At 42.3% G+C, this 71,822-nt stretch overlaps 2 protein-coding genes and 1 pseudogene across 8 annotated transcripts in view; all 3 read left to right on the forward strand.

The window, feature by feature from the left end:
* The first annotated feature begins 5,884 nt into the window (after positions 1–5,884).
* On the forward strand, positions 5,885–45,460 carry LOC111161506 (zinc finger protein 507). Of its 5 annotated transcripts, none has more exons than XM_022525208.1 (8): positions 5,885–5,945; positions 7,404–7,497; positions 8,886–9,056; positions 13,205–15,339; positions 16,756–16,873; positions 20,472–20,586; positions 41,385–41,519; positions 41,632–45,460. In XM_022525208.1, exons 4-8 carry the CDS (start codon positions 13,207–13,209, stop codon positions 41,996–41,998), a joined length of 2,868 nt encoding a protein of 955 aa, XP_022380916.1. In that variant the 5' UTR covers positions 5,885–5,945; positions 7,404–7,497; positions 8,886–9,056; positions 13,205–13,206; the 3' UTR covers positions 41,999–45,460. The 5 variants fall into 5 exon arrangements, with proteins under 5 accessions (XP_022380916.1, XP_022380917.1, XP_022380919.1 ...); XM_022525209.1 differs by having other exon boundaries at positions 8,886–9,007; XM_022525211.1 differs by having other exon boundaries at positions 8,886–9,003.
* Positions 45,461–47,588: 2,128 nt separating this feature from the next.
* Positions 47,589–51,723, forward strand: LOC111161383 (annotated as a pseudogene).
* A 9,750-nt stretch (positions 51,724–61,473) lies between these two features.
* LOC111161442 (dpy-19 like C-mannosyltransferase 3) overlaps positions 61,474–71,822 on the forward strand; it is a 69,389-nt gene continuing 59,040 nt past the window's right edge. For all 3 annotated transcript variants that reach the window (XM_022525089.1, XM_022525091.1, XM_022525092.1), the window contains exons 1-3: positions 61,474–61,548; positions 63,272–63,413; positions 66,446–66,579. In XM_022525089.1, the coding sequence (XP_022380797.1) occupies positions 63,311–63,413; positions 66,446–66,579 (237 nt within the window). In that variant the 5' untranslated portion in view covers positions 61,474–61,548; positions 63,272–63,310. The remainder of the gene's footprint in view (positions 61,549–63,271; positions 63,414–66,445; positions 66,580–71,822) is intronic.

A 71,822-nucleotide genomic window follows, 5' to 3' on the forward strand; every position in this document is an offset into this window, starting at 1 on the left:
GGTGTCACTATCCCCATTTTACAGATGAAGTAACAGAAGCACAGAGAGGTTAAGTAACTTGCCCTAGCTCACACAGCTAGTGAACAGTTAATAGATTTTGAGTTCAGGGTGAAACCCAGGGTATAGCCCGGATTCTGAGGGCTTCTCCAAGACCAGCTCTCAGATCCCTAACTGGATGCCATGTTTCTTCTCTCTCCCAAGCCCTCGGTTCCCAATCCAATGCGGGATCTTCCCAAAAGACAGCTTTCAGGCTGCTCTCAAATAAAGTCTATGCCTAGGAGTGTCTCTGCTGAATGAAATCACTTTTTCATTCAATCAATGAATGCGTATTGAGTGTACCTATGTTCCAAGCCCTATTCTAAGCCAGGGGGGAATATCAATGAACAAGACTAACAAGCTCCCTGGGCTCTTGGAACTCATTCTCCACCAGGGTAGACAGATGGTAAGGCAGGGATTACATATGTAATTAATGACCACAGAGCTCAGTCCACAAAGATGTGTGAAATAAGACAAACAGAACCCCTAACACAGGGCCCTGGCCCAGGAAGGCCCTCGGCAGATGCTCGATGCCTGTCTGTGCCTGGGCCAGCCCCAGCCCCAGGGTGCCATTCGAGCCAGAGCTCAGCCTGCTTCCCACCACAAGCCCTCCATGCCAGGCAGAGCTGCCTCCACGACCCAGACAGACGCCCTGTGTCCATTCCCACTTCGCACCTCCATTCGTGTTGGTCCGTTTCCTTCCACATACCAAGCAGATCTGTTCAGAAACTTAGCTCGGGCCACTTTTCCCTCGCATCAGCTGGTCATACGGCTCTCCTTCCATGTGGCGAGGGATCCTTCCAGATGCAAGAGAGAGTGGATGACATGCAAGTCTTGCTACCTGCTCAGGGAGCCCCACTCGCGCCTGATCTTGGACGTGCCATTTCCAACTCACAACAGATCATCACTGGGCCTTGCCAACCTTATGACTTGCTGGAGCCTGGTGGCCAGAAAGGGCATAAAAGTCCGCAGCATGGGTGATCCCTGGGAGCCACACGCATTTTCCCTCTCCTTTCTCGCTCATGTTTCTTTGTCAATAAAAGAAGCCTCCCAGAGGGTCTAAAACTAAACAATGCCTTTTAGGCTTGGTTTTTTTCCCTCGGAGCTGGGAGACCCCAGGAGGGAGACGACTTGCTGTCTATGGGTGTCCATTTATGGACGTCTTCGGGAAGCAAGAAGTGGAGCTCCCAGCCAGCTAATGATGCTGCCACTGGCCTCCTATCCTAGTCTATCACCTCAAGAAGAGCTGTCAAAATAACAAACGACACATTTTTAGGTCGCCGGATTACCCCTTAGCCAGGCCCTCTTGGTTTGATTAGCAGTTACTTTTCCTCTTAGCGTCCTTCTTCATCTTCTTCTCCTTCTTTTCATTTCCTTCCCCTGCCCCTCTCATCAATAAAGGTCACTGCGTTAAGGAAACCGCCTCTCCAAGAAGAATTTAACAGTATCCTATTATAATCACCTCGTCTGCTCAGAAGCAGGTGGTATTACCTGTCAACAGGGTTTTGGACATTGCAAATAGCCGTTGCCCACCTCAGCTGAGGCGCCCAGGCAGATAAAGTGACCAAAGGAGACAGCCCTCCGGAGGCCTCAGAATCTCATTTTCATTCCCCTTGTGGGAAAGAGACTGACTTTATTGACAAAGACGACTGAAAATTGCTTGAGCGTTCCAATAACCAGTCTGCGTTGAAGCAGAGAGACAGTCTGGCGGAGGCGAGCTCCCTGCTCCGTGGCAGCTCGGCTGAGCCACGCTGCGCTGCGCACCAGCCTGCGCATATGCAGACCAGACTGGAAGGAGCCTCCCGACGTCCTCAGAAGCAGCCCCTCTCCACCTCCACTCCCAGCCTGCTGCTGCCTTTCCTGGATCCCAACCATAAATCAACATGAATTCAGGGAATCTCTGCCAGAAACCAAATTCGTGTAGGCCGATTCAGGGACCCAGAGGTCGGACCTGGGTTAGCTTGACAAGGCTCATGTCCCCCTTCCCACTGGAGGGCTCTGGGGCTTGAATGCACCTTCCAGGGAAGCCACTAGATGTCCCCACTGTGGATTCCTGTCCTTATTCCCAGGGCCCGCCTAGAAGCCAATACCGGGGGCTAAGGGAAGTCTATACAGAATCCCATCACTACCTGGACGGCAGGGCTGCCTTAGACGCTAGGACGGTCTGAGCTCCTCAGCGGGCTTCTTCTAAACTAGTCAGTGGCTCAGACCCCAAACAGCTGAGCTGGAATTAAGTATGAGCGTTATTAGCTAGAGTAGCCCCTAACTCTCACAACAGCTGCTCTTCCTCCAATCTGTCCTAGCCATCACCGGTCACTGGGTATCCTTCTGGTTTATTCAGGTCCTCGGTATGAAATAAATTAATATGTGTGTCTCGTAGCACCAGAGATTTTAGATGTCAATGTGCTGCGGAAATAATGTAGGTCTGTGGCTTTTAGCAGAGAATGAATGACAGATAGATAATTTATGATGATTCTCAAGATCTGAACTGTAATTATGAAGTATTTCTAGGTGTATATTCAGGATGCAAAGTGTAAGGAACCTAGAGCTAATGTTAATTTATTACTGACAGCTGTATATATAATAATATATCATGTCTTTTAATCTTACATTCCTTCTGACTTACATCAAGCAATCCTTTCATTCATTAATAAAATCAAGCCTTGCCATTATTCTTAATGATGAAGTCCCATTTTGAATCTGGAGGACTCCTATAATTAAACTCTGTACTTCCATATACCAGACATCTGAAGCTCAAAAAAAAAAAAAGATAAATTGAACTTCTTGTTTTACAGACAGGATGAAAAAACATCAGAAAGACGGAGCCCACCTGCTCACAGTCCCACTGGAGCTAAACAGAAAGTCGGGGGAAATGTTTGTGTTTATCTTCTCAGTTCACACCACTACTCTCTCTTTTTTTTTTTTCTCCTTTTAGTTATAACACCCCCCCACTGCCTCCTGCCACCCCTCCACCATCTTTCCTTTTTTGAGGCAGTATATTCAAAGGATATGTTTTTAAAGGTCAAGATAAAAATTACAACTAAAAGAAATACAGGCTAACATGTCTCCTCCAATTTTCTGTGCTATGCCAAAGACTTACACGATTAATCCTGTCAAAAGAAATCTAATCTAATTTTATTAAACCAAAGACAAGGTGTCCTTTATAAGTATCATGGCTGGGAACAAGTTGGTGTTCTCTAGTTTTGACTGGTTCAATGCCTCATTCAGTTTACAACCAGTCATCACCTTGGCAACTTACTCGCTGCACTGCCCTTAGCATTCTCAAAATTTAAACAGTGTTCTTGTTGAAGTCGTCAAGCGCACGCCACATATTATCAAACACCCTGGTCATTTTAGAAGAGATAGACCCATGATACTTGTAGAAGCAAAATCTTTAAGCTCCTCCACTAATTAATGATCACAAAGTGGAATGATGAGATACGTGGAGATAGGGATCCAGTTATCCTGGCCATCTCTCATCTGGAGACAGAATCAGATTCCAGAGTAGGTGCCAGAGAACTGAGTAAGCAAGTTTCCTATCTGTAACACTAAATCTAAATCTATGATCGGTTAATTAAATCATGACAAATAACATTCTGTGGCAAGTGGAAGGTGCTCAGCAGTTTGGTGAGATGACCACAAGTTCAGTGGTTCAAAGACATTTACTACATCTGAGTGTCTTTGCACTTCTGACTTAAAAATGTTTACTGTAATTCTCTGGAGAGCTCTCGTACAGGAAAAAAAAAATACTGAGGTTTTGCTCCAGTGGCTTTTTGAAGTTGCTAATGTTTTCCTATCAGTTCTGTGTCTTACACCTTCTCTGTCTTCAGGAATGAAGGTTCTAATTCATTAACATTGCTATCTGACTGGTTTCTTTCTATTGGTTCTGCCTCTTCCCATTACATCAGTGTGAGGAGGAAGATGTCAGTCAGCAGGAGCCATGCCATGCTGCAGTAACAAACAGCCCCATGGGTTGGTGACTTCCTCACCCTACATATCCACCATGGGACAGCTGGAGGCTCGACTCACTGTTGCTATGCTAAGATGGAGGCTGACAAGGTGGCCACCATTTTGAACATTGCCAGTCATCAAGTCAGCGGGGAAAAAGGTACCCTGGAAGCAACTGCACTGGCAACTAAATGCTCCCAGGATAGAGGTGACACTCCCACCACACACAATTCATGAGCCAGCACCTGTCACGGGCCATACCTCTGAGCCAGGAAAAGGGCCACAAAGTTCTATCTAACCTTGTCCTATAAGAGGGACATTGAAAAATAACTGGTGTATTCCAGAAAAGATTACCACAGAAACATCAGACAGATACACTTATCTTCTCTTGTTGAGAAGTCCCTTATTTTCCCTAGATCACAATTTCCCCACTTTGCTTTTGCCCTCTTCCCTGATCAAATAATTCTCTGACTTCTGTCCACTTTTGGATTCGCGGATGTTACAGTTATTACTAAAGAAAATTTTCTCTTCAGATAGTTATAAACTAGGATTATTCATATAGATCAAGAAAAAGAAAGAAATTTGCACATTAATTGTTCTCCCTTTATCCTTTTCATATATTTCTTGTTTTCCTTATTTTTTTCCTTCTCCCCTTCCACGGTCATCTCCTGCTTAATCTCTTTTATCGAAAAAAAACTGCCCAACACTTTATTTTTCCTTCTTCTTAGCTATTTGGTCCAACTGGCAAAGGAGTCTTGTAGATTAGCAGAACTCTAACGTTCCTGGTTTCCCAACCCTGCCACTTCAGGCAAATTTGTATCCTGAGATACAGTGAGGAGAATTACTGACCTGTCTGAACAAGCCCAAGTTTTGCTAGGTATTTCTCCTACTTGATAATTGAGACCCCAGCCAACTGCAAAGACTTCTAATACATCTGGAAGTCCCCAAGGGCTATCTCAATGAACAAGTCCAATCCATTACTGTGACGGGAATCTTAGGTTTGCTCCCTTCCTACTGCTCCTGGCCCACCTACTGAGTCCAGACCAAAACACCCTGCTGTGTAGTTCCTAATGTACCAAAATAGTCCCGCATTCTCTGTGAAGTTGGATGAAATGCTTCAGTTCCTTTGTATTTTACTTTTTTCGCAGGTGAACCAAAACAAGGCTGCTTATAACCCCGGTGTGTATGTCACGAATAAAAACAGAGCCAAATGACAAACACCATGATGCCCGCAGAAGGACTGAGGTCGTGTTACTCCCTCGAGCTACCAAGTCAGGCCATAACCCCTAGGATGAATTCTTTCCCTGGAAATCTTCTCTCAAGCAAATAGATTACCCAGGGCTAGCCCTGCCCCTCACCAGTCACACCTGAAGTCCAGCCACAAACCCAGCTAGGACCTCTCCATTTTAACCAAGAACGCCACAAAAAGCATAGCCCCACAAGCGCAGGAACAAATTCATATGCACAGGGCTGAAAAGAGTGCCTGTGATCATGGTGAAAAGCCAACTAGGGAGGAGATGGAGTGATGAAGCTAGCAGCAGACTGGGGCGACGTGGCAAGACACACCGACTTCTGGGCCCAGGCAACCACTGAGAGGACAACGTAGACGCCTTTGGAGGCTGACGCCCCAGACCCAAACCCACCCAGGACCGGGACTACCCCGAGCCGCCAAAGTACCTTCTCCGCGCCGGCCCAGCCGGAACGCCCCAGGATGCCCGTGGGCGGGGCCTGCGCATCGCCCCGCCCCGCGGCCCGCCACTCGGGTCACCTGACCTGCCCGATGCTCACGTGATCCGTCCCCAGCGTCGCCATTTTGGAGCTCTGGATGAGGAGGGGAAAAGCGGGGGAAAAGAGGGAAAAGAGCTGGGAGAGAGGTGGGCGAGGACGAGGGCGAGGGCACGGCCGGGCTCCTGGCCGGCCAAAGGAGGCTCGCGGAAGCAGCAGCCGCCGCCCGACTGCAGGTACCGCGCCCCGGGGCCGCCCCTCCGCCCGCAGGTAGCGCCGCCGCCGGCCATGTGCGTCCTCCCCTCAGGCCTCTACCGGCGCCCGCTTCCTCTTCAGCGGGGCGACACTGCCCGGTGCTCGCCTCATGCCCTAAGTTCCGCGTCCTCTTCCAGTGCTCTGCGCCGCCCACAGCAAGGCCAGCGGAGACCCCGGGCTTGCCCTGCCGTGGGGGGTGGGGGGGGGGAACTGCCGCTCTCCGCATACTGTCACCAGCCTGGTCTGCAGGCGGGCCTGCAAGGCGTTCCTTGCTTCCTTCCCCCCAGCAGATGTGAAACCGCTTAGGCCAGCCGCGATAAAGCTCACGACGGTGTCTTCACCGCATCTCCTGATTACTTTTCTCAGGCTCCATCGCCCCAGCCCTGTAGCCAATTCTTGGTATAGAAAAAGCTACTCCAGAAAATCCTAGCCTTCTGCCCCTATTACGAACCTTTTCGGTGAACTGGTGTCCCCAGAGATCACTGAGATCAGTGAAAAAAAGCTCCCACCTTTTAAGACCTGCGGGCATCCGGAGTTGAATGGTTTGTGTGGAAGGCCTGGATGATTAATTAGGCGGAGGCCATCATCCCAACCCGTAGGCAATCTTTTTAGTTACTGCGGTGGGGTGTAATTTACTATCAGTCTGCATCTCTTTTTTATCAGGCAATTACTGGATTTATCACCTCCTTGAGCTTGTACTTTCTTCAGTACTCTGCTTTGACTCAGTGTATGGGTTGTGTTATTGATTAAAAGAGAAAGCCTGGGCCTTCATTCCTTTACCTCACTAACTCGTTTAAAATTAACTTCAGGGGAGGACCAAAGGCGTGCTTTCTGCCCTGGCAACGAACTATTTACTTAACCATAATCGATAAGATAGCTGCATTCTAGGAGAAACGGACAGGCATTATTCGATTTTTGAGATTAAGTCTAGTTGGTATAAGAAACAGTAGCAAGGACCAGGGCAGGAAACTGCATTAGAAGATATATATAGGTCAGTCTGTCCTCTCTTTTCATGCCCAAGGTGCTTGCAGAACTGTTTCAAGTTTGCAGAATCATCCTTTAGGTTGTATTTTTGGTTAAGATTAAAATAGCAGTATACAATTTATAGATCCTTATTCATTAGAAAGGTATCAGTAAAACCAATAGTATTTTGAGTCAACTAGTTAAATTCTGAGCTAAAACAAAATACACAATTATTGGGAGAAGTTTCCAGAGCAGTTTGTTTTTGTTTTTTTTTTCCAAACTTGTGCAAAATCATAGTCTACTTGTTAGGGAAATTATGCAAATTTGCATCACATGATTGGGTTGTATGAACATTCCTCTGAATTTCTTTTTCACATAGAATATTGGGAAATTTTTCACTGCCAAAAGAAATCATTACTTTGTTTCACCAAGAAAGAGAAATGTTTGATACTATATACTTTCATTCTTGGCCACAGCTGAATTCTGAAGATTGATCCAAGGGACTGTGTTAATTTCAGGAATTGATTTGAAAGACATTGGCTCTGCCACTTGACAGCCATGTAACCTTGGGTAAGTGACTTAAACCACACTGAGTGTTTTCTTATTTGTAAAGTTGTGTAACACCCACCTGGCCTGATCCAGACTGTTACTAAGATCAAACAGGCTAACATGTTTGACATAGCCTTGCTCTAAGGGGCTGTTACTCTTTTCAGTATTGATTGTTATACATATATGTTCTCACTGAGATGTAAGAGGGAAATTGGTGTATTAAGAAAGGAGATTTAGAATCAGATAGGTCTGGATTCCAATTCTTAAGCCAGTTATTACTTTACATCTGTGAGCCTCAGATTCCTTAAGTGCAAAAAAGAGGCTGCTATTATCAGAAATAACACGAATACACAAGTCTGCATAGGCACTGCCCCCTGGATGGTGAGCACTTCAAGGACAAGGATTTCTTACTTATTTTTGTAGTCTCCAGCACTGTGCTTGGCACATTATAGGTGCTCAATAAATGTTAAATCTTAATATTGGTTAATGTTAGTTAGACCTTATGTCTTCGCCGTGGCTGCCAAATTAGAATATTCTCTCAGGCTAGATGCCAACTAAGAAATTTTAGATTATGAAATTCGTGTACTTGTGATACTGATACTGTTTTTTTCTTAGTGGCAATTAATCACATTAAGCTAAGGAGATTTTAATTCAAATAAATTATAGCTGACAGTAAGATAAATCTATAAATAATGTGTAAGCAATCTCAAGGTAATTTTTTATAGACAGTTCATAATTTAGGGACATGAAAGTTCATCCAGTACCAGTCTCTTGTTTTACATCTGAGGAATCTGAATAAAACCCACAGAAACAGTGACTTGCCTAAGGTCACACAACTGATTGAGGGTACTCTAGAAGAGGAACTTCTGCCTTTTGACTGGAGCAAAATGTTTTGTATTTTAGGATTATGATAATCTAGAAGAATGGGAAATTGGTCATTACTTCACACAATCTTTGTCTAGTTGGGAAAGAAGAAAATTGTTAGTCTGAAAGAAAAAGTTCTTTATAAAATAGCAAACTGCCTTTGCACGCACACAGAAAATTACAGCCTTTCTCCAGTTCCCCTCAGGCCCACAAGAATTGTTCAACTTGATTTTACTTATAATAACCATATGTTATAACTGAAAGGAACTAATTAGATGTACAAAGAAACCAAGTAGTAAATTATAAGGAAAGAAAGACAACAGAAATAATTTGGTTCTTTTCTTGGGAAAGACATTAATTACAAGCTTAGGCTATGGAATACAGGACTCCCCCATTTTTCAGTTTGCTTTCTGCCACTTCGCTTTTATGAAGGACCTACAAAAATACCTATTTTCTCTAACTGAAAGAATTCTGAAGATTTCACGTCTACAAAAAAAAAAAAAAAAGATGAAAACCAAAAGTAGTTTTTAATCTTTGTTTTGCAGTGAGCCATTAATAGAGGCAGCACGTACCCCAGCAGCAAGAGTGGCCCCACCAAGCTCCTTCCCTGCCCGGGAACTGCACTCAGCATCTCAGCATCAAGGCGCCAGAGCTTTGAACTGTGTCTGTGAGCATCTGTGCTTTATCTTGATCTGTTTTGTGCATTCGTTAGCAAGGTGTGTCCTGAGGTATCAGAAAAGCCTAAGAGGTTATTTTTTGGTTTGGGGAACACGCAAAACTTCTTCCATATAATTTCAGGGTCATTCCTTCTTCACTTGACATCATTTTGGCTTTTCAAAGATCTCGTAGGAAGTTTCTACTTTCAGGTAGCTGGAGAAAGCTGTCCTGTCGTCTAGGAAAGATTTGAGACTGAGTGGAAGGATTGTAGAACTTTTCTGGCTTGGGATGCAATTTATATTTATTTATTTGTAACAATTTGGTATATTTTGTCTAATGTTATGTCTAAAGATTCCAAACAAGGAGCTCCGACTTTGCTGATGCCTCTAGTCTTTCCTCTTTCTGTAAACCTTCCTATTCAGCCATATTGGTCTTTTCACTAACCAGATAGCAGGTTTATTCTTGTTTATGAAAATATAATGATGTTATGGCTGTTTTCCTTGTCAGTCTTACCCTTGTGTTAACAGAATTCCAAAAGAGCAACTGAAGCACTCTAATTAGGATAATTCAAGGAGGATATATTTACAAAGATACTCTTAATAAAGATGTAGGACTTCATAAAGATGTAGGCAAACTATAGGGATAATGCAGTTACCTGATGCTAGTAGTATCAGGAGAAGGAAGAGTTACCAGAAGCAGAAAAGTCTTGCAGAGCCCCTGCCTGGAGAGAATGGCCTTCCATTGAACATGGCCAATCCAAGGTGACCTAGAGGGAGGGAACCAAGGACATGAATATCCTGATCTCACTCTGCTACCTCCCTCTGATCTCCTGTTGTGGCTCCCCACGGGCAACCAGAAACCAGAGGGCATGGGAGTCTAATGATGTAATACCTCCTGAGGCAGAGAACAGAGTGGAGAAAAGGAGACACGGAGCCCAGAGGGGCAGATGGTTGACATCTGGCACAGCCGTCTTTTGGAATACAGTGTACCTCCCACCTCTTCGTAAAGCTTTTCCTTACCTTCCTAGACCAAAACTGCCTCTTCAGTTTTTATTAGGGATTGGTCATTAGCTGTTGCCTTCTGACTATTTTATCATGTGTACTGTTTCATTATTTAAAAGCTGTTAATTCTCTTTTAACTTCTAAATATGTTTGTCCTATCCAGTCAACTCAGTTTTAAACCATGAGTACTGTGATTTTTTTTTTCCATAATCATGTTTTGTTTAATGCCTTGCATGTAACAGTTTTTACTACAACTTTTTATTATGAAAAGTTTTAAACATGTATGCAGTAGAAAGAACAGTATGAGGAATTCCTAGGTACTCATCACTCAACTTCAGTTACAAAATTTGCCATTCCTACTTTATCCCCCCACCACCCACCCCTTTGACCATAGTCATTTTTTTAAGTTTCATTTACATTGATCTGTTGAAGGTAATGGATAGTAGGCACGTGTTCATAATCCATGTTGTCATCATCATTGAGCCACTGGGATTGTATTTGTACTCCTTATTTTCATCTCTTTTTTTTTTCCCCCAAATTTTACTTCACTTGACGTGGAATCCCATATATATGTGCACATTGGTGGCCCAAAGTGAAATTTTTGTGAAAATTTAAAGGATTGGCCTTAAGGTCAGCTTAACTCCCTTCTTGTGTATACTTTATTATGAACTGTTTATCTAACCTTTTCTAACAGAGACTTTTGGTTAATGAGACGAGACTTGTACATCGATTCTGCCGTGCAGACTCAAACTGGTTTTTCAGGTGTTTCGTGATGTATTTTATGTTGTCATATCTGTTTTATGGCTGCCATTTCTGTACTTATCCCCAAATGTATGCAGTCTCTAAAATGGGGTACTTACATAAATGTTCAGGGAAAATTGGAGCATCTGCTGCAAATTTCCATTAGCTCTTAATGCCTGAGCAGACACCGCTTTTAAAATCAGAATGTTTTGTCAGTTTCTTTTGTATTAGTCTTTTTCTTCAGATAAAATGAACTCCTCCTCCTCTTCATTTTACTTTCTTTTTAAGGTTACACACTGAAATATCCACAGGGAGCAATTTGCACTGCTTTCTTTCCTATTCTGTCATTAAGTAGAAGAGGGATAACATGAATCACCTTTGTAACCCTGTGGGTATGCAAAGTCTGTTGAGCCAGTAGTCACTTGTCAACTTGCAGACTATCAGTCAGCCTACATGGATGTCACATTCATTGAGAAGGACACCTTAGGTCTACAGTGGACCACCAGATCTTGTGCAAGAAACTAAATGTCCAAGGATTCCTGTTACTAACAATTACTTAACTAATTTGCATTTAATAATTGAACCGAAAGAAAAAAAGCCTTGAGTGACCTTAAAAGGAAATTAGTAGTCACAGAAAGAGCCACAGTGCCCTTTGGCCTAAAAATGTGAAATTCTCAGACAGTAAGGTGACTTACGAAGTCATAAAGGATTTTCCCAGAGAAACAAATTTTTCCCATACTGATCCCTTCATTAGTGACTTAAGATTGAGTATAGGGATTTAAAAATACTACTCTTCCTACTTGAGAAAGATGGAAAGGGACTCCATAGTCTTTTGAGAGGTAATGCCCTCAGGTTGTTTAAGGGAGAGAGTAGCTAAAGGGCCAGCGGTCTGAGCTGGGGTAGCAGTCACTGTTGTAATGGCTACGGAATGCGTTCCTTGCCATAAGTGCAGTTGGACATGGAGAAGAAAAGAAAGTTGATCACATTGGACAGACTATCAGGGAAGGAGGAAAGAAGTAGTACTAAAGAAACCGAGAGTAAAATGTTTGCATTTTTGCCTGATGTGGACCTAGATATAGAAAGTTTGTGTGCCAGAAAGAGCAGAAAAATCAGAGAGGAAAAGCCATCACTGTTGCCAAGAGTAGATATGGGAGGACTGGCACCGCAGCTGGTCAGAGCACTGGTAGGGTCTAGCAGGAGTTAGGTCTGATCTTGGCAGGGCTGAAGGGCCCTTCCGTGTTGATTCAGCCACCTGGGGGGAGAGAAGCCATTATTCACCTCCTAAAATAAGAATTCAGAGCCTGTAACTGGAGTTTAAGAATAGTATGGTCTTTGGTCTATAGCTGGTGCCACTAAAAATTTTGCTGGCATTTATTGAATGTTGTGAGTAAGACTCCAGAATGCACCTAAAATGTGGAAAAACAAAACTTGTTGCTGGAAAAAAGCCTAAACTGAAAAATGTGATCCAAGTCAACAAATTAATCTCACTTTGAGCCAAAGGAAATGTTTGAAATGAAAGTACTGCCAGGAAATAGAGGATTCAAGATCTAGGCGGAAAGATACTGTGAGTATTTTTTGTTTTGTAACTTCCTTGGCTGTAGTGCATTGCTAGAACTTACAGAGAACCCCTTTTAAGGACTTTGTATATGTAGACCTGAAACACCAGTTGTTTTCCTTCTCTGATGCCCCTTTCCCTTTCAAGGAAAAAAAAAAAAGAATGAAGAACATACATGCGTATGAGTAGTAGTTGACCACTAATACGGCCTCTAGGAAAAAACCACAGCATGGTTTGTGGTTTATCTTCAGGAAGATAAATGGAAGGAAGTAAAAGAAGGAACTAGATCATTGCTTTTATGTAGTTTCGTTTGCATAGTACTTCTCAAAATTTACTCTGCCCTTTACAAGAGGTTCACGGCTGTATTTTCATAATTCCAAAGATCTGGGGAGGAAAAACTGTATGGTTTTAATAATAAAATTATAATTATATTTGGTATAAGAAGTTGCCTCCCAAGAATTGTGTCGATCACGTATTGGCCTTACAGAATAGTATTTTGTAGTAACTTGAGGTGGTTCCACACGCCCTGGGAATGCCTGTGTTCTTTCAGTCAAAGAATAGGAGTCCTGTTTTTTGGCATTGGGCAAAAGAGAGGGGTACTGATTGGACCCAGCTAGATGTCTAGGGGAAAGAAAGTGAAGAAAAAGGAGTTTCAAATTGTTAAAGTCATTTCCAAAGAAAGAAATTGATGGAAAGATCATCATCAGTCTTGATAGGGAACGGCACTCCAAAGAGAAGTTGTAAACAGTTTCAGTCTCTGTTGGGCATACCCAGGTATACTGATACGGAGCTCCCAGGTTAGAGAATACAGAGATTAGCTTAAACTCTAAGATTAGTTTCAATTTCCTGTAATTACATACCTGGGATACCTATAATCTGGTTATTTCTTTCTGTTGTATGTTCTTTCTAGATATGGAAGAAAGCAGCAGTGTTGCCATGTTGGTGCCAGATATTGGAGAACAAGAGGCTCTATTGACTGCTGAAACTGTCATCAGTTCATCATTGGAAATTGATGAACAAAGAAAAGTTAAAACAGATCCATTAATCCATGTTATCCAGAAGTTAAGCAAGATCGTAGAACACGAAAAGTCACAAAAATGTCTCTTAATTGGGAAGAAACGCGCACGTTCCAGTACTGCAGCACACTCCCTTGAAGCCCAAGAACTTTGCGAGATTCCAGCTAAAGTAACCCCGTCACCTGCTGGCGAGATTAGGAAGACGGAGATGTCACAGATACACCTCACCCCTGGCTCTCTTGCCCAGAACGATGGGAAGGCTATGTCTTACCAGTGTAGCCTTTGCAAGTTTCTGTCGTCATCGTTTTCTGTGTTAAAAGATCATATCAAGCAGCATGGTCACCAGAATGAAGTGATTCTGATGTGCTCGGAGTGCCACATCACGTCTAAAAGCCAAGAGGAACTTGAAGCTCACGTGGTAAATGACCATGAAAATGATGCCAACAGTCGCACTCAACCCAAAGCCCCGCAGTGTATAAGCCCCTCCAACTCTTTGTCTCAGAGACCCGTGGAAAGAAAGAATGAAACCACTTCTGATACCGCCATGAGTGTGGACAGTCCGCAAGCTCACCCTGCCCAAAATGCACCCGTGACAGAGATGGGTAAGAGGAAGTGGTACGCATATGAACAGTACGGCATGTACCGCTGCTTGTTCTGCAGTTACACCTGTGGCCAGCAGAGAATGTTGAAAACACATGCTTGGAAGCATGCCGGGGAGGTCGATTGCTCCTATCCAATCTTCGAAAATGAAAACGAGCCCCTAGGCTTGCTGGACTCTTCAGTGGCTGCTGAGCCTGGTGGGCTGGACGCAGTAGTCATTGCTATTGGAGACAATGAACTGAGTATCCACAACGGGCCTTCAGTACAAGTACAGATTTGCAGCTCAGAAACATTATCCTCTTCATCTCCTTTGAAACAGAGTGCGGAAGGGGGAGTTCATCTAGGCCAGTCAGTTACTCTTGACCCTAACGAGGAAGAAATGCTGGAGGTGATTTCGGATGTGGAGGAGAATCTAATTGCCGACAGTCTGCTTTCATCTGCACAGAAGATCATTAGTAGCAGCCCAAACAAAAAAGGCCACGTTAATGTGATAGTGGAGCGTCTCCCGAGTGCGGAAGAAACTCTTCCGCAGAAGCATTTCCTCATGAATGCTGAAATGGAAGAGGGCAAAAACCTGAGCCCAACAGAATCCCAGATTGGGTGTGAAGGAAGAGATGAAGTTTATCGAGCTGATAAATGTACTGTTGATATTGGGGGGCTGATCATAGGCTGGAGCAGTCCAGAGAAGAAAGACAGTGAGTTAATAAACAAAGGACTGGCTGCTGATGAGAACGCCCCACCAGGCCGAAGGAGAACAAATTCTGAGTCTCTCAGACTACACTCGTTAGCCGCAGAAGCCCTTGTCACGATGCCCATACGAGCTGCAGAACTGACGAGAGCCAACCTCGGGCACTACGGGAACATAAACCTTCTAGATCCAGACACCGGACAAAGGCAAGTAGATAGCACATTGGCGGCATATTCTAAAATGATGTCACCACTCAAAAACTCCGCAGATGGATTAACTACTTTTAACCAAAGCAACTCGACGTTGGTAGCACTCCCGGAGGGTAGGCAGGAACTGTCCGACGGGCAAGTTAAGACAGGCATCAGCATGTCCTTACTGACTGTCATTGAGAAGCTGAGGGAAAGGACAGACCAAAATGCTTCAGATGACGACATTTTGAAAGAGTTGCAGGACAACGCCCAGTGCCAGCCGAACAGCGAGGCGAGCCTGTCGGGAAGCAGCGTGGTGGAGTACATCCCCGATGCTGATCGGCCCTACCGGTGCCGCCTGTGTCACTACGCAAGCGGGAACAAGGGCTACATCAAGCAGCACTTGCGAGTCCATCGGCAGAGACAGCCGTATCAGTGTCCTATCTGTGAGCACATAGCTGACAACAGCAAAGATCTGGAGAACCACATGATCAACCACTGTAAAACAAGAATATACCAGTGCAAGCAGTGCGAAGAGTCTTTTCATTATAAGGTAAGTATTGGTTCAGGAAGTCATTCAGAGAACCTTCGAATTTTTAGAGTCAGGAGGGAGCTTGGTAGAGAGAACCCGACCACCTCATTTTATAGATGAGGAAACTGAGACCCAGGGAAGTTGGATAATTTGCCCAGAGGATCCCGACTGAATTAGTATTAAAATTGGGACTGAAATCTAGGTCATCGGAATTTCTGGTGTAGGATTGTTTTCCCTGCCGACCGCCTCCTTAACAGTTTCTGTGTTTACTGCTTTAGTTTTGGCGTGGATATCTTTTTTTAAATGTGTTGATTTTAAATTGCAGGGTAATTACAAGGGAATGTACGGCGGAGGGACGTACACATATTTGATTTACACAAATGTAATCCTACATCATCAGCGCAAAAAAATAGCTATTTTTCATCTTCCGTGGCCCCAAAATGTAGGTCGTTCACTTGAGCTACACAACCAGCCAGTAGTGATCTGTGTCACTGCAGGAGGGAAAATAAGCTGTTTTGGACTTAATGAAAGATAGTAAAGTGGAAACAGAGCCACATGTGTTGTTTTATGGGCAGTTTAAGGGACTTTCAAGGACTATTTTGACTGATTTTCGTCTTACATGCTACCTTAAAACCAACAACCAGCATGAGATACTGTTTCTGTAAAGGAAACCGGATTGACTCATTAGTTTCAAACTTTCCTTCTCTCGTGTGTCAGTTGACTGTTACGATAGGGGGAAAGTGTGCTTAAAGGGTAGCTGGGATGTAGGCTTTTTCTCTCAGTTTCCCCAGAGTTGGGGGTCTAGCTCAGGAATAAAAAAGTCTTTGGGTCTGAGATTTCACTGCCTACTTGGGTTGCTCTCATGAAAATCCGAAGTGGTCTCAGGCTACCAGACAAGCAGTGCATCCAAATGGGCAGCAAAAGCAGGTTCCCGAAGTTCCTTTGGCTCCTGCATTCTTGATTGGTGGAGGTGGAGGATGAAGATCCCGTGGAGGAATGGTTCCATTTAGGTCTCTCTGGCACATTTAGTTGATATTGAAAGACAAAAATTACCAGGAATCCAGCAAAACAATTGCTGTTTGGATTTATTTTTATGAAGCATTGGGTTATTTTGAGTGCTCTGCTCTTTCCTCCGCCGGCAGGCCAGTGTGTAAGTAAGTATGCACGTGCCATGCGTAAGCAGGGGGTAGCAGGGGATTCCTCTCAGAAAAGGTACAGAGAGCTGCCTTTTTGATGAGACTGTGATTTCCCTAGCGTATTTCTTCCCATGAACTGTCAAATAAGTCAGGTAATCTTTTAGCACATTTGATTTTAAAATACTGATAATGTGTTTTAGGTACGAGGCCATGAAAGCCACTAACTGCTTCTCCAGTCTCTGAGTAACAATGCAGGTGTATTTATTGAAGGTTACATGTGAATATTTCTCAATTTTTTTAGAGTCAGCTGAGGAACCATGAGAGAGAGCAACACAGTCTTCCAGATACCTTGTCAGTAGCAACTTCTAATGAGTCGAGGATTGCCGGTGATACAGCTGATGGAAAATGTATTCAGGAAGGTATCCGTGCATCCTTTTTTTTTTTTTTTTTTTTTTTTTTTTTTTTTTTTTGGGTCCAGGCTGCATGAGAAGCATAGAAAGTTTTCTTAAAAAGCTTAGTTGTCATGTGGGTTAATTTCAGGACTAAAGCTGCCTATATTCTCTCTTTTCATACTGCGGAGTGAATCTTAACCTGTGTTCTGAGGTATTGAATGAACACTGTATTAGTAAGTTCTCGGCTTCAACACTGTAGGTAAATAATAGGTTGAAATTTATGCTGTCCTGTCAGAGCCAAGTCCAGCATAAACCCTTGGGTGACATACCAGCAAGCTGGGGAAGCTTTTGCAGACGGCAGGCTCTCACCTCAAACTTTAAGTAAGGCTTCCTGCTGAGATCTTATTCTTATCCAAGTATGGCTGCCAGATTTCATCTGCATTATTCAAAAAAAAACACACACACAAGATCTTTTTATGCACTAGTTAGGTACTAGTTGGCCGAGTTTCTGCTAATAGGAATATTAGAATCAAAAGATTTAATTAGAGTTACATGAAAAGGCGGATGCCACATCCGGAGAATTAGGGATAAAGCGTAATAAACCGTGCTTCCGTGCATCAGCTCTCTTAAATTGATATACTTTAAGTGTCTCAAGTGCGGTACATAGTTTTTATGGGAAATAAAACATATTGGGGTGACTTTCCTTTTTAGATTTCCCAAGAATTAAAGTTAGAAACAACTGCAGAGTAAAATGTTTTACCGTAATGTTTCATTAAATTATACCCCAGAAAGCATAACTGATTCAAGAATGTTTCTGAAAGAACTGATTTTGACACCACTGTAGCACCAAAATTCCCTTGTCAAACAGATGTCAACCCTGTAAAACTATCCAAAACAAAAGGAGTTTATGACATAGCATCTGTTTTCTGCAATAGATGGCTGAGCTAAAACAGTTTTGTTTCCTTTTTACAAAATAGCCCTAAATGCCTCCTTTTATTTTAATTCATTATGTTTCCATATCCCCCTTTAAAGGAGACATTAAAACATTTGATGTCGTTGGACCATAAATCCCTAATGAAGGAATAAAGTAAATACTACTCAGTGGCACCACCTGCGGTTAATACTAATGGTGGAATGGCTCTTCTAGCACCATCTTCCAAAGCAGTAGTTTATAAAACTGTCCAAATGGGTTAACAAATTAGAACTCACAATTTTAATAAAAAAGATTAAAATGTCAGCTCAAAATTAAAGTAACCAGTTTGAGCTTTACAGCAATAGCATCTGTCCACCATATCCCCATTTTACAGCATCTTTTCTTAGTGCATTCTGCTGTTTCTTGGGGTTAAATGTATGGATTTAAGCTGCTTGCCATGTCTGTTTTACTCTCACTTCATTCCATTTTTCTTCTCTGTGATAATAGTAAAACGCTTCAGATGACTGATAACCTCCTGCATACTTAAATGTTGACACTTTATTAATTCAGTATTAGATCCTCGGAAATCTGGTTGTCAGGCCAAGAAACAAAGTGTTTTGCTCACAAAGAAGTTCAAAGAAATTCATGTCTTGCTAGAACTTCTTTAGCCATTTAATAAAATTAATGAACAAGTTGGGGGATGTATGCTTCTGTGGTCCCCAGCCTCCGCCTCTCCCCACTCTGATGGCACAGATAACATAGGACATGTTTTTGACTCTGAGACCCAGTATAATGGAGTTTCAGACATTCTTTCTGCCAAAAGGCGTGGAGGGCCCATCCTGAGCTTGCTGCCAGCAGTCCAGTGAAGGCATCCAGTGCCTGTACGGACTGCAGTCGGGGAGGAAGACAGAACTGTACCGACAGGGGTGTCAGCTAACGTCACAGGTGCTCTCCTAGAGCCATGGGCAAAGCACTTTCATAGGGTGCTCCTTCGTGAAATTTAATTAAATTGTTCCTTATTGCAAACATAAAATTCGTGAAGCTCTGGAAATTCGGCATAAACAGAACACATGGGTCTCTGCCCTCAGGGGAGTCTATAGCTAGGGACAGGTCAAGAGATCCGACACAAACATGCAGGTGACACACAGACTGCAGTGAAGGAAGAATAGAGGGTTCTCTGCTTTCTGAGTAAACCATGCTGGAAGGTCCTAGAATTTCCATTTTGTAGATGAGAAAACTGAGTCCTCACCAGATAAAATGCTTTTGCCCATGATCACCCTGGTACTAGGTGGAAGAGCAAGGACAAAGCCCAGAGTTTTGAACTTTTAAATCTAATACTCTTTCTACTGGAAACAGTTGCTTGAAGTAGCACGGGCTCTCATTCTGTGCTATATTAAGTTTTTCCATCTGTCATTTTTATTAGTTGTCATTGATCTGTAATATTTCTCACACAAAACCATTATCCAATATTTCACACTTCATTTTTTCAGGGTTTTTTTAAAAAACTGAATTTGGAACAGTGCCACTTATAATCAAGTCCAAGTTTTTAACCTACCAATTAAGAATAATACTTAAATTATAATTATGATTAGTGTGTATATTAATTTTGTAGACTTACACCAGGAAATTAAGACATTTTGTTCTGCCTGGCAAAAGTAGTTATAGGCAAAAGAAAATTTCAATTTTAGAAAGCTTAAATTTAACTTAAGGATTTTCTTTGTTGAAATTTCAGCGTGGGTTTCTTTTGTGCCACCAATTTTACGATTCTGTACTGTGTGCTAGTGTTCTACCTAAGCTTCCTTCCTGTTCTGGCTTATTCTCCAGCTCTCCATGCTTGCTTTGTTTCTGAATATAAAGCAGTCAGGCTGTGAATGGCCTGCAGATTTTGTGCTTACCGAAGAGTAACGAGAGTGTTGAATATCTTCGGGAACAGTTTTACATGATCAAGGCATCCAGCTTGTTTTGTCTCAGGCTTACCCTGATTAAAACTACCCAGCCCTGTTGCTGCAGAGTGAGGGTGGTAACATGGCCTCTTTTCCACTGGATCCATGTCTTCTGGATTTCAGAGAGTGGCACAGTCACGTTAGTGATAACACTTACCCTTGTCACCTGCCGGTTTGCTGGGTATGATTATATGATATTATTTAGCACTGAAGAATTCGTGCTGGTTTTTCCTTCCGTTGTTGCACTGATAGCTGGCTTTCAGTTGTAAAAAAAGGAAACCCGCAGGGTAAAAAAGCTTTAGTCTTTTTATCTAGAGTTTGTTATATATGCTTTGCAGCATACTGTGTAATGTTGTATTAGAGTATGAAATCACAGCTTGTTGGCAAATCAGTGTTTCCTTAAGACAGTGTATCCAGTATCAGACCACCTTTCAGATCAACAGTGTATCTCTGGTTAATTCAGCTGCTGCACAGTCAGCAGGGCAGCTGGCATCAAGTTTATTACATTCTAGCATTTTGTACAAGGTTATGCATAAACTAACCCAATGTATCTGTGTTTACAGGTCAGATGATGTTCAGCTTATATCTGCTGATAGTCTTGTTGCAGGAGAACCTGGAAAGCCGTGTTCACACTTGTTAATTTTAATAAATGAGAAAGCCTTGACTGAAATATTAATACTGTGTGTTATAAATATTCAGTTACAGTGGAAACTGTGTCATTTGTATCTAATCAGTGCATGTCGCTAAAGCTCTCCAATCCCTTGTCTAGGGACTAAGTCTTCAGTCCAGAAACAGTATAGATGTGATGTGTGTGATTATACAAGTACAACATACGTTGGAGTCAGAAACCACAGACGAATCCATAACTCTGACAAGCCATACAGGTAAGTGTGATTATCCTAGAGTTTTAATGCTTGTATTAGACTATTTTACAGTAAAGAAAAAAATAGAATTAAAGATTCATAACACCTGTCTAAACACAAGGTAGGTACAAAGAAACTCACTACTGGTGAGTGTTGTCTAGTTTGTTAAGAAATACGAACTTTAAGCTTTTGTCTTAGGACAACCGGCATTTCATCTAGTTGAAATAAAGGAAGATATCTACATCTGTCAGTTTGATGTTCTCAGTTTCATGTGGGTGTAAATTACCATAGTAATCTTCAGTGCTTTGAGTACATTTCAGTAATTTGGAGGTTTAACTGCTCCATATTCCAACAAAAGATGCTTAAAACTTAAAAGCAATAAAATGCCCTATGAAAGAGGTTTTTTTTTTAAATTAAGCTATCATTTAATTTTGTTACTTGATTTTCCACAAAAGCCAATACTAATACTTATTTCCAGGAAATAAAGATGTTCTCAGGTGATCAAGATAGAAAGATAGAAATCATTATTTCTTAAGTACACTTCAGCTCTTGAGAATAAGCTGCATGTTGTTCGTGTGCTAAAAGTACAGACATTATTGCAGAAGGTCCCCCTGTCCCAAGGCAATCTGTTCCACTTGCAGCCACAATGGAGTATCAGGATCCCACTCAAAGCTGAGACCGTCACCGTGGCTAATTGCACTAGGCCATGGCATGAACTTTTTCAGTGGCTTATCAAAACCTATTTCACATTTTAACTTCTCTCCCCAGTTTTTCATATAGGTATGACACAGTGTGTGGGAAACTTGCCCACTGTATTAGTAGCTAAATGAAAACCTGACAGACTGTGCCTGAAAATGCCATTATTTGATGCTATAGTATAACATTTGCAAACTTATTTATAATCATTCTTATTTGTTTATAATCAGTCCTCAGTATATTCATTTGCCGAGTCTCATAGCTCTATGGAAGGTGTTTGGCCTTACCTCAGTGTGTTTTTATTTCAAACATTTTTATTTATTTATTTATTTATTTTTTTTAAAGATTTTATTTATTTATTTGACAGACAGAGATTACAAGCAGGCAGAGAGGCAGGCAGAGAGAGAGGAGGAAGCAGGCTCCCTGCTGAGCAGAGAGCCCGATGCGGGGCTCGATCCCAGGACCCTGAGATCACGACCTGAGCCGTAGGCAGCGGCTTAACCCACTGAGCCACCCAGGCGCCCCTCAAACATTTTTAAAACTAGGATCCCTAAGAAAGATTTTTCCCCAGAATACAATGAAGGCCATTAACCATTATCAACAACTTCATGGCCAGAAATTATAGATGAGCAGTAATAGGTACTTAGCATGTATCATTTATGATTGACACTAGGAAGCATTTAGAAGAAGATGATGGAAACGGGACACTGGTTCATCTGATAAGAGGAGAAAGTTTTGCCTTTATATTTTGGGTATCTTTATTTTTTTTTTTTTTTAAGATTTTATTTACTTATTTGACAGACAAGTAGGCAGAGAGGCAGGCAGAGACAGAGAGAGGAGGAAGCAGGCTCCCCGCCGAGCAGAGAGCCCGATGTGGGGCTCGATCCCAGGACCCTGGGATCATGACCCGAGCTGAAGGCAGGGGCTTTAACCCACTGAGCCACCCGGGCGCCCCTGGGTATCTTTATTTTTAAATGTAATGATATACTGTGCCAGATTCATGTGATCCAGGCAAGAATAAAATAACGTTCTTTGGATCTAGAATTAGATTCATTGAGAAGTATTTATTGAGCAATACTATGTTCCAGGAGCTGTGCTAGGCTGTTAGAGTATAGTCACGATAAAAAGGTTATTATACCTCTTTCATGAAATTTGTAGATCAACAATAAATAAGTGAACTCTCAAATACACAGTTATGATAAGTTTATGAAAGATTCTGGCTCTGTAGAGGAGTCTTCACATCTACCTGAGTAGATTAGTCTTATAGCTTAAAAATGAATTTTGATAGTTTTTGGTGTCCTAGAGTTTGTTTTCTTATGTTCTTAAGATATTCACAGATTCCTGGGGTTGGTTATGATTGTCCTAGGGTCTTCCTACCAGTGGGCAATGTACTATGAGAATCCTCCTCCTCTTACAAGAAAGTGGCGTCCGTGTGTTACTTTCCAGGATTATTCACACTACACTTGGTCACTGGGTTTAGCCTGAGTGCTTATGTCTTAGGAGAAGTGTCATATCTCCCGCTCCCTGTAATTATGAACATTTTCTCATAAGTCTTATTTTTAAACAGTCAAATCTTGTAACTCTTTTTTTGACCTTCTGTAGATACTTTAAATCCACATGGGATTGTGAATTAACACACTGTATTCCAGTAAGCTTCTAGGACTTCCTCTTCCTTGTCAATACTGCTTGACTCAAGCTAGTTAGCATCGCGTTCTTGAAGTCTCATTGAACCCGAGTAATCACCGCAGTCTTTCTGGCCAGTTGCATGTGTGCTTCGTTCAGTTTTGCCGCCTTATACACTTACTGGTCAGAGTTTGGGCTGCTTTTCTCAGAATCCATGCCGGATACATTTCTGATTACCTACTTTGTGTTAAGAAACATGCTTACCAGGAGCAGTGATGAATTTTTTTATGGAGTTAGAGTGCCTTGTTGCGCAACTTCTAGTCTTTGCACAAGGGCAGAACAGGTGCGTTGGTGTTTTAATGTGCCTGTTATGTAATAGGTTTTCTGCAGTATGTGTAACTGTTCTTTGCACAAACCTTTCCTTTTTATGCTTCCATTCCAGTCCTTCATGGAACCCATTTGTGTGATCTGGGCAGTCCCGCTTCATGTACTAGTTAAGAAGAGCCTGGTTCCAGGGGCAGATAGTCCTGCGATTGAATCTGAGCTCTCTGACTTAACGGCACATATTACGTTGGGGAAGCTATTTCACCCTATGATGCTTGGTCCTGTCTTTTCTAAAATGAGGATAATTAAGGCACCTGCTTTACAGGGCAGGCATGAAGACTAAATTCAGTACCATATGCAACATCCTGTCACAAACTAAGCACCCAGTAAGTAATATTCATTGGGCCCAGTTTCTATCCTCGTCCTCTGTCACTGATTCATTGTGTAACATCACCTCCCCTAGCCCCCTCCCCAGAAATGCTATTAACCTCTCATTTTAGAAACGAAGAGTAATCCTGTTTCTGGATAGACAGGCATTGCTTATTTCTTTTACAAGAGAGATGCTACTCCCAAGTAGAAATGTCACAGCTGAGATCCCTGTGCTGTGTTGCCTTAGAGGCAACCCAGTGTCTTGTGTAGCACTCGTGCTTTTGAGTCTCAGGCCTAGGCCACACACCTGTGCCCAGCTGGGTGACATTGTGGATGTTATTAAAGGCTAAACCTGCTTTCCCATATGAAACGGGAGAATACTGCCTTGCTCATAAAGCTTTGTGAGTACTGAGTGAGGTCAGTTCTTTAAACGCCCACCATATTTCCTGGGGCATCAAAAGAGCTGGTTTTCTTCTGCTGCTCCTTTGCTTCCAGGGTCATCTCAGAAACTCTGTCCCTGTCACAGAAGGAAGAGAGCTATTTGCCATTCCTGTGTGAGGACACAGAAAGATGAAAAAGGCATCATCCCACCCCAAATGTTGCATTACCAAATGGAACAAACTTTGTTTTTCAGTGCTTCATTAAGGAATTTCCATGTAGGGGCACCTGGGTGGCTCAGTGGGTTAAAGCCTCTGCCTTTGGCTCAGGTCATAATCCCAGGGTCCTGGGATCAAACCCCACATCGGGCTCTCTGCTCAGCAAGGAGCCTGCTTCCTCCTCTCTCTCTGCCTGCTTCTCTGCCTACTTGTGATCTCCATCAAATTAATAAATAAAATCTTTTTAAAAAAATTTTTTTAAATGGAATTTCCATGTAAACCATATACCTGATGTTTATAACATTGACCCCACAGTTAAAGGGCTCCATTCAGGATTTTCAAATGGTAGATACCCTCTTAAGTTTAATATTACAGTTCTAGAATTCCTCCTGGTTTACATCCCCCAATATTACTTTTGTGACTGGCTGGAGATGGAAGATGGGATGATAACACATTTTCCTCAAGTTACCAAGTTCCCTTCTCACTGTCTAACATTGAACCAATTTTCCCTTAGATAGACACTTGAAGGGCACCTGCGTGACTCAGTCTGTTAAGCATCTGATGCTTAATTTCAGCTTGGTCACGATCTCAGGGTTGTAAGATAGAACTCCACATTGGGCTGTGCACTCACTGGGCATGGAGCACAGTGGCTGTCACAATCTTGGTCACGATCTCAGGGTTGTGAGACAGAGCTCCACGTTGGGCTATGCACTGGGCATGGAATTCCTTCTCCAACTGCCCTTCCTCCCCCGTAAAATTAAAAATTAAAATAAAAAAATAAACACACTTGTATTAGTTCTTATGTTTTGAAACTACACCATGGCATGGCAAGAGGTAGGAGAGGCAACATGACAAAGAAGGAACAGGCTTTGGAATAAAGTACTTGGTACACTGCCTGGCGTGTATTAGGTGCTCAGTAAATGTTGACTGATAGTTTTTCTCATCTATGAAATGGCTCTGGTTCTGTAAGTTGTGTTTTGAAAATAAACATATAGTGGAATTACTATGCTTTTTCCTCCTTAAGAAGAAGAGCTGCCCAGATAGGAATGTTGAATTTTTTAAGAGTCCAGTTTTAATACCTAGGCCAAAAATACCCAGTATTTCCCTAAATGTTTCAAATATACTTTCAAAGTTAGTTTGTTCAAATCAGCAGCTAAACAAGGTCCAAACATTGCATTTGGTTGATGGTCTTTCTCTCTTTAAAATTTTTAATACTTTTTAATTTAAGGTAGTATACATCCTGAAAATTTCATAAACTTGAAGTGTACAGCTTGATGGATGGGTCACAAATTAAACTTCTCCTTATAATGATTCAGACCAAGAAATAAGCCATTGCCAGCTCCTCTGCAGCACCCTCTTCTTGGGGCTTTCCAGGCACTGACTACCTTTCTCCTCCCTTCTCCCTTAGCCTCTACCCCCTAACCATCTTGACTTGAGTGGAGCCCAGCACATGGCTTGAACTCAACAACTCTGTAAAATCAAGACCTGAGCTGATAGCAAAAGTCAGACGCTGTAACTGACAGACCAACCTAGGCATCCATTTGACCTTTACCATCAGAAATTAGTTTTGCCCTTCTTTGAACTTAAGAGAAATGAAATCATGTAGTACATCTATTTTTTTTTTAAGTTTATTTAAATAAGCTCTACACCCAGCATGGGGCTGGAACTCACGACCTCAAGATTTTTTCAGCTGAACCAGCCCATCGCCCCAGTGCACATTCTTTTATGTCTGGCTTTTTTTACTCATCATCACTATGTATAATTTAATGTGGTACTAATACATTCCTTTTCATTGCTGTATAGTATTCCAGTGTAAGACTAGCATTCATTCATTTATTCTACTAATGGTAGATATTTGGATTATTGCCCTATTTCCCCTTTATTGCAGATAATGCCTTTTGAGCATTCTATTTTATATACACAAGATTTTCTTAATTTATTTGAGATTGAGCATGAACAGGGGCAAGAGCAGAGGGAGAGGAGGAAACAGGCTTCCCACTGAGCAAGGAACCTGATGCAGGGCTTCATCCCCGGAGCCCTAGGACGTGACCTGAGCCAAAGGCAGACACTTAACCAACTGAGTTGCCCAGGTGCCCTGAACATTCTTTTATGTGTTTCTCAGTGTATATATGAAACAAGGCCATTTTCATTGGGTTTATGCCTAGGAACAGAGTATCTGGGTAATAAGGCACGGATATATGTTCTGCTTTGGCAGATGCTCAGCAGTTACCTAAAATGTACAGTGACTGTCCAGTTCATATTCGCAGCAGCACTTTGTATTGTCACTCTTTGATTTTGATCATTCTGGTAGGTGTGGAGAGGTATGTTGTTCTGGTTCTAATTTACATTTTCCTAATGATTTGTGAGGTTGAGTACCTTTTCATTTGTGTTCTATTGTCTGTTTCTTTATTGGATTATCTGCTGTTTTTCTTTCTGGTTTGTAGCAGTTCTGTGTTCAGAATACAAGTTCTTTGTCTGTTACGTATATTGCTCATATTTTCTAAACTGTGGCTTATCTTTGGACTCACAGTGATGTTTTTGACAAACAAATTTCTATCTTTAATACAGTCAAATTTATTAATCTTTTTCTTTGTAGTTAAGACTTCTGGGTCTTTATACTCTGAAACTGATATTGGTGTTTTTGAAATAGCCTTGTGAGGTACATAATTAGAAGTGAAAATGTGTGCTCATAGGATAATGATTCTGATTTTCGGGGATGCACATCAGCTGGATCTAAAATACTGTATTTTTGTATTAATGAGCCTAGTTTTCTAATATGACACTAAAACTAAAAAAAAATACTTTTTAAACAAAATCCAGGAAAGTTTGGGGTTGTTTTTTTTTTAAAGATTTTTTTATTTATTTGAGAGACAGACAGTGAGGGAGTACAAGCTGGATTAGGGGCATAGGGAGAGGGAGAAGTAGGCTCCCCGCTGAGCAGAGAGCCTGATGTGGGGATCATGACCTGAGGCAAAGGCAGACACTTAACTGACTGAGCCACCCAGGCGCCCAAAATCCAGGAATGTTTAAGCAGTGGAAATGACATTTTGGAATGACAAGGCTGCCTCTCCTTATAGTCAGTCATTGAATAAAGTCTGGTCTTTCTATAACTATAAAAATATTAGAAATTATAATAACGGTCAACATTTTTTTTAACATGGGCCAAGCAGTGTGCTAAGCACTCTATTTTTGTGAGCTCACTTTTAATCCTTATAATGGCCCCGTACTTAGAAATATTACTATCCCAATTTCATAGATGTGCAAACAGGAACTGGGTGGATTAAAATTTCCCCAGGTCTCTCAAGTGGCTGAGTCAGGGTTTGAGCCCTTGCTTGTACAGGCTGTGCCACCCTGCCTGTCTCAGGTATGCCAGAAAACTCTTAGAGATGCCTGTCGCCACTGCATGCCAAACCACCCCAATTTAGTGGTATAAAACAGCAGCAGTTTTATTATGCTCAGGGATTCAGAAAGGGCACTACAGGAATGGCTTGTCTCTGTTCCAGAAGGTCTGGGGCCTTAGCACAGACTTGAAGGCTGGAGGTGACCCCATCTGAAGGCTCCCTCCCCAGGCTGGTGATTGCTACTAGCTGTTGGCGAGGGCCTCAGCCAGGGCTTTCCTCAGGAACCATATGCACGATTTCTCCATGAGGACATCCCAGCTGTGCCAGTGCCCCAGAGTGAATGCTTAGATTACCAGTAGGCAGGCACTGTTACTACTTTTATGAACTCCCCTTAGAAGTCACAGACCATCACTTCCACTAGTTACAAACTTCTTCAGTCTCATATGAAGGCATGTTGAATTTCAGTCAATTTTCTTGGCTTGGGGAAAAGCTCAAGTCTTTGAAAAACTTGGATTTCTTTTAAGGAAACAGAACAGATAGTTTAATTTGAAGGAAAACAATATGTTTTGTATTAAAGGGATGGACCAAAGAAGTTTGTTTTTCACAGTGGCATAAAGATTTCTTGGGTTCTTCACAAAATTTAAAGTGGCCACTTTTCTGAACCTTAGTTATTTATTCCTTTGAAAACATAGGAAACAAATGTGGTAAGACAAACCCTACTGCAGAATTTTTATCGACATCTTTTCGTGCATATTCAAATCCTACTCAGGTCATTTCAGATCTTGTAGAACGTCCCCAAGTTTTGCTTCTTCTACCTGATGCCTCAAGGCAGCTGTTTCTGATTGAATCAGACCTGGAGTAAGTCCGAGTACAGTCCCAGGCCAGGGAAAGAGTGAACCACATTCTTATTTTCTTGGTAACTGACCCATGAGCAATAAGAGAAAGCCTATGGAAAAATTCAGTCTTTGGGTGTTTTGTTTTGTTTTGTTTTGTTTTGTTTTGTTTTCAGTTTTTTAGCCATATTATGAGAAGCCATGTGTGTTTTTCTACACCATCAAGCAATTATAACTCAGTTCTCAGCAGACACTGACTGGGCGAGGGGTCTTACAAATTGAATCCTGGAGATAGCATCAGGTCTCACTGGTGAGGGGCTCCATTCCACAAGACTGTCCCCACTTCCTCGTCACCTGTGCTCCTAACTAGAGCAGCTCACAAAACTCAGGAAACCAGTTTACTTACGTTTACCAGTTTCTTTTGAAGGATATAAAGGATACAGATGAGCAGGCAGATGAGGAAGTTCACAGGGCAAGGCCCCAGAGGGGCAGAGCTTCCATTTCCTCTCTGGGTACCACTCTTCCAGCACTTTCATGTGGTCACCAACTCGGAAGCTCTCAGAACATCCTTTTGGGTTTTATGGAGGCTTCATTACTTAGTCCAGCCCCTCTCCCCCGGGAAGGGGGAGACTGAAAGTTCCAACCTTTCACCTTCCAATCCCAGGCTTGGCTCCTCTGGCAACCAGCCCCCATCCTTAGGTTACCTTGAGGGGGTCAGAAGATTACGACATTAACATAACAAAAGACATCGGATTCCTCTCCCGACTTGACTTCCAAGAGTTTTGGAACTCTGCTAGGAATGGGGACAAAGACCAAATATATCTTTTTTTTTTTTTTCTTTTTCAAGATTGTTTATTCATTTATTTGTCAAGAGAGAGAGATGAAGAGAGGAGCACAAGCAGGGAGAACAGCGGGCAGTGGCAGAAGCAGGTCCCCTGCTGAGCAAGGAGCCCTATGTGGGACTCAATCCCAGGACCTTGGGATCATGACCTGAGCCAAAGGCAGACGCTTAACCGACTGCCACCCCCAGGCGTCCCCCAAATATATATTTCTGACTAGAAATCACGATATCACAGGTTTCAATGTAGCTTTCTTGCACTGGGAAGAAATCTCATTTTTCATACAAATGTGGTTGTGACTTTACTGGCCTACGGAGTAATAGGGTTCTTTCTGGTATTCCAGAGCTTTGGTCCAGCCTTATTCAGAAGCTGCACCAGCAGTTGATCTGTTAGGGTGCTCATTGTTTCCGAATGTTGCACGTACACTTTGTCTTGATAGATTGGAATAACTGAGGTACCAAAGGAGATTGTCATCAGAGCATCAGGTAGGTCCACTAAAAAAGCAAAACAAAATTGTGATAAGCGATGTCATGTAAGTGTGCTGCTGCTGCTCCTGTGTCAGTAGGGTTTTTTGCCTTGCTTTTTGGGTTTTATTATTCTTTTTTTTTTTTCTGCCAGTATATGGAGTAATTGGAAAATAGGGATGTTGATGGTCTGCTGGTAACATGGTTAGAAATGATCTGTTAGACATAGATAGCCCTCTGTTTCAAAACATATTTTGTTGCAGTACTGCATGTATTTTGGTCAGGTTGGTACAGGGTCACCTGTGCGTTTTCTATCTGATGGCATTTATACTGGGAAGGTCAGTAAAGGGAAGCTTCACTAGAATGGAGTTGCAGGCTCAGCAGGGGGAGCTCTCGGGCCCTACCGCTCATCGTCAGTTGCAGACCCCGGCAGGAAGACAAGGACCTTGCAGGTGGATACTACTTTACTCTCCCAGCAGGAGAAAGAAAGGCTTACCTCCTCACCACCACCCAGCCAGCACAGGCAGTGACAGATAGTCACAGCTCCGCCACTGAAAAGCCACTATGCTTCCAGTTCCCAGTTTACCCCAGTGGATTTTTTATTTATAACAGTCTTCCTAACTTCGTGCTTTCCTCTGTGAAAGGGCATCCCTATTCTTTGTTCAGAAGACTTGGTTTTGCCAAAGTTCATTTGCCCCGGATTGCAATTCTCTGTTAGTCCTGAATAAACCCAGTTTTTTCCCTGATAAATAACTGGCAGCTTTATTTTTTTTATGTTAACAATACCTTCATGAAAGAAGATAGACAATAAGTAAACAACAGAATTTCAGAAAAATAAGTGTATGGTAAGCAAAGTGAATAAAACAAGATCGTATAATAATAGTTCACTCTCATTTTTGTAAACTAGGAGAATTTGGTTTCCTCCATGGAATTGTAGAGGAAGAATGCAGAGGGACTGGAAAGTGGGGAAATAGTGCTTTAGCTAAAGGAAACCTGTTCTTTAAAAAGCGGGTAGAAATAAGTGTAAGCTGCCTATACCAAACTTCGAAGTTGGGGTTCTCCTGTAGTATCCTTCTTCTCTAATCAGTTGAAAATTATTTTAATAAGTGCAAACCTTATTTACCAGTTAGCCAATATTTTCCCACTTTTATCATATTTGGATCTTTCTGTGAATATTTACCATTGTTTGTGTCCCTTCAGAAAATCCCTACCAACCTGGGGCGCCTGGGTGGCTCAGTGGGTTAAAGCCACTGCTTTCGGCTCAGGTCATGATCCCAGGGTCCTGGGATCGAGCCCTGCATCGGGCTCTCTGCTCAGCAGGAGGCCTGCTTCTCTTCCTCTCTTTCTCTGCCTGCATCTCTGCCTACTTGTGATCTCGGTCTGTCAAATAAATAAATAAAAATCTTAAAAAAAAAAAAATCCCTACCAACCTAATGTCGATGCTCCTAGGATTAGGGCTTAATCATTCCATAGACTGGTCTTGCACACGCTCGCTCGCTCTCTCTCTCTCTCTCTCTCTTCCTCTCTTAAAGATTTTAAGGACTTCTTCATATTAAAAGATATTGAGGGGGCTCCAGTTGGTTAAGCGTCCAACTCTTGATTTAGGCTCAGGTCATGATTTCAGGGTCGCAAGCTCTGTATCAAGCCCTGCCTAGGGTATGGAGCCTATTGGGATTCTCTCTCTCCTCCTCCCTCGGCCCCTCCAGCACACACAAGCATACTCTTTTCTCGGGGAAAAAAAAAAAAAAGATTTCTATAGTAAAAAATTTTGTTTAAATGGTTATTGAATTTCTTTAGATTAAGTCTCAGCAACAACAGGGAAAATACGACTTCTCTTTTGAGCCTTTCAAATGGTGAATGATAATAATAAATTTTCTAATACTGAGTTCTCTGTATTCCTGGAATAAGCCTCCCTTCGTCATGGTATATTATTCTTTCAATGCACTGTGGGAATCTCTTTGCCAGCGTTCTATTCAGAATAATCTGTGTTGATATCCGTAACTGAGATTTGGTATGTAGTTGTTTTTTTTCAATTGTCCTTGCCAAGTTTCCATATCAGTGTGATTCTAACTTTGTAGAAAGACTTTGAACAACTTTTTTAAAAACTCTGAAACTTGAAGGCCCAAGCTAATTTGAATGCAAAGAAACTGGCTGTTTTCTGTTGACTTTAGACATAGGACCCGGTAGTCCTTTGAAAAGAACATTGATACTTCATTTCTTTCCCTAATTTCTACTCTAAGTATCTTTCTTCTAAAAGAATGAACACATACTGGTACAAATATTAGAGTTTATGGGCAATGTTCTCAGTGACTTTTTGTATCAAAAGCTTTAAGTGCCTAAAATTCTTAATATAGGACTGTCAGTCTTTTTAAAGACTGTAGTCTTTATTTTTTAGAGCAGTTTAGTTCCACTGTAATATCAAGCAGAAGTACAAAGACTTCCCATATATTCCCTGTTCCACACATTTATAGCCTCTTTCATTATCAGTATTATCCGCCAGAGTCGTATATTCCTTACAGCTGATGAACCTGCAATGACAAATCATTATCATCCAAAGTCCATAGTTTACTTTAGGGTTCACTCTTGGTGGACATTCTGTGTGTTTGAACAAATGTATAATGACATGTATCTACCATTACAGTAATAACAGTATCACACAGAGTAGTTTCATAGCCCTAAAAATCCCCTGTGCTCCCCCTGCTCGTCAACCACCCCCCAAACACACACACACACACACACACACACACACACACTCCAAACTCCTAGTGACCACTGATCTCTTAACTGATTCCATGGTTGTACAGTGTTCCTTCTTCAGCTTGGTACTCCTTCAGTATCTGTTGGCTATTCTAGATCTTTTTCCTGTCTTTTTTTTTTTTTCCTACCTATTTGGGTTTAGTATGTTCTTATTTTTTCCCCTAGTTTCCTAAAGTGAAAACTTAAATGATTGATTTTAGATTTTTCTTTTTTTCTAATCTGTGCATTCAGTGCTGTCAGTTTCCCTCCAAGCATTGCTTTTGCTGGATTCCACACATTTTGATAGTTGCTTTTTCATTATTTCAAAATACTATACCATTTTGTTCACTATAAGTGTGTTGTTTAATATCCAAATATTTTGAGATTTTCCACTATTTTTGTTATTCTACCTTAATTCCATTGTGGTTTGGCAGCATAGTTTCTCTTCTGTTAAATTTGTTCAGGGGTGTCATGGCCAAAGGTGTGCTCTGTCTGGGTGAATATTCCATGTGAGTTTGAGAATTTGTATTCTGCCGCTTTTGGTGAAGTAGTCTATAGATGTTGGTTATTCCCAGCTGATTAGTGGTGGCACTGAGTTCAGTGATGTCTGCCGATCTGTGATAGAGAGGTGCTGCTTAAGTCTTCCACCACCATAGTGGGTTCATCTGTTCCTCCTTGCAGTTCTATAGTTTTGCCTCATAGAGTTTTATCTTTTGTTTGGCACACCATATTAACGACCATCTGTCTTGGAGAATTGACCCCTTTATCATTATGTAGTACCCCTCTTTTTCTTCAAGTCATGATCACTCTTCTTTACTCTGAAGTCAGCCTTGTCTAAAATGAATAGAGGACTCTTGCTTTCTTTTAATTAGTATTAGTGTGGTATATGTATCTCCACCCATCTACTTTTCATCTCTGTGTATTTGTAGTTAAAATGGTTTTTTTATGGACAACATATGGTTGATTCTTGTCTTTAATCCACTCCCAACTACCTCCTGTCTTTTAATTGGTATTGTTAGACCACTGCTGTTCAAAATTATTGTTGCTATCATTGAATTTGTATCTACCATATTTGTTACTATTTTATGTTTGTTGCCTTTGTTCTTTGTTCCTGTTTTTTTTCTTTTGCTCTTTCTCTGCCATTTGTGTTTTTGATTGAAGATCCGGTATGATTTCATTTTCTTTTCTATTTTAGCTTATCAGTTATACTTCTTTTTTTACTTTTTAGTAATGGTTTCCCTAGACTTTGGAATATACATTTACAACTAATCCAGATCCACATCCAGATAACATTATACCAACTTCATGGGGAATACAAGTACCTTATAATAAAATAATCCTAATTCTGGGCAGCTGGGTGACTCAGTCATTAAGCATCTGCCTTCAGCACAGGTCATGATCCCAGGGTCCTGGGATCGCCTCTCCCACTCCCCCTGCTTGTGTTCCTTCTCTCACTGTGTCTCTCTCTGTCAAATAAATAAATAAAATCTTTAAAAATCATAATAATAATCTAATTCTTCTCTCCCATCCATGTATCATTTCTGTCATTAATTTCATTTATACATAATGGGGTGTGTGTGTGTGTGTGTACACATACATAAGCATATATAATCGGGTACATTGTTGATACTATTTTGAGCAAATTGTTATTAGATCAATTAAGAATAAGAAAAGTGAGGGTTTGTTAAATCTTCTCTTTCTTTCCTTATGTACATCCACATTTCTGGCCTGTATCATTTGCCTTCTTTCTGAAGAAATACTCGTAAATGTTAACATTTCTTGTAAGACAATTTCTTGCTGGTCTGCTGGCAGCAAAGTGCTTCAGTTTTTTTGTCTGTCTAAGATAGCCTTGATTTACTTTTGAAGAATAATTTTGCTGGCTACAGAATTCTAGGTTGGTTGTTTTTTCCCTCAATACTTGAAATATTTCACTTCATTCTTTTGTTTGCCTGATTTCTGAGAAGTCAGATAAAATTCTTAACCTTCACTCTTTTATAGTTAAAGTACTTTTTCCCTCTGGCTTCTTTTGTGATTTTTTTTTTCTTTTATTTTTTGTAGTTCAAAAATAATATGCCTACATGTAGTTCTTCTGCCATTTATTCTGCTTGGTATTCTCTGAGCTTCCTAGACTTTCAATTTGATGTCTGGCATTAATTTGGGGAAATTCTCAGTTATTATTGTTTAAAAATATTTCATCTGTTTTTTTCTTTTCTTCTCTCTATTCCTGTTACATTCATGTTACACCTTTTTTGGTTGTATATTTTTGTTTGTTTTTTCCAGTGTCTCTTCTCTTTGCTTTCCAGTTTTGGAGATTTCCACTGAGATACCATTAAACTCAGAAATTCTTTCCTCAGTCATGTCCCATCTACTAATAAGCCCCTTAAAGGCATTCTTCATTATTGTGACATATTTTTTATCTCCAGGTTTTTGTGTGTGTTTTGGTTCTTTGTTAGACTTTTTATCTCTCTGCTTTCACTACCCATCTGTTATTGCACACTGTGTATTATACTTATTAGCACTCTCAGCATATTAATCATGTTGTGTAAATCACCAGTTGTGTAAATCACAAATCATTCCAATGTCCTACCATATGTCAGTCTTGTTCTGATGCTTGCTGTGTCTCTTTAAGCTTCGGTTTTTATCTCTTATTATTAAATCTTGTCATTTTTTTCTTGATAGCCAGGCATGATGAGCTAGGTAAACAGCAGGGCTGTAAATAGGCCCTTAGTAGTGGGTACTATGTGGGGCAAGGGGATGCATTCTATAGTCCTGTGATTGGGTGTCAGTTGTGTAGTGAGTCTGTGCCTCTGGACAGAACTTCACGTGTGCTTCTCAGTCCCCATCTCTGTGGGACAAGATAGCTGGAGTGAGCTGGAGTTGGGTATTTGCCTTCCCTCAGGCCACTGATGCTTCGGTAAACTCCAGCAGGTGAGGCTCTGGTTAAAGCATTTGTCCTAGGGTTGGACCATGTTAAGGACAGAATGATGTGGCATATTTTGAAGTGGTTCTTTTAACTCTCCACCTGCCAAAACATAGAAGGATTTTTCTCCAACATTCACTAAGGGCTTGATAGAAATCCAGGAGTTAAATTCAAAAAAGTATGAAGGGCCCCCTGTGATTGCGTCCCTTCATTTTTTTAACTCCTGTACTCGGGTCTAACAGCCAGCAAGTCATCAGTTACTGTCAGTCTTCTTATGGGCTGGACCTGAAACCAGAAGGTCACGATTGTCATTTTTTAGAATTATATTTTTTGCATAACTTGATAGGGAATTGTGGATGGGATTTCACCAGTTCCATCAGGAATGGAATTGTGGGCAGCCATAAATATTTTATCGTAGAAAATTTAAGTCATATTGAGGAATATTAACAAAACAGTTAACCTGCATGATTCTAATTTTATAAACTATTTTAAGATTGGGAAGCACAGGGGCACCTGGGTGGCTCAGTGGGTTAAAGCCTCTGCCTTCAGCTCAGGTCATGATCCCAGGGTCCTGGGATCGGGCCCCGCATCGGGCTCTCTGCTCAGCGGGGAGCCTGCTTCCTCCCTTCTCTCTTTCTGCCTGCCTCTCTGCCTAGTTGTGATCTGTCTGTCAAATAAATAAATAAAATCTTTAAAAAAAAAAAAAAGGAAAAGATTGGGAAGCACACATCAAAATAATATTGGTTACATCTAGTGGTTAAGCTATAAGTGATTTTTGTTTTCTTTGTATACTTTTGTGTATTTCTAATTTCCTACAGTGAATTTTTGAAGTCAGGATATAAGTTATTTATAAAAATAAAGCAATTCAGGGGCGCCTGAGTGTCTCATTCGGTTAAGCATCCAACTCTTGATTTCAGCTAAGGTCATGATCTCAGGGATGTAAGATCGAGCCCCACATCGGGCCCCATGCTCAGTGGGGAGTCTGCTTGGATTCTTCCTCTCCCTCTGCACCCTCCACTCCACCTTGCAAGCTCTCTCTCTTTCTAAAATAAGTAAGTCTAAAAAAGGGGGGGGGGGATTCAACACCCAAATCTTGGTTTCTAATACCAATAAAAGGAAAAAGACAAATGGCTTAGAAAAATGACTGATCCACATAGGTAGATAAGTAAGCCTGGAGCATCTCGTAGTGCCAAAAAGTAAGGGACGTGCTCAACAGACAAAACAATGGGAGTATGTCAGCAGGACATGGGAGCCAGTTGGAGGAGCCCCCAGTGATTTCAGCAGTAAAATAAATAATGTAGTATTGAATTATATCCCAGACTATAAAATATGCAGCAGTCCATACTGACATTAATGATTGAATAAATAAATGGATGAGAGTAGGGAAAGTTCCTGTGCAAAATTCCCCGTGATTTTATATAAATAACTCTGCTATCAGGAGGTAGACTATAAATTCCCGCTCCTTTAAGTGAGGTGTGGGCTGCACGTTGTGACTTTGATCCAAAGTGTGCAGGGTGGAAAGGGGATAAGAAAGCCTAACCTTCCTGTGGGGAAATTTGACCTCAAGGTCAGCACCAACATTGTTCATGTTGTGACAGTATTATGTGATGAGAATAGCACTATCCCCCTTGGTTTTCCTCCCCCAACAAGCCCATTACCCTAGCCTAAACATGAGAAAGACATCAGACAAACCCAAATTGAGGAACATTCTAAAAAATATCTGACCAGTATTCTTGAAAGTCTGAGAAACTATTAAAGTCTGGAAGATCCAGAGAATATATGATGACTAAATGTAACATGGTATCCTAGATAGGATCCTAGAGTAGAAAAAGAAGAAAACCAAGGAAATCTGAATACAGTATGAATTTTAGTTAATAATAATGTATCAACTTCGGCTTCTTATTTATGATAGATATACTTCAGCAATAAAAGATGATAACAATAGGAGGAACTCAACTTTTTTGTAAAACTCTAAAACTATTCTAAAGTTAGTTTGCTTTAAAAAAAAAAAAATCTATTCTTTAACTGAATAATTCCCCGCTCTTATTTTTTAAAAATTTGAGTAACATTGGAGACGTTCCAGTGGGATAAATTTGCAATTTCTGACATTTATTTTTGGCCCATTTTTCTCAAAGTACAAAGTTCTCATTGGATAAGACTGACTTTTCATTCAGAGGACGCTTTGACGTGCAGTGTTCTGCCATTCATCTGGGTACGGAGTTTCCCAGTGAGGTTTCAGGGCAGGAGTCTTAATCCATACAAGGAGACAAGTAATCTGAAGAGTCCGAAGTTTATGTATATTTCCCCTTTTCTAATACAAATATAATGGTGTGTATGTTATAAATTACTATGGAAGTGTTTGACATCCATCGAGGCATTGTGCTTGGTGAAAGTTCTGGTGGGAGTGAGTGGGCATCTCTTGGCCTTGGCTGTTTCAGTCCCCCTTGCTCAGTGTGGACCTGGGTGCCAGGCCACAGTGGTGCAGGGCAGTCTCTCCTTTCAAGGGACCAGTCCAGGGACTGTACCAGAGCACACTTACACCACAGTGTAACAAGTATAATCAGACATGGAAGCTTAATGGCTTGGAGATGGGAGTGATCACCAGCTGCCAGCCCTTTTCTAGATATTAGCGAAACAGATTTATTGGGATGTGTCAGAAAAGTACTGCACTCATGGGGTGCCTGGGTGGCTCAGTCAGTTAAGTGTCCGACTCTTCGTTTCAGCTCAGGTCTTGATCTTAGGGTTGTGAGTTCAAGCCCCTCGTTGGGCTCTGGTGTGGAGGCCACTTAAAAAGAGAAAAGTACTGCATCCCAGATATAAAATGATTTAAGGCTAGTTTTTTGTGTGTGGCCAATCATAAAATTATTATGCAAGCTATAAAGTCTTAAAGAGATTGGGATAACAGTTTTAAAATATTTTAGGAGGCCAGTGCCTTATCCATTAGGCCACTGGGGCCTGCCAGTTTTAAAATATTTTAAATACTAAAACCTTTCAAACATCTTACCACATTTTGAAGAAGTAAAACAGGGACAGCTAAAACTTCTCCTCTTCCTTCCCATTGTCCTGATACTAATATGTATCATTTCCTAACATTTTTTCAAGACTGTGTGTGTGTATGTGTGTGTGTGTGTATACAAATATGTATATATTAATATATACTGGTTTTGGTATTTTCACAATTTATTTAAATGATATACTAAACAAATCTTTTTGTTACTTGTTCTTTTCATTGATCATTATTGACATTGGTTCATAGTGATAAGTATACATCTAGTTCTTTCATTTTAGGCAGAGTATAATGTTCCTTTATATGAAAATAAACCACTTTGGGGCACCTGGGTGGCTCATTCATTAAGCGTCTGCCTTCGGCTCAGGTCATGCTCTTGGGGTCCTGGGATCGAGCCCCATATCGGGCTCCTTTCTCGGGGAGCCTGCTTCTTTCTCAGTCTGCCACTCCCCCTGCTTGTGTTCCTCTCTTGCTGTGTCTCTGTCTGCCACATAAATAAATAAAATCTTTAAAAAGAAAGGAAGGAGTAAGGAAGGAAGAAAATAAACCATTTTATTTCCATTTTCTTGTGGGAAAACAGTGGCTGTGAGTTGCATCCTTTTTTTTTTTTTTTTTTTTAAATTGGTCATGGCTACAGTGGTGATGATTCTTGCATATGTGCCCTGGTAAAAACAAGAATATCTTTAGGGTAGCCCCCTAGAACTATACTACATGGTCACAGATGTGTGCCCCTCTTCAGTCTTAACAGAATTACTCTCCAGAGTGCTGTGCTTACAGACACACACTTTGTGCATTTCCATTTCTTCACATCTCTACAAAAATGACATTATCAGGGACGCCTGGGTGGCTCAGTTGGTTGGACAACTGCCTTCTGCTCAGGTCATGATCCCGGAGTCCCAGGATCGAGTCCCGCATCGGGCTCCCAGCTCCACGGGGAGTCTGCTTCTCCCTCTGACCTTCTCCTCACTCATGCTCTCTCTCACTGCCTCTCTCTCAAATAAATAAATAAAATCTTTAAAAAAAAAAATGACATTATCAGACTTACCTCTGTCAGGCTTGTGGGCATGATGCATTTTTCTGCTTATTAATGAAAATTGGACATCTTTTTTATGTTTGAATTTATGGAAGTTCTTCCAGGAATTGCACATTTATTGCCTTTAAATGGCCTGGTGTTTCCTGAGGTAGAAGGCCCTTCACTGGCCTTGGACCTGATGCCTCAGGATGTGTAATAAAAGCTAATACTGCTGCATCTGTCATAAAGTTGAAGGCAGATTAGAGGGAGAGTTCAGACCTTGGCTGTTTAATTGTATTTACTTGTGCCCTTTTGTTTTCTTTGTGTTTCATTATTAGTGAGCATGTCTCTTACTGTTGTGAAGAGTTCAGCTAAGTTAGCTGATTTGTTAGGCTTCTGCTGAAGTATTCTACAAAAATTTCTTTTACAAAGTATATTTGCAGAGCACCTGGCTGGGTCCTTCCATAGAACATGTGACTCTTGGTCTCAGGGTTGGGAGTTCAGGCCCCACATTAGGTATAGAGATTAATTAAAAATAAAATCTTGAAAAATAAAAATGAAATAAAAAATAAACATAATTTTACCATCCACTCCAGCAGTTGACCCAAAAGATGAAAATTCATATCCATCGAAAAAGCTGCCCACGTATGTTTACGGCAACTTTATTCATGATCACCGAAATACAGAAGCAGCCCAGATATCCTTCAGAAGGTGAATGGATAAACAAATTGTGGTGCATCTGGACAATGGACTGTTATTTGGTGATAAGAACTCTCAGGCATGAAAACACGTGAAGGAACTTTAACTACATGTGGCTTCATGAACGAAACCAGTCCTTAGGCTACATTCTGTATGATTCCAACACTGTGTCATTCTGGAAAAGGCAAAACTGGAGATAGCCAAAGACTCAGCAACTGTCAGGGATTAAGAGAGTGGGAGGGCTGAATACATAGAGCACAGGGGATGTTTCAGGCAGGGAAATTATACTTTAGGATTTGTAATGGTGGATACGTGACATTATGCATTGTCACAGAACTGTGACAGAACTGTGTAACACCAACAGTGAACAGTCAGCTGTTAATAATGGTGTATCCATTTTGGTTCACTATTTCTAACTGGTACTTCACGCTGATGCAAGATGTTACTCAGAGGGGGAACTGGATGCAGGGGAAAAGGGATAAACCTAAAAGTGCTAAAAGAATTTATTCCCAAAAAGTCTTTTTTTTTTTCTTTTTTTTACTTTTTTTAAAAACTTCATTCTGTTCTGATTTTACCAAGTATAACCAGTTATGTGAAACAAATGTTATTTTGAATAGAAACTTTTTAAAGATAACTAATTAACAGTTTTATTTATGAAATCTAAATTGTTGATGCTTTTAAGGACTACTTCCATTTTCTGTGTATCTGTAAATAAGCAGAGTTCATGTTAAAGTTATTTAATTCCTTTTCACAGTCTTTTTTTTTTTTTTTTAAGATTTTATTTATTTGAGAGAGCGGGAGAGAGAGCATGAGTGGGGGGAAGGGGTCGAGGGAAAGGGACAAACAGACTCCTCGCTGAGCAAGGAGCCTGATGCTGGGCTCGATCCCAGGACTCTGGGATCATGACCTGTGCCAAAGGCAGACGTTTGGCCAACTGAGCCACCCAGGTGCCCTCCTTTCTACTTTCTTAAAAGAAATAGTGGTATAGAGTATTGATTTTATGTATTTTTCTTTCTTTGTGTAGTTATTTAGGTAATTTAGAGCAAAGATGTTGTATTTTACTCTATTAGAAATCTTTCCAAATAACTGTAATAGCCGAAGTAATCTGGGATGTTTGTCATGATGCTAATAAATTGTTTATAACAGAAAACACTTAATTTTATTGATTCTCAGCTATCTCTTCTAGGACACTTTAGCCTCTGAAATCAATATGTCTCTTACAATCAGTAACGTCTTAGGTTTAGGGAGATAGGATGTCTCATAAGGCTTCCGGAAAAGGAATTTCATAACTGTTACATAATCACTGTAATTCTTCGAGTGATGTCACGGGATCGTTCTGCCTCTCACACGTGTCTTTCAGATGCTCTCTGTGTGGGTACGTGTGCAGCCATCCTCCGTCTTTGAAGTCTCACATGTGGAAGCATGCAAGTGACCAAAATTACAACTACGAACAAGTGAACAAGGCCATCAATGACGCCATTTCACAGAGCGGCAGGTACCTGATCCTACCCTTTCCCCTATTGTACGTAAGCTAAAGTGAGCGTTAAACCTGCTAGTCTTACAGTATAACCAGCTCAGCGTTTGGTGTGTTGTGTTTTGTTTTTAAGAGTTCTGGGGAGATCCTCTGCAAAGACGCTCTTAAACAGCAGCGAGGAAAGAGCCGATCCTGTCACTGGAAGTTCGGAAAATTTGGTATCATCCTCAGAGCTGATTTCCCAGGCTCCTGGTGAAGTCGTCGCTTCCAACGACAATGAGAAACTGAGCCCTACAAGTAATACCTCATATAGTTTAGAAAAAAACTCCAGTCTGGCGCCTCCTGGCATGGAGTATTGTGTCTTACTCTTCTGTTGTTGTATCTGCGGCTTCGAATCGACCAGCAAAGAAAATCTCTTGGATCATATGAAAGAGCATGAGGGTGAGATTGTAAACATCATCCTAAATAAGGACCACGGCACCACTTTAAACACAAATTAGGTTGAATAATGTCTTGAAGAGGAACACGGTAGAAGAGAAATCCTTTAAAGCACGGTTTCCCCTTTGCGCTATCAAGTAACTGAAGTAACTTACTAGACACAGAAGAAGTAGTTGGTGTGGTATTTGGGTTTTGGTTTTTGGTTTTTTTGAGGAGACGCATGTGACTTCAGAACCAAATTTGCAGTGTAATAAAAAAAATTCCAAGTGGATACACACTAGTGATATTTAAATATTCTGAGTGAGGGAGAGTGGTTTGAGGAGGAAGCAAAGACGTAACCCTGTGTTAACCCTGTTACCTCTTCGGAGTATTGAGTGTATTTATTATTCAAAGCTTATCATAGTATAGAAATGCAAGCAAAAGAATTAAGAAAGAGCTTTTCTGGAACTATGTTAAAACTTGTTTTAGAAGTGTCACAATCTTAAGCAGAGTTTAGTTTTTCTTCTTCGTTCTGAACTTGGACGTGCCAGCTCTAGAGGGACAGGCCTCTTGGGGGCGGTGGGAGGCTGCTCTCTGAGGGGTTTTCACTGTCACCAACAGAGTCAATGGAAAAGATCACCAGAGGGCTTTGAAATGATCTACCTAAATCTTCCCCCAAATTGATAGGAATTAATCCTATGCTCAATCTAAGATACAGTACTACTCTTTTTTTTTTTTTTTTTAAAGAAACATTACTTCTTAAAGAAAGAAACCTCTGAATCCAAATCCAGAGTGTAAGTAGGCATTTAAGACATAACTTACTGTCTTAAATTTACAGGGAATTTCTTGTGAGCAAAGGAGAAAATAGGTGAGTTCCCACCAGCCTCAAATCAAATGAGAAGGTTCGTGAAAATGGGGACTCCTTTAGCGCAGCACATTCCCAAAGGCTCTTTTCAAAGTGCCTGACAGAACACCGCAGTTTTCTCCGTAGCTACACGGGCTCTGTAGTCCTCTTTCCCAAACCAGACCAAGTGTTGGTATCACAAAGGTCTATTCAGGCAACAAAGTATGAAAAGCTGCATTTGATCATCAGGCCTTGGAAGTACTTGGAACTCTTAAATAAAAATCATTTGGGGGAAGAGTGTGAAATTCAGAATCCTCTTAAAAATGAGTACCGCTGCGGAGATCTGACCCTTCCGGAAGCTTATTAATCTAGTTGTACTTAGCATGAGCGGTATAATCAGATGTGGCTAAACTCTAGTGAAAATTCAGGTTGTTTATAAAACTTTTAATAACAAACATTTGGCAAGTCCACAGGGTTTCTCCCAGCTCGGATATTCCATTTTGTCAGTGGGCAGTAGGACATGTGGAAGACCAACTACCAGTGCTTTTGCTCTAAAACTCGCCACGGGATACATGTAAGCTTCTCATCAGTTACACCATTTTCCTATAGTGTGTTCGAAGTGAAGAGAACAGGGATGTTTTGTTTTCGCTTTTTTAGTGCTGATCATTTATTTTTGTGTTGTTCTGTCAAAGTAAATTCCTCACACAAGTCAAAAGGCGGGTGCACCACGCAGTGCACCATCTTCATGGTGCTCTTCCTGAACTTGATTTCTAACACCTTCTAGTGCTGAGGCTGTGACTGTGATAACCTTAGAACACACTGAAAACAATTTCTTGAGTGGAGTACTCTGTAGACACCTTTAGGAAAGAATTCCCAAACTCCAGGTATGGGTTGAATGAATGAATGTTTTTAAGGTCATATCAGAAACTACTCAAGTGGGGCCAGGCCATCTTGAAACATTGTTTAAATTTTTTTTTTAAATCTCATGTTGATGATATTTAAACAGAATTGATCCTAACTTTGCAGCTGTTTGATTTAGGTAGCTTTAACTTATTTATGAGAGTTACTCCATTTCTGATAGTTGGTTTTTAAAAAGATAAAATGAATTTATGTATATACTAAATTATATTACCCAAATTCACTGCATGTGGATTTATATTTTCTCCTGTTTTCAGAATTAAAATACAATTATATTTCATTTCAAATTTAAGTATTTTAAGTGGTTCCATTTTTACTACCTACTCTGAAAATTAACAACCTTAGTAGCCAGATTTTGTTTTATAACGTTTCCTTGGTTTTAATTTCATGTAATCATTTGGAAAATATTAATAACCCCCAAAAATCCCAAAAACATCAATAGTGACTTTCTAAATTACCTTCAGCTCCCTAAACCACTTCCATTGATTGTTACTTAAATTTTCCATTTGGAATCATGGATTTGAAATTTACCTAACTCATGGAGGAAAAATTAATCCAGAAGTTCAAAATCTTTCACATTCATCTGATTTTAGCCTAGAATATCCTCACACGCTTTCCCCGGGACGACAGGAGGACCCATAAGGCATGGGTGTTCTGTAGCTTCCTGTTAGCATTTTGTGGCAAGCCTTAAGTGAACAGTGTCTCTACTAAAAACAATTGAACATTTCTGAAAGTAATAATGAAGGCTAAGTATGCAATTTTAATTGTAGAAGAGATAGCTATTTCAATAATCAGCAGGAATTCTCCTTATAGGAATAACATTTTACTTGTAGTAGATCTTTTGCCATAATAAAGCTCATAGTATTTGTTTTCCACTTTGGAGTTCTAAGATTTGATAGTAAAAATAGTTTTTAAAAGAAATGTACTAGGTATGAGGCAAAGGTGGAAAGGGGGCAAGAATGATGCATTCTGATCATTACAAGTAATACTTTCCAGGGGGCCAGCATTTTCTCTCCTCCTCTAATAACCCAGAAGGTGATGGGCGGCCCCACTGTTCTCCCAGTGCCCTGCCTGTAGACTTTAGTTCTGTGTCCAGCCAGTGCAGTGTACAGGCACTGACGGAAGCCTTTGTTCTAGATCTCTCATCCTATTTGAGGTAGTTATTGGTGGCTTCTTTATTTTCTGTCTTTTCTCACAAAGCAGATGGTGGGCACCCATGTTTACATTGTATCTTCCCACAATGTACTTGGCTTGACAAAGACAAGCAGGCTTCTCTATTGAGACTTATTATATTTTTAGTTTTCATAGACACTTATTTAATCTTTTTTTTTATTGTACAGCAAGGTGCTCTAAGTAATATTCTATAAAATATATTTAATAGAAATTTGAGTTTGATATTCATGGACATGAATACATGTATTTTTTTAAGAAATGAGTATTGTGTAACACTATGGCATTGCTTCTATAGCCAAAGTCTAAAAATTTCTGGAACACTGACATGTAAAGACTACAGTTAATTCTGACACTGTATCTTATTAAGATAGGATGATTTGCATTTTGTAAAATTATCCTGCACATCGAGCTGCATGCCTTAAAGCCTAAAACTCTAGGATTGTGTTCATGGTAGAACAGTTCATCTGTTCCACAAACAGTGAAGCAAGGTCTATAGTGCTTCTTTAACTACCTTTGGAAATACTGTACAATGTTAGAATAATTTATTTTGCTTTACAGGAGTTTGTCATGTATTGACTTTAATATTGTATTTTGGTAATAAATTTTTTGTTAAAAACACTTGTCTCTACGTTTTCTTACCAAAAGATTCTATCCATTTTTATCTTAGAAATGTTGATTCAATCACTTGGAAAGTTAGGTTTAAATACTGAAGAACTTCTCAAGGCTTGAGCTTACGATTATGGCTTAAGATTACCCTTTGGGAACTTGGTAAATTATCAACTAGCATTAAACCCTGTTATACAAAAATAATTGGAAAAGCACTTAGATCATTTTAATCATTTTAAAAATTCAGTCTATTTTTGAAGCTCTTTTTCTTCCCTGCTACACAGTTTTCCATTTTATCTTCCCAATCATTTTTAGACACCTTCAATTCTGATAGTGACGTGCTGAAGACCAGCTATGTTAATAACAATCAGCATTTTTTTTTACTGAAGGCCAAAAACTACAGTGGTGTATTTACACCTTGATCATTTTGTGGTCTATATCAAGACTTTTTTTTTTAAACTAGATTTGTTTGTTGCATTGACACATGACGCTAACATCATCCAACTCTGTCGTTGCTCTCATTACCCATTTGTGCCCCAGCATCCTGGGCCAGCTCAGCTTAAAGTGTCTGAGGCCACATGCTTCTTCTCAGTAGCTGTAATCCTGTCCTTTGTCCCTTGCAGCAACGTAATTCCATCCCCTATTTTGTAAGAAGCAAATGCCAGTACTTTGTCATCAAACCACACTGGTTGTGGAAAGCCCAGCATGGAAGTTCCAGAACTTAATACTGCAGCTTGGTAGCCACGAGCCATGTGTGGCTTTCGAGCAGCTGAGACCTGACACATACGCTGTGAGTGTACAGTACACACAGTTTTGAAAACTTAGTACAAAAAAGGTAAAGTGGTGGGGTTTTTTTAAAGATTTTATTTACTTATTTGGCAGAGACACAGGGAACAGAAGTAGGGGCAGTGGGAGAGAGAGAAGCAGGCTTCCTGTGGAACAGGGAGCCCGACATGGGACTCGATCCCAAGATTCTGGGATCATGACCTGAGCCAAAGGCAGACGCTTAACAACTGAGCCACCCAGGCACCCCAATAAAGTGTTACTAATAGCTTTTATAGGACATGTTGAAATGACACTTGGGTTTAAATAAAATAGACTATTAAAATAATTTTACCTGGGGCGCCTGGGTGGCTCAGTGGGTTAAAGCCTCTGCCTTCGGCTCAGGTCATGATCTCAGGGTCCTGGGATCGAGCCCCGCATCAGGCTCTCTGCTCAGTGGGAAGCCTGCTTCCTCCTCTCTCTGCCTGCCTCTCTGCCTACTTGTGATTTCTCTCTGTCAAATAAATAAAATCTTTTAAAAAATAATAATTTTACCTGATTTTACTTCTCTAATGTAGCTATCAGAAGATTTTAAATTCCACGTGTGGCCGACATCATTTTCCTGTTGGACTGTGCTGGTCTGTTGGACCAAACTACACTCTGGCTTCTGTTCTGGCCTGCCACTTGTGTTTGTGACTAGAGTGAAGCCACACCCATTGGTTTCCACATGGCACATGACTATTTTCAAGGTCCAACAGGGGCGTCAAGGAGTTGAGACAGAGACCGTGTGGCCCACAAAGCCCAAATTACGTACCATTTGTCGGACAATAAATGGTTCCAGAGAAAAAGTTGGCTGACCTCTGAGCTGGAACAATGGTATGACCCGTGCTTTAAAACTACCAGAAAGAAAAAAAGGAAAAAAAACCTTTTTATAGAGAAAGCTTTTTATAGCACTGTTTCCTAGCTAAATCATTATTATTTCTCCCCCTGTAATTTTTATAAAGTCTTCCTGTTCTTCCACAGCCCTTATCCATAATTTATGACTTTAACTTATTTCACCATCTCTGCTATTTAGAGCCACACACAATTTGTTTAAAATAATGGTGCACGATTAAATAAGAAACTAAATAATGCTGCTATAAAAAGTCCTGCCTTGTTTTCTCCCAACGGCCTGACAGTGTTGCCCATCCGCTGCCTGCTTCATCCTCTGGGCGGCCTGGGCGCTTCAGCCGGCCTGGCTGTGCCACCCGCGTGGCCGACCACTGTGCCTGGTAACCGGGTAACCGCGGGAGCTGAGCCCCTCACCCTGCCGGCAGCTGGCAGAGGAATCCAGGATCCAGAGAAGAGAGTGTTTGATGCGCCTCTTGGCGATGGAGAACAGCTTGTCCGAGTCTAATGCCACATTCACGGAGGTTGTGGCTCGCTCGAGTGTCGGTCTGTTGACCTAACTGGCAGAGTGAAGAGTCCTTTCCTTCCTAGATTGTCTTCCACGTCAGCCGCCAAAATGTAAAACGGACATTTTCAGCCCTGTAGGTTCCTAGAAAAGTTTCTCACTGATGCCATAGGACAGGCTTGCTTAGGTAGTGTGCTTGGGTTTATAGCTTAAAATCCAAATGACTATAAGTAAGGTTCTTGATCGATTTCTGGAGTCCCACCTGCGCAGCAAGACCCAGTCCGTGTACCGCACTGCGGACTGGACCTCATGTTGTGGCGCTGCATTTTCCTACATGAACCCTAAGTATAAGATTCTGACCTACTCAGTTTTTCTTGTCTCCTTGAGTATTTTTTCCAGTAATGGGTAATCACCACTTCACTTGTTTGCCTTACAAAAGTAGATAGTAGATCTTCCTTTGAATTAAAGAGTTTGATTTTAGGCACCTAAATATAAATTCTTACCATTTCGTAACTAAATTACCAAATGTTGCTGTCTTTTGGCTTCCTAACTCAACCACGTTCACACCAATTGTCACTTCAACCAGACAGTGAAGCTACCATCGCGTAACACGTTGCAAAACCGAACGTAAGCCAGGGACTTCCACGGTAATACTGAGGTACCTGGGTCCTTTGTTTGGAAAGGACATTGCACGTTAGGTAGATGGAGTCTGACTTCCACAAATTAGAAGAAAATGAATCCTTGACCACGAGCTCAGACTCACCTGGTTACCTCATCTGATTTCTCAGCTTTATCCTTTGTTAAAAAGAAAAATGAAAAGAAAACTTATCCGTGTCATTGCCACTGGTATGAATAATGATGAAATGGGGTTTTTATTATTCTTAAAAACTGTGACCTGGAGAGACCCTCGACAACATAAGTTACTCGTTTCTCAGGTCTTTTATTAGTACCTAATAGCGTTATTTAAAGGCCTATTGTCACTGCAGTGCACATCTCCAGATTTCTGTATTTCCCACTTGTCAGTTTGTCAATTTTTGTATCTGTATTTCAGAAATAATGTGGCTGCATTCTACTGAAATAGGCACATCAATCCACATCTTGCTCTTTTTGTTTATATCTGCAGTCCTATTTAAATTCAGCATTTCCAACCACAAAAGGTGTTAGAAAATTCTATTTCAGGCTTGAGAAAAAGTACAGCAGGACGTGGTTCAAATCTTAAGCTGTATTTATCTTCTATAGCTAACATGGTACCAAAAAAAAAAAAAAAAAAAAAAAGTCCTCCCAGAATAATTAAGTAAACCAGTGGTTTCAAGGTTACCTTCGTTGTTTCAGGCCTTCTCCAGGGTGAAGCAGAGCACAGTTGGTGAGGTGGTATCTTTCTAGAATGCTGATACTGGAGTCCATGTGGAGTATCACCGTATAGGTCAAAAAATCTAAAATAAGCTCTTCAGAACCTGTGCCCAGCTGGAGCCACTTTGTATCCCGGTGAGCAAATGCTGATGAAGCAGCCATACAGCCCGACAAATTTTAAAACTAAACTTTGTAATAGCAGGAAAAAAACTAAGTGTGACTCTTCCCCCGTGGGAAAGCAGTCACCATGTTCCCATCTGAAACTAGGGAGGAAGGTCGGGACGACAGCCCACCAGAGCCGCACACCGGGCGCGGGGGGCACTGCTGCCTCCACCGGTTTGGAACACGGCCTGGCTAGACCCTCTCTAATCTTTCAGAAGTTTGGCTCTTTCTTCTGTTTTGTGAAATGTCGGGCCGCCAGTCTAATACCGACCTCACAGAGTCCCGTGGGTCAAACGAGACTGTCCATAAAACGCTTGGTCAAGTCCTGACACAGCTCGGGACAGAACTGGCTTCCCAGCCATGTGACCTTGAGCAAGACATTCCACCTTTCCTGAACCCATTTCTTCATCAGTAGAACAGAGGGTACTACTCAGAGCTCACAGGGCAGTTGGGAAGGTTAGTGACCAGGCGACAAGAGGGCCTGACCATCTAGGAGCTCGACGGTGGTTGTTTCGTTCAGCGCATTAACTGTGAGGGTGTTGGAGATTAAACTTGGCCTTATAAATGCTGGTAGCAAAGATTCTTGTTACAACCTTAGAAACAAACCTAAGAACCATGCTGGCTTGTGTTTTGGGGAAGGATACTCAAAATATCCTATCCCTTAACTGACACCAAAAAAGGCAAACCTATTTCTCAGTACCTAGAATACTGTAGACATGTTGCATTTAAGATAATAGTCATCCTAGCATTCAGTGTCGAAGCGAGGACACGGTGGGTCCTCTGGGGCGAAATTCCCGATTTCCCCGGGTATTCTGGTGGGAGCCTTTATCAACTGTGCTGACAACACAGGAGCCCCAAATCTGTATATCGTCTGTGTGAAGGGGATGGAGGGACCACTGAACAGACGTCCTGCTGCTGGTGGGGGTGACGTGGTGGTGGTCACAGTGGGAAAGGCAAACCAGAGTCAGAAGGGAGGGACATCCAGCAGTCGGGGACTGGACAACAAAGGTCACACCGGAGAAAGATGGTGTGTTTCTCTCTTGTGAGGATAACATGATGGTCCTAGTAATGAAGGCAAAATTAAAGATTCCGCCATTGCAGAACCAGCCACCAAGGAGTGTGCAGACTTGTGGCCCAGAAGTGCGTCCAGGGCTGGCAGTGTGGCAGGATTCTCTGTAGTGTATTTGTTTAAAAAAAAAAAAAATGTAAAAATTATTTGCTCCCTCCCCCCAAAATAAAAAGAACAGTCCAAGAGAAAGTGCTAGAACATTACTCTGTTGTCGTCACGTTAAGTTCATACCATCTTTTTCTCACACCAGTAAAGTGCCATGAAGGACCAGAGACGGGCCCTTTCCCTCGAGGAGCCATGAGCTGGCAGCATCGGCAACGCTTTGGCCCAAGGAGAGCGGATCGTATTCAGGATCACGTGCGTGCCGCATAATCAGCCGCTAACTGCACGGGAGTGCGTCCATGCACTGGACCGTCTGGGGGACGGAAGTCCTTGGGGCTGATGAGAACTGTCCTGTCTTAGACTTAAGCCAGCGTCCCAGCACCTCACCGTGCGGCTCCAGCTGCGGGACTGCGACACTGGGCAGTCCCGATTCTGCAGCACAGCCTCTTCCCCTGGGGGACTGTCCTCAGGGCCCAGGGCACAGCAGTCCTTGCTCCAAGTGGAACCGCGATCGGTGGGAAAATAGCTGGAAGTGGCAGAGAGGAAACCAAATGGCACTTGTGTTTAACCCTTACCGTTTGGTTTAAAAAAAAAAAAAAGGGTATGTATAGAAGTGAGACACAAAGGGCATGACTTCCAATTAAAACCTTAAAACAGTGACACTAGTTTTGTGTAAGTAGAAATGCAGAATGACATTCTAGCTACACCCATACCTTGGGGTTTGTGTTTGAAATTCCAAGACACCAAATCTTACCTATACAGTAAGCTATAGCACCTTTCAACTGATTTACTCAAATACTTAACAAACATCTAATTTTTTTTTAAGATTTTATTTATTTATTTGACAGACAGAGATCACAAGTAGGCAGAGAGGCAGGCAGAGAGAGAGAGAGGAGGAAGCAGGCCCCCTGCTGAGCAGAGAGCCCGATGTGGGGCTCGATCCCAAGACCCTGGGACCATGACCTGAGCTGAAGGTAGAGGCTTTAACCCACTGAGCCACCCAGGTGCCCCAATAAACATCTAATTTTTAAAGCAATTTTTTAGCTAATTAAAACTTTCTAAATGCCCCCCAGTGAGATCTTCTGGTAAAACCTAACCCAATAAAATTAAATTTCCAGTTAAAAAAAAAAAGAAAGAAATGTACGCGTTTCCATAAAGCCAGGGTTGTTGATGGGGGGGACTGACAGCTAAGGAATCCTCAGTTAGTAGCCAGTTTGATAATGTTTTGGATTGAGTTGGGACCCTTCACAACACACGTAAACTGTGAATTGCTCTGGTTCTGTTTCACGGTTGTGAGCCATTCCCACACTCTACTGTAGAAAGGGATTCTGTACTGCTGGTGCTCCTGGAGTTTGTGATCGGCAGAGACGAGACTAATGACACAGCACAGTTCAACCTCACCCCTCGGAAGAAAGTACCTCCCGCGTGAGCTGCGGCAGACGCTCCCACGTGTTCCCCAACACCCGCTCTCTCCCATGGCGGGAGGGTTTCTAGAAGGGCGCACGGGGCTAGCCAGCTTCCCAATCTTCCTTGAGGCTTAGGCAAGGCCGTGTGACCAAAGGAAGGCTAATGGGGTATGAGCAGAAGTGACATGGAACTACCAGGTTGAGCTCCCTCCCCTTCCCTTCGGTTTCCTGCTGTCTTTTTTGTGACCATGGTGCAGAGCTGACTACAGGAACAAGTGTGACATCCTGGGGAGAGCAGAGCCCTGACACAGACCCGGGGTCCCTGAGACTGTGGAGCTGGGCTGCCTCCGTGACAGAAATAAACGTCTTCCGGAAGCCACTGTTTTTGAGGTGAGGCTTCAGCCAGCTAAGCCATACCAATTAATACTGAATCCTCAGCCAGGCTTCTAGATAAATGACCTGGTTGGCAATCATTGCCGGGAGAGTAGGATACCATTGCCGGGAGAGTAGGATACCACTGCAAGCACTTTTCTGGTATCCAGACTGAAAATTCAAAAGGTCCTCAAGAGATTTTGAGTAAAAACCTCTCCAAGGTGGCTGCATCTGCTCCCTCATCGTGCGGGGATCCCTAAAGTGCTGAATACACCCAGTTCACACTCCACATGGCTGCAGGGGTCCGGTGAGCCCTGGCTGGCAGGTCTGGAGAGCTTCGGCCATACCTGCGAATTTTCCACAGAAGGAGTCCCTCTGGCTGGCTTACTGATATTCATGGGTGGACTCAGGAGGGCTGCAGAGGAACACTTAGCGTTAGTGAAAAATCCAGCCCCATGCTAGATTAGCCATAATTGAAGGCAGGATAAAATAACTTAGTTTGAGAGTGTTAGAAACATATATATTTCTGGCTCAAAGTCCTACTTCTTCCTACGGAAAAACTCCCAAGCCAGACAATACGCTTTGGCATCCGTTGGTAGGAAATGTGTACTTCTAGGAGTTCAGACACCTGTTGTGTTGTGCCTGTTGCAGGGAGTGACATTTGAGCAGTCCAAAGGAACAAACTGGGAAGGCCAGCCAGGGCCATTGGTTTGTGGACCAGAAGAGTCAACATCGAGGAATCGTCACATTTGGCAAAAAGCTTATATGATAAAGAACCACCATCTGCTTTAATTGAATAACTTGACTATTCATGTCCTCATTTGAAATAGAGAAGTACAACAGTTCTTCTAACCATGGAAATGGAAAAAGAAGGTGTAGGTGGGAAGAAGAGACAAGGAGAGGTAGGAGTAGCAGGTATGAAGAAGGATAATGAAACAAAATCGGTAATGCTGAAGTACTGTTAACCTTAAGAGTCAGTAATTGTGGGCGCCTGGGTGGCTCAGTGGGTTAAGCCTCTGCCTTCAGCTCAGGTCATGGTCTCAGGACCCTGAGATCAAGCCCCGCATTGGGGTCTCTGTTCAGAGGGGGGCTGCTTCACCGCTCCCTACCCCTCCTGCCTCTCTGCCTACTTGTGATCTCTCTGTTAAATAAATAAATAAAATCTTTTTTAAAAAAAAAGTCAGTAATTGTGCACCAATGCTGATCTGCCTGTGAGTTTCTCTATTTTATTTTATTTTATTTTTTATTTTAGGGAGGCTCCATATCCAACATGGGGCTTGAACTCACAACCCCGAGATCAAGAGTCCCATGCTCTACCAACTAAGCCAGTCAGGTGCCCCTGAATTTCACTGTTTAAACCACTACAAATCTAGTTATTACAAAGTTGATCAAAGGGAGAAAAAAAAATCAATACTAACAATATTTCATAATGCTTTTCTAAAGAATCTCACAGGGAAGGAACCATATACTGACAAATACCTTTTTTTTTTTTTTTAGAGAGAGAGAGTGCCCTATGAGTGCAGAGCAGGGGTAGGGAGTGGAGGAAGAGGGAAAGAAGAGAGACTCATAAGCAGGTTCCAGGTCCAGCAAGGCATCTGTCCTGGGGCTTGATCCCATGACCCTGAGATCACAACCTGAGCCGAAATCAAGAGTCGGAGGCTTAACCAACCTAGCCACCCAGGCGCCCTTCTGTGGACAAATGTCTTAAAGGAGGGAAGGCCTCGAGTATAAGGTCAATTCTGTGCAGCTCTGTAATGATTTGTAAGCACTGAGGAAGCGTTTCCTTGGACTTGGCACAGCTTCCCTAAAAGGAAGCACGCCGAGCCGTGCTCAGAGGAGGGCTTCAGGCATGGCCCGTCGCCGCAGTCTTGTGTATGGGTCTTACACAAGGAATGTATACAACAATCCGTTGGCATGCAGGCAGAAAATACTAGGATTTCCATTTATATTTACTTTAGCTAAATATATGTATGTGTCTATAATTTTTATCCGATAAAGGTCTGAGAGCAAAAAGTCTGCTCTTTTATCAAGACACCTGAAAAGTCAACCCTTATAGAAAAACAGGAATTGGATGAAAGCACGGTTAGAAGAACACAGGTGGCTGGCCAAACTGTCCTCACCTGAATACATGTTCCTATAAAAGTATACCCAGCATCAGAAAGATCTCACTTCGCCCAAACGTTTCTATGCATTTTATACGATGCCAGTAAAAACCTCCATGGATTCTTTGTTGAAAATTGGTAAATAACCAGTAAGGAAGCAGCAGCAGAAGAAACCAAGGGAATGTTCCCATGTACAACCGCACCCAAACCAGGGAGATACTAGGAATAAACCGAACCAAAGAGGTAAAAGATCTGTACTCTGAAAACTACAGAACATGAAAGAAATGCAAGAGGACCCAAAGGAATGGAAAAACATTCCATGCTCATGGATTGGAAGAACAAACACTGTTAAAATTTTAGTCTGTGTTACCCAAAGCAATCTACACATTTAATACAATCCCTACCAAAATACCAGCCGCGTTTTTGACAGAACAAACAATCCTAAAATTTGCGTGGAACTACAAAAAACCCAGAATAGCCAAAGCAATTCTGAATAAGAAAAGCAAACCAGGAGGCATCATGATTCAGGACTTCAAGCTCTATTACAAAGCTGTCGTCATCAAGACAATATGGTACTGGCATAAAAACAGACACATGGATCGATGGAACAGAATAATGGACCCACCACTCTATGGTCAACTAATCTTCGACAAAGCAGGAACGAATGTCCAGGGGAAGAAAAGATAAGTTTTTGCAACAAACGGTGCTGGGAAAACTGGAAGAAGTGCAGAATGAAACTGGGCTGCTCTCATACACTATACACAAAAATAAACTCAAAAGGGATGAAAGACCTAAATATGACACAGGAAACCATCAAAATCTGAGAATACAGGCAGCCTCCTCTCTGACTTTGGCCATAGTAACGTCTTACTAGACATGCTGCCCGAGGCAAGGGAAACAAAAGCAAAAATGAACTACTGGAACTTCATCAAGATAAGAAGCTTCCGCAAAGCAAAGGAAACAATCAACAAAACTAAAAGGGGGCCTACGGAATAGGAGCAGTATTTGCAAATGACATATCTGATAAAGGGTACTTCCAGTATCTGACTTCATACTTCCAAAATCTATGAAGAACTTATCAAACTCAACACCCAAAAAACAAATAATCCAGGGGCACCTGGGTGGTTCAGTTGGTTAAGCATCTGCCTTCAGCCCAGGTCATGATCCTGGAGTCCTGGGATTGAGTCCCACATCTGGCTTCTTGCTCGGCAAGGAGTCTGCTTCTCCCTCTATCCGCTGCTCCCCCTGCTTGTTCTTGCTCACATTCTCTCTCTCTGACAAATAAATATACAAAATCTTTACTTTTTTTTTAAAGAAAGAAAAACAAATAATCTAGTTAAGAAATGGGCAGAAGACATGAACAGAGATTTTCCCAAAAAAGACATCCAGATGGCCAACGGGCACATGAAAAGATGCTCCACATCACTCATCATCAGGGAAATGCAAATCAAAACCACAGTGAGACACCACCTCACACCAGTCAGAATGGCTAAAATTAACAAGTCAGGAAATGACAGGTGTTGGAAATGACATCTCCGAGGATGCGGAGAAAGGGGAACCCTCTTACATGTTGGAAGGAATGCAAACTGGTGCAGCCACTGTGGAAAACGGTATGGAGGTTCCTCAAGAAGTTAAAAATAGAGCTACCCTGTGATCCAGTGATTACATTGCTAGGTAATTACCAAAGGATACAAATATAGAGATTCAAAGAGGTACATGCACTGTGATGTTTACAGCAGCATTAACAACAGCCAAATTATGAAAGGAGCCCAAGTGTCCACTGACTGATGAATGGATAAAGAAGATGTGATACACACACACACACACACACACAGACACACAGTAAAATAACACTCAGCCATCAAAAAGAATGAAATCTTGCCATTTGCAACAACGTGGTTGGATCTAGATGGTATTGTGCTTAGTGAAATAAGTCAGAGAAAGACAAATACCACATAACTTCACTCACAGGTGGAATTAAAAAAAAAAAAACAACAGATGAACATAGGAGTGAGGAAAAAAGAGAGAGATACACACAAACCAGAAAACAGACTCTTAACTATGGAGAACAAACTTGAGGGCTGCTGGAGGGGAAGGGGTTGGGGACATGGGCTAAGTAGGTGATGGGTATTAAGGAAGACACTTATGATGAGCACCGGGTGTTGTATGGAAGTGATAAATCCCTCAATTCTACTCCTGAAACCAATATTACACTATACGTTAACTAGAATTTAAATAAAAATTTGGAAGGGGGAAAAAAAAATGAACAAGCCAAAAAAAAAAAAAAAAAAGAAAAAACTGGTAAATGATTATAAAGTTCATCTGAGCGAGTAAATACGAAAAACTTACCAAGACATGTTTAAAAGAAGTATAGTAAAGGGGCACTTGTTCTCGCAAGTATCAAAGCTTTCTATAAAGAAACAGTAATTGCGAATATGTTGAACTGTTCGACAGAATTCCTTTTTTAAGTCACTTAAACATAGTGAAGTGAGTTAACAAACAGGCCATAGACATACGGGATTAGGAGGTGACAAGGTAATTCAAAGCAGTAGATTAAGAATAATGGTGAAGCAGCCAACCAACCAGCTAGAAAGAAATTATGTCAGATCCCCATCTCACCCCATGTATTAAAAAGATGCCACATTTCTAAAAATTAGAAGAAAGTATTTTTAAAATTTTACCATCTTGCAATGGGAAAAGTTTTCCTAAGCATGATGGAAAAACCCAGAAACTATAAAGGAAAGGTGACAGATTTGACAACATAAAAATGGAAAATTGCTACGTAGCGAGACACCTGGCGAGGCATTCGAGAATGAGGAAACATCTGCGGGGCATAAAACTAAAGGCTGATATCCGTAATCTGGGAATATTCCCTTGTGTCAACATTAAATCAATGACCGGTCAAAGAACACAAAAAAGACAAATCCTAGAAAAAGAAACGCAAACAGCCAATAAACCCCTAACCCCACTGTCTCCGCCTCACACAGAGCATTTTAAGTGATCCCTCACCTGTTGAGTAAGATTGGCCAAGATTCAAAGTATCCATTGTTGGCAAGGGCGTGAAGAAATCAGCACTGTGATACACATCCATGGAAGTGTAGAGTAATGGAGTCATTAACCTTTTTGGAATGTCGTTTGCCAGTGTTTATCATCATTTAAAATATGACTTCTAGCAATTCTGTTTCCTGAAATATGTCCTAAAGAATTACAAAACTATAGTCTCTACAGCATTGCTTGTAATAGGATAATGCTAGAAATCACCTAAATGTCCAGAGGGGAAGAGTTAAATAAAACCACACAGAGGAATACTAATGGACTGATTACCTATCATTGTGTAACAAAATTACCCCCAAACTCAAAACCACAATAAACATGGATGATCCCATGGGACGCCTGGGTGGCTCAGTTGGTTAAGCAGCTGCCTTCGGCTCAGGTTGTGATCGCAGCGTCCTGGGATCGAGTCCCACATCGGGCTCCTTGCTCAGCGGGGAGCCTGCTTCTCCCTCTGCCTCTGCTGCCACTCGGCCTGCCTGTGCTCACTCGCTCTCTCTCTCTCTCTCTCTCTCTCTCTGGCAAATAAATAAAATCTAAAAAACAAACAAACAAACAAAAAAACCATGTATGATCCTTATTGTTTCCGGTGAGGTATTTGGGAGTGGCACAGATGGGCATTTCCAGCTCGTGATCTCTCATGAGGCTGCAGTTATCTGAAGGCTGACCTGGAGTTGGCTGACCTCCCTCCAAGCTGGCGCTGGGCCAGAGGCCAGCTGCTGCCCAGGTGGCCTTCTCCACTGGCTGTTTGAGTGTCCTTGCAACATGGTGGTTGAGGGCCCTGAAGTGAGCAATCCAAGAGAGGCTAAGGCTGAAATTGGGATGTCTTTTAAGCCCTACAACGTCATTTCCACCATACCCTATCGAACACACAGAACAGCTATGGTTCAGTATGAAGGGAGTCTACGAGAGTATAAATACCAGGCAGCAAGGATCATTGAAGCTGAAATTCAAAGACTGAATAGCAGGGAAGTCAGACAAAGAGAGTGCAAGGAGACACCCGCAAAAACCTTGAAGTTTACAAAAAGGAAGTAGGGATGAGGCTGGATAGGTAAATGGAAACTGATTCATGGCCATCATTCTAACTGTGTTTAAGAAGCTTGATTTTTATATAAAGCCACAAAGTCACCAGCAGAGCTCTGTTTTAGTAAGACCACTCTGGTCTTACTACATGGTCTTATTACATGGAGGGTGGACTGAGTAGACAAGGACACAGGGCAGGGATGGAGGTTGGGGCGGGGATGCAGGTTAAGCCATCAGCTAAGAGGCCATTAAAATGATCCTGACAAGGAAATGGTAACTTGGCAATAGAAGGGGAGAAAAGTCAGGCAAGTTCAGAGATATTTAGGGTCAAGTCCAAAGGACTCAGTATTTAGACATATGGATTACATGACAGGGGAGAAACCACGTTTGGCTCCTAGGGTTTTGACTTAAACAATTAGGTGATTAGGCACAAGGGATGAAAAACAGGTTTGGGGGTTAGAAAAAGTTTTTTTTTAGCAAGTTGGGTTGGAGATGCTTGCACACATGGAAATGTCGAATAGGCATTGGCCACATGGGACCTGGAGCTCAGGAGCTATGCCTGGGCATTAAAAACTCATGAGCCATCAGGATATCAGTGGAAACTGGGAGCCATGAGCCAGAGAACCGTTGCTTTTAAAAGGAAGAGTTTACAAGAAACTGAAAATTTCAAGAAGGCCAGAAAGGTAGATGGGAGAACACCAGGAGAGGATACTGACACGAAGATAGCAGTGATCAAGAGTGGTCGTACTACTAAGCCGAGCAATTTAAAACTGAACAAACATTGTACAGCAACTAAGAAAAAGACCATAGAGACAGAGAGCTTCCTCCCTTTCTGGGAAGGATGCGAACAGCATTGATGACTTCTGGTGTGGTGCTTCTCAAAGTGTGACGTACATACAAATAACCTGGGGATTATATGAAAACACAGATTCTGGCTCAGTAGGTGTTGGAGAGGGCCTGAGATCCTGTTTCTAAGAAAGTCCCGGGTGATACTCCCCGACCACAGACATTTGGGATAGCAAGGTTCTGCTGGCTCTCCAACTTGACTCACACAAAGTTCTTAAAAACAGATTATTGGGCCTCACCCCTACAGATTATGATTCAGTAGGTCTGGGGTAGGATCTAATCTGCATTTCTTTTTTTTTTTTTAATTTTTTTTAAACATTTTATTTATTTATTTGAGAGAGAGAGAGAGACAGTGAGAGAGAGCATGAGTGAGGAGAAGGTCAGAGGGAGAAGCAGACTCCCCATGGAGCTGGGAGCCCAATGCAGGACTCGATCCCAGGACTCCAGGATCATGACCAGAGCTGAAGGCAGTTGCTCAACCAACTGAGCCACCCAGGCGCCCTAATCTGCATTTCTAACAACCTCCCTGGCAACGGTGATAGTGATGCCATGGGTCCCCAAAGATCACAGTTTGAACTGCACCCTTCTAGAGGACCACCGCTTACCTACTGCTGGCCACAACATAGCGAAATCCATTTGGATCTCAAAACAATGCAAACAAGAGATATCCCTGTGCACCACTGCAGTCAGTCCGTGACCAGAACTCACCGAGGGCAGAGCCTACTACTTGCTATCCATCACTCTCATGGTTACTGTATCCCAGCGAAGGACGCCTTCTTATTTGAAGTATCATCATTCTGAAGACTTAACTCTCAGCAGTGGGTGCCTACTTTTACAGGTCTCAAGGTTTTATCTTGCTGGTAAAGCCATTTCCTGGTATTAAACCAAGCAGCTGCTCATGAGCACTACTTCCTTTACTCGGGATGTACATTGCACCACAGACACATTCTTCCCCAGAGGGACACAGTTTTAGACAAAACCCTACGCACAAAAAGGGAAAAATTTTATTTAAGGAGGACTCAATTCCCCTATGTATTTATTAAGCACCCAAATGTGTTTTATGTAAGGCACCTAAACACGAAAGAGATGGATTACAAATATAAGCCCTGCTCTCAAATCCCTAACATCAAAGCCACCAACGGTCAAGTTAAAACATGACAAAGGCCATCTGAAAAGAGAACTGACACATTTTTATTCAAGCCACCCAGCGGATACCTCAATCCATTTGCACAGAATGTGCGCTTGTTATTAAAAGCAACAGACACAGGGAAGAGAAAATACCCAACAGGGGTGACCAGGAAAGGCTTCCTGGATGAAGTAATTTCGTACTGGAAGGAGACAGATGGACAGTCTTTTCACAGGTGCAGAACCCAGAAGACCAGACCATTCCTTAAGAAAAATCAATTAAACATGTGGCTTGAGCATCTGCTGAGAAAAGGCTTCATCTACCGCTCCTCGCAGGGTGATCCACAAGAAAGATACCCAGGAAAAAGCACAGTACCTGCCCTCAAAAAAGGCTTACGCTCTAGTTTGGAGAGCAAGGCAAGCATATCCTTCCTTGAAGGCGAAATTAAAGATCGAGCGCGCCGCTCCCACCCCAACACTAGGGGGGAGTCTAGGGCGAGGCGAAGGCATCTCCAGGCGGCCTCACTGGCAGTCAGGAGACGCGGTCCCAGCACACGCCAGCGGCCTCCGGGGCCTGGGGGGGGCGGCGAGACCGGGGCTATGGGGGCGGCCGAGACCACGGAGGGGGCGCACCGGGCTCACCGACGCAGGAGGCGGGGAGAGGCTCGAGGGGTCGCCCTGCTTCGGTCCGCCCGGCCCTTAGCGCGCCCCCCCCCGTACCCATCAGCACTGGGTGGGGGACAGGCGGCCACGGGCGCCAGCAAGAGGTTTCCGCGGCCCCAAGGCGCGCCCCACTCTCAGCCCTGGGGCCACCCTTCCTCGGAGCCGGGCTCCTCCTCTCCCTGAGCCGCTGCATCTCCCTTTGCCCCGGGGCCGACAGGAGTCTGTGGGACCGAAAGCAACCTCAGAGCCTCAATGCCGGCAACCCCGGGTCGCAGCGTCGTGAGGACGCGGGGGCGGGGCCGGAGCGGCGAGCGGAAATGCGCTGCTTCCTTCCGGCCGGCGGCGCACGAGACGGGGCGGGGCGCCCCGGGTAGGGGCGGGGCCTCAAGCTGACGGACGGCTCCCGGGACCTATGGGTGCGGCCGCGGCGGCCCGGCCTCCCTGGCGCGCCCCTTCCTCGCGGCCGCGGACGCCCCCCCAGTCCCCCATTTCTCGGGTGTCGTACAAAGCTCCGCCGCTGCCCCGGTGGCCGCTGCCCGGTCCTCGCTGTCCCCACGACGCGTTGCGGGCTGTTCTGAGGCCCCGCCCCCGCGGCCCTAGACGCCCCCCGGCCGGCTGGCCTCCTTCCCCTCCCGGAGCCGCGCGCCAGGACGGCTGAGGCCGCAGGTCTGTGACTGCGTGTCGGGCCGCGGGCGGCGCGAGGGGACACGCGGGCGCGAGGCTTCGGCGGCGGGCCGCGGGGAGTCCGGCGTCCCGCCGAATGCGCCGCGACCACCGGGAGCCCGCGGGCCGTCCAGCCGCTCTGTGCAGTCGGGGGGGGCGCGGCCCGGGCCGCGGGGCGTCTGGGGGCGCCGGCTAGGGGACGCGGCGCCCGCTCGTCCGCGCGAACTGCGGAGCCGGGGGCGGCAGGTCAGGAGTGAGGAAGTTTGCCGAGGGCGGGGCCGCGTTCGCGGGCCACTTCTCGCTCCGGCCGCGCGGGCCTGGTCGGTGCCGGCGGCCGCGCCACGGTGCCCAGCCGGAGCGAGTCCCCGAACTTGGGCGGCCACCGCCGGCCCCTCGGCGTCTGCTGGGGACACCCGGTGCTGTGGGGCTAGGGTGCGGCGGGAAGCTGGGGGACGTGCCCTGCAGCGCCCGGGACGCTCCCCGCGCTCCGGCCCTGCGGAGTGGAGAGCAAGCGTCGCTTTCCTCTCCCTTCCCGTGTTTGAGATGGCATTCCCTTTCCTTTGGTGGGGAAACTTTTGTTTCGTAGTTCGTGCGGTTATCGCGGTTGCCAGACCCCGAGTTGGCGCGTCAGTGTTTCTGGCCCTTCTGTCTTAACTTGTTAGAGTGTATCGGCTCTGGAATATTTACAACTCCTTCCCGAGCCCTTAGAAAGGGCATGATTCCAGGATAGAGTGATTGGGAAACGAGCCCATCGACCCCAGTACGACTTTCTGCCTACACTCTTTTTTCCTCCCTCGCTGCTCCAGGTTCTCCATTTTCATTGTTTGTACTTAACTGTTTTTGCGTCTCACTTTTTTTTTTTTTTTTGTATGAATGAACGAACGAATAAATTGTATAATTTTGGTTGGTTGGTTGGTTGGTTGGTTCCTTCTATAAAGCAAGTTGTTTACCTTTAGGAATTGGTAAACTGCCCAAACAATGGTGCCCGGCATCTGGTCATATTTCGTAGTAATTAGTAAGACGCTGTTCATTATTCAGAGGAGGGAAGCAAGATGTTCCGGAGGACTGTAGCCAGCTTACTCACTGCCACCACTCCCTCGCCTCCCACTCGCTGCTTCCAAACCAGGCTTCTGCACCCTGCCTTTACTCCCACTTTTGCTCCCTGGGATAGCAGCTGCCCTGATTGGCACACCCCCGCTGCCATCACCACTGAGGCGTGTTCCTAAAGCTTCCGTGTGAATTGTTTTTAAAGAACACCGGTATTAAAATTCAGGTACCTGAGACCAAACAGTATGTCACTTCTTCGGAATCCGGCTCTCAACAAATTTACTACTGAATGCCTCCTCCCGTGGTAGGGAACTGTAGGACATAATCTAAAACTGCATAATTAGGTGACCAATTGCAAGGTAGCTGCAGTGGCTCAGGAAGGAGAAAGCAGCAGCAGCAGCTGGCACAGGCACAGACAGGAAGCCTTCTTGCAAGAAGGGCAGGGGCTGGTCTGGGATGCCCACCTGTATTCTTAACTCTTGACAGCGTGTATTAAGTAAATATTGGTGTTGTGTCTTGACAGTAACCTTGAAGGCTGGTTAAGATTTGATGGGAAAGTGGGAGGGCATGCTAAGCCAGGGACAAGGCTTCAAGTCACTTAAGCACAGATGCACACAGGGTGTGTTGGGGAGAGGGTACTGGCATACACACAGGCAGTTTACTTTTCTGTCGTTTGTAGGAGTGGTTGGAAGAACAATGCATGTAAGTCTTTGACACCATGATATCCATCAGGCAAAGAAAAGGAGTGAAAACCACAGAAGTTTCTGAGGATTATGCAGCACAAGAAGCAAATGTGAAGTTGGGAAATGAATTGCCATCTGGTAGGTGATTTAAATTAAAGCACCATTTGGGATTGCTTTTATTTTCTGCATATTAAAATATCACTCTCCAATAGAATAAGAATTTGGTGAGACCTGACAGTTGGGGAGACTTGTTCTAATACCCTGATGTTTTAGTTCGACAAATGATTTGATTGTACTTTGATAATACTGGCTTTATAGTTATTATCAGATAGAAGGTGAAAGAGCTCTGATTAGAACCCATTGTTTCTCAGCTTTCTGTTCAGTAGATTCTGGTTTTGCCAATCTTTGACTTCCTAAAGTAATGCTTTCCCCCACGGTTCAGATTTTAGTCTGTTTCTAAATTTTCTGGTTTGTGTGTGCTGTTCACTCTGCACAGCCTTACCTTGGGAGATTTTCTCATTTCATGAAGGTATTGAAAATGAATCAAACTTCTTTTTATTCTTTATATGAATTCCTGAAATTTTCTCCTTTGGTTTGGGGAGGGAGGACGGTCAAAATTGGGTGAGTTGTTTATATAATGCTGAAGATTCTTGCTAAGCTGTATATCAAGTGATATTAATTACCAACTTCCTGACTCCATATTTGCTTTCTTAACTAAGCATGCTCAAGGTTTTTAAAAATAAACATGAAGAATTCCATGTCTGTCAACCATTTTGGATATCTGACAGAATTTACATTAATGGCAGCTATGTTAATTCTTTTTTTTTTTTTTTTTTTAGCTATGTTAATTCTTATCAGCCAGAACTAGTAAAGTAATTTGGGGAAACAGTTTTATAAAATAAAATTAATCTATATCAAGAAGTCATTCCATCCAACTCTGCTAACAGCAATTTTGGACAAGACAGCATACTTTCTTAAGGCTTAAACAATGTAACTTCAAGTTTGCTTTTTTTGTTTATTATTTTATTTATTTTTTAAAGTATTTTTTTTTTAATTTATTTGCGCGCGCACAAGAGAGAGAGAGAGAGAGAGCGAGAATGAGCAGGGAGAAGAGGGAAAAAGCAGGCCTTCTGCTGAGCAGGGAGTCCACTCAGGTCTAGATACCAGAACTCTGGAATCACGACCTGAGCTGAAGGCAGATGCTTAACTGACTGCCCCAAGTTCTCTTTTTTATATTAAAACATAATTTTGAGGGGCGCCTGGGTGGCTCAGTGGGTTAAAGCCTCTGCTTTGGCTCAGATCATGATCCCATGGTCCTGGGATCGAGCCCCACATCGGGCTCTCTGCTCAGCAGGGAGCCTGCTTCCTCCTCTCTTTGCCAGCCTCTCTGCTTACTTGTGATCTCTGTCTGTCAAATAAGTAAATAAAATTTTTAAAAAAAATAAAACACAATTTTGAGGATTCTTCATTTTACTGAAGCAGTATTTATTTGTGTCAGGAAAAAAACCCTGAAAACTAAAGAAAAGAAAAAAGAAAATCCTCCCACAAACAAATCGATCCTGAGAATACCACCCATGAAATTTGATCTTGCTGTCTGAATGTCTCTGCAGGGATATAAATGCAAGCATTCATATGTAGTTTTACAAAATTGAGATCCTAGCTGTTTTATAACTTGCTACATTTCTTCTTTTATGTTACGAACATATCTTAAGTCAGTCAATGTAGTTTAAAATGTTACCAACATAGTCATTGTGTGGCCATAGCATAGTTTATTTGACTCATTCGTTGTTGAGTGTTTAGATGGTTTTAATCTTTTACTTAGATAAACAGAACTATGAGAAATATACTGTGGCCAAACATTTGTATACAAACATTGCATATGCCTGGATTTTGAATTATTGGTCAAATTGTATGCTCATTTTGGTAGTTTATTTTTACTAGTTATTGCCTTGTTGTGTTCCAGAGAGTTACCAAGTTACTTTCCCACCAGCAATGTTTGAAAAATACTTTTGGTGCTCGCTTTGGCAGCACGTATATTAAAATTGGAACAATACAGAGAAGATTAGCATGGCCCCTGCACAAGGATGACTCGCAAATTTGTGAAGCGTTCCATATTGGAAAAAAAAGAAGAAGAAAAATACTGTTTTGTACCCTTATTAAAAAAGGGTTAGCATTTTTAAGTTATCAAATTGGCCAGCATCTAAAAAGTTACAGCTTATCGTTTTGATTTGCATTTCCTTCTTTCTTTCTTTCTTTCTTTCTTTCTTTCTTTCTTTCTTTCTTTCTTTCTTTTTTTTCTTTTTTTTTTTAGAGAGAGAGAGAATGTGGGCCAGGAAGTGAGGGGGGCAGAGGGAGAGGGGGAAAGAGAAGCAGGCTTAAGGGGCAGCACAGAACCCAACGCAGGGCTCAGTCTCAAAACCTTAGGATTATAACCTGAGTTGAAGATCAGAGGCTCAACCCATGAGCCACTCAGGTGCCCCAATTTGCATTTCTTTAATACTGAAGAACGTGAATATTTTTTTCTATTATTGGCCATTTTTTCTTTTGTGCTTTGCCTACTCATAAGTTTAATCTGTTTCCAACTGAAAATTCATTTTTTAAATCCTGAAAGTGTTCATCCTGTATTAAAGTTACTTAAACTTTCTTATATGTGCTATAAATATTTTTTCCTAGTTTAAGTGTCCTCTAACTTGAGTTGTGATGAATTTTTCTCCCCTGATGGGTTTTTGGATTTTAAGTTGTCAAGGTTTTTGGTAGCTTTTAATGAATAAACCACAAATTATCTGTAGACCATCTCAAAGACTTTTTATCTCCTAGACATGTAACCCATTTACTCCTCCAAATTTCATAGGTAAATTATAGTTACTAAGCTATGCCAGACACAGACCCTAGTTATTAAGATGAATAAGATAAGGTGCTTGTCCTCTGAAAGCTCACGCTATCTGGCAAAATGGACAAGTGAACAGTTAAATAGAGTTAGGTAAAAACCGTGATAAAGTATGAAAACAGGTCTCCCAAATCACAGAAAGGAACCCCTAAGTGCCTGCCTGGAATAGGGGACGCTTCGACAGCGACAGGCAGCGGAGCTTAGCATACCTGCTAGGCTGAAGTAGAACTAGTCAATGCTGCATTCTTTACTGACTTTGCTGTTTGTTTTGTCTTTCTAAAAGGTTATACCACTAGAAGGTTGTGGAAGCTTCTGTCATTCACAGTTGGTGGAACCATTGCCCTTTGCATCGGACTTCTAACGTCTGTCTACCTGGCCACTTTACATGAGAACGATTTGTGGTTTTCTAATATTAAGGTATGAAGGTCCTGTGACCCTGTGTGGTTTACTCGTCAGTGTCTCCAGTAGTTTACCATGTACATGAGTGACCAAGATAACGCAGCTTTGCCATAAAGAATCTAATCTCTTAAAAAGCTTGACTCTAGCGTAAAGAGACTTCATTAGTTTAAAAGAGCATCAGAGTTTTTGTCATCAGTGAGTTTTCTCAGTTTCATTAACTTTCTCCAGTTACACGGTGGTTACTCTAAACCAGTGTTTTTCAACCTATACATTGTGAAATTGGCCCAGTCAAATCATGAGTGACGTTTTTCTAGTTAAAGAAAGATGCAAGAGAGTATTATGACAAATACACTAGGGCTGAGAGTTATTTGTGTAACTATTAATTATATATTGTTATATAATTAATATATATAATATTAAATCTGTTATATGTATATGTATGTACAAACCGGGTCACAGTAGAAACTTTTTTTTTGTATTGGGTACAGTAAAATAGAAGAGAAATCAAAAGCCAGTGCTCCAAACCATAGGGCCATAGATGACCTCAGTGTTTCATACCTTTCTAAGCGTAGATGCAGTGGTGAGAGGACAGGGGAACCCATATTTTTCTGAGGAAAGGAGCCGTAATTTTCATCGCATTCTCAGGAGGGTCTGTGCCATCTTTTTTTTTTTTTTTTTTTTTTAATTTATTTATTTGACAGACAAGAGATCAGAAGTAGGCAGAGAGAGAGAGAGGAGGAAGCAGGTTCCCCGCTGAGCAGAGAGCCCGATGCGGGGCTCGATCCCAGGACCCTGAGATCATGACCTGAGCCGAAGGCAGCGGCTTAAGCCACTGAGCCACCCAGGTGCCCCGGGTCTGTGCCATCTTAAACACCAATCCTTGTTCTCTTTTTTTCCCTTTTTAAACATTTCTAAGTATCTTTTAATTTGCCATTGTTTTCAGAACTAGTGTATCACTTATACAAGGAAATTTACACATTGCCAGTATTTTTCATCTGGTATGTGTGCTGCCGAAGCAAGCACAGTATTTTTCATCTAAATATCCTTTGTTTTTGATCCAAAATGTTGTGCCCTTTGACCTTTTTTACTATGGCTTCTAATGACTAGCTGCTCTTAAAGGTAAAATTCACTTTGAAAAGGTCAAGTATTTATCATCTGTCTGAATATTCAAAAAAGTCTTTGCAGAATCTAAAGTAGCTCTCAAAGAGCTTTCCAAAATATGTTGAGCTTTGATTCCATTGTTGGAATGAGTCTCCAAAGGAGACTACTTTGAATGACAAATTTAATTTATAGGAATAACTTCTGATATGCTTATTTTTAAAACTTGTCATATTACTGTATAGGTGTAGTGTGTGTGTGCATGTATACCTTCATACAAATTATCATGATACAAAAAATAATTCTCTTTCTGGGACAGTGGGGAGTTTTTCTTGTGAAGAAATATTTTACTCACCTTTATTTCTTTAAAATGGAGGGTTTACAAGTAGATTTCTTAGAACTACACAATATAATACTTTTTTATCCACACAAGTATTTTGAATAAAGACTGAAATATCCTTGTGTGGGCATATGGCTGAAGTTAAGTGCTAGTAACTCTGTAGTAGGGACGAGATGCTGAAAGGGATCACATAACTTATTTTCAAATTGTAATTTTAGCTCCTCAGAGTTTTTAAGTGGCCTTGCTAATAACCTTAAGTAAATACACCCCCATCATTATGAAACTTGAGCACCCTTGATCTGTCTCTGAAATCTCGCCAGGTTAAAGAAGGCATTACACTTTGACCTAGTATTTATTGAGCACCTCTTCTATAGTAGCACTGATCTAAACGCAGTGGGGAACATGGCAAGAGTAACAAAGACTAATGAATTTGCCAGCAGATGCTCCAGTGTAACATGTTAATTCTGTAAGTATGTGTTGAGCACCTATGGTATGCCAGCCAGCACCGTGCTCAGCTGTAGCAATACTGCCAACTGAAGCCAGGCCCCTGCCTTCAGAGCGTTTACGCTCTTGAGGGTATAGGCAAGTACACAGACCGAGACAGCCCATCCAAAATCAGTACGTTGTTGGAGTAGGATAGAGTATTGTGGGAGCACAGAGCAGGGGTAGCCTGTTCCAGTTGTGGAAGGTCAGGGAAGTAATGGTTAAGGAGACCTGAAGGATGAGAAGGGTTAACCAGACAAACTGGGGAGGAAAGACGAAAGTCCTAGGGAAGGGACACATACAGGAACTTCGGGAGGCAAGAGCGTTGAGAGCGTTCAGGGGCTGGCGGCAGTTCAGCCTGGCCACGGGGCAGATGGGGAGAGAATGTACTGGGATGGTGAACAGAGGCCAGGTCATGAAGGAACAGCAATGTCATCATCTTGTTTGGGAAAGATGGCTCCGGCTACAATATGGAGAGTGGGTTTGAGGAGGATAGCACTAAAGTGAGAGGAAACCACCAAGAAAATCCAATTCAGTGGATTCATTACTATCTGAATGTCAGTAAATGCATGTTTTCTGTGCGCTAGACATGGAACTAGGCCCTGAGAGTACAGCCTTTGAATCCGATGCGGAACCTAATTCTGATGGGGAGGGGAGAAAAAAGAAACTAACAAAAAATGTATTATAGGGGAAACCAGACAGTGTGGTGACATAGTTATTGGGAGTGGGTGTTATTGGGAGTTATTGGGTGGGTGTTAGTGGGAGTTATTGGGAGTGGGTGACATAGTTATGTGGGGACATAGTTATGAAACTGGGAGGGAAAGCAGATAATTTTGAAGACAAGACCTACATCAACACTTAAATCCTAGGAGCCAGTCAAAAGCAGAGGGAACAACAAGTGAAAAGGCCCTCGGGTAGGATGAAACTGGTCAAGTTGAGTATCAGAGAGAAGGCACATGGGGCCAGAATTTTATGAGCAAAGAGGAGAATGGAACCAGAGAAGCAAAGACCAGATCCTGTTGGAGAGAAGTGGACAGAGTCAGAATTCAGAAAGGATGTAGCGATTCATCATTTGTGTGGTTGGTGATTGAGAAGGAAGAATCATCGGTGATCATCTGCTTTCTGCCATTAGCAGCTGAATAGATGGGTGGGTATGCCGATCACTGTGATAACGAACTCTGTGGGAAGAACAGATCTGGAGTGCAAAAGAACTTCTGTCACCACCTACCTAGAGTTAAGCTGAACTTGACAAGTGAAGGGCATAGAGTCTGCCACAAAACTGCCCTCACTTTTGACCACCACTGAAAGGTTTGGGGGTCCTCAGACTACCCTCACTTCTGACCACAAGTAGACTATTAACTTGGGGATACCCACCCCCCTCAGGTTCAGTAATTCACTAGAATGCCTCACAGAACTCAAGAGAGCCTTACACTTACGATTACAGTTTTATTTTGATGGATATAAATCAGAACCAGCCAAAGGCAGAGACTCATTGAAAAAGGATCCCAAACTTAGGCTTTCCATTGTCCTTTCCCTGTAGGGTTAGGACACATTGTCTTCCTGGCACATTGAGAGGTGATAATGTGTTGAGTTTTGCCAACCAAGGAGGTTTACCTGAGCTCCTGTGTCCAGAGCTTTGACTGGACTTCCATTATGTAGGTATGATTGATGGAGTCCTTGGCCACAGTGTTGAATTCAAGCTCCAATCCCCCTCTCCTCCCTGGGGGTTGGGCCAATATCAGCTGGCTCCAAGCCCCAACCCTCTAATCACACAGCTGGTCTTTCTGGCTTGGTCAGCCCCCATCCTGAGTCATCTCCTTAGAACAGAGTATCAGATGTCATCCTGAGGAACCCACCATGAACAAAGACACTGTTCTCACTTGGGAAATTCGCGGATTTACTGGCTACCTCCCAAGAACTGGGGACAGAGGCCAGCCAAATTCTTTGCAGGGGACAGCGAGACAGCAAATGATACATCCTTGTTTGGATACGTTATGAGTCACTTTTGAAACAGTCCAAGGAGAGAGATGGAGTAAAGGGAGCTGGATTCATGGATCTGGAGGCAGGAGACCCATCTGTGTTGGAAATGGACATTTTCATATTACCAGCTTGTAGATGTGTGGGCAAGAATGTTTGAGGAGTGTTCAGAGTGAGAAAGAGACCCGAGGCTAGTTTCTGTCTATGCCTCAGATACCATCTGGGAGCAGCTATAAAACAGGAACATCCTCGAATCTAACAGGTTTCTTTCCACCAACACCCCCGTCCCCTGAAACGTACAATTAAGCTCAGTCTTGTGGCATTTTTTTCTCTTTATTCAAGCAATAGCTTGTAGCACAGAATTTTCCCCCCTCTCCATCATAAGAGGAATCCTCAGATGTTTCAACTACTTCTCAAACCTGACGATACCTCTGCATAGGCACTTGGTTTATCTTTCCTCTTAGATTATGTAAACCCAGTGCTGTCCAAGAAACTTTCTGCAGTGAAGGAAATGATCTATTTCAGCACCATTCAGTGCAGCAACCACTAGCCAAATGTAGCTGTTAAACACTTGAAATGTGGCTACTGCAGCTGAGGAACTAAATTTTACATTTTATTTAGTTTTAAAATGTGTATACATTTTCTGTGAATAAACCAATGAAAATGATCGCCATTAATGATCAGAGACATTACTCAGCCAAAGGAAAAGCTCGTTTTCAGAGTTTATACGCCTTCAGAAATTTACTCCTTAATTTATACCATTTTCATATTGGGGGATTATGGGAATATTTGAGAAGTGTAAAGCTGTTTTCTTTTTATACTTATGGGTTATAACTTACAAAATTGCTAGGCTATTTTTTATGAAAATACTTTGATCCTTTCTGAACACTTTGAATTAGTTGTAATTATTCAGAGAGTAAAAACATTGTTTCTAAAAGAAACAAATCACACATTGAGTTTATGCATTCAGAACAATGCTTTAAATGTTAGTTGCTAATCTTTTTTTTTTTTTTTTTTTAAAGATTTTATTTAATTATTTGTCAGAGAGAGAGAGGGAGAGAGAGCAAGCACAGGCAGACAGAATGGCAGGCAGAGGCAGAGGGAGAAGCAGGCTCCCTGCTGAGCAAGGAGCCCGATGTGGGACTCGATCCCAGGACTCTGGGATCATGACCTGAGCCGAAGGCAGCTGCCCAACCAACTGAGCCACCCAGGCGTCCCGTTAGTTGCTAATCTTAACAATGTTAGTATTTGAATGTGGGAACTCTGAACCAGAGAGCAACTGGAAAGTTGAAGATGTTGGTTTAAATGGTTGTGGAAAATGTATATATACTACCCTTTCTTAGAATATTTTTTAGTTTATTTT

This window comes from Enhydra lutris, unplaced genomic scaffold (assembly GCF_002288905.1).
Source record: "Enhydra lutris kenyoni isolate GAN:26980312 unplaced genomic scaffold, ASM228890v2 scaffoldscaffold85, whole genome shotgun sequence".
Lineage (NCBI taxonomy): Eukaryota > Metazoa > Chordata > Mammalia > Carnivora > Mustelidae > Enhydra > Enhydra lutris.

Bases quoted from the DNA above. Each gene is read 5' to 3' on its own strand.
- LOC111161506 (XM_022525207.1), top strand. From the start codon at position 13,192: ATGTTCTTTCTAGATATGGAAGAAAGCAGCAGTGTTGCCATGTTGGTG. The intron at 20,587-41,384 runs GTAAGTGTGATT...CGTGTCTTTCAG, and splicing joins AACTCTGACAAGCCATACAG to ATGCTCTCTGTGTGGGTACG. The intron at 41,520-41,631 runs GTACCTGATCCT...TTTGTTTTTAAG, and splicing joins GCCATTTCACAGAGCGGCAG to AGTTCTGGGGAGATCCTCTG.